Genomic DNA, 72,089 nt, shown 5'->3' with positions numbered 1-72,089 from the left:
TCGGGTTTTCAGTCCACCGGGATACCCATTTTTGCCTAAGTCGCCTTTTCAAGTTTTCGACTTGCCGGGTGTACAATCTTTTCATTTTATCCCTAATTTTTGCCCGAACCTTTTCATTTTGTTTTTGGTTCGCCGGGATGCCCATTTTTGCCTGGACTATTTTATTCCTTTCGTCCAGCGGGTCTCTTTATACGAAGTATTTTTTAACTGTGTCCGCATTCACAGGGGATGGAAAGTCCTCGCCATCCATGGTCGTTAGCAACAAGGCTCCGCCAGAGAAAACCTTCTTGACCACGAATGGACCTTCATAATTAGGTGTCCACTTGCCCCTACGATCGTTTTGAGGAGGAAGGATCCTTTTCAGCACCATATCACCTACGTGATATACCCGAGGTCGTACCTTTCTGTCAAAAGCACGCTTCATCCGCTGCTGATATAACTGCCCATGACAGATAGCCGCCAGCCTCTTTTCCTCAATCAGGCTCAACTCTTCGTATCGGGTTCTTACCCATTCTGCCTCTTGCAATTTCACGTCCATCAGGACTCTCAAAGAGGGAATTTGAACCCCAATCGGTAACACCGCTTCCATTCCATATACCATCGAGAAAGGAGTTGCCCCAGTAGATGTGCGCACCGACGCTCGATACCCAGGATACAAGCTTCATACTCAATCACATCATCGGTGCATTCAAACGTTATCCGGGCAACAAAAGGAATGTGGGATCCTTTCGGTGTAACCAAAGCAGTAATAACTCCTTCACATTAACCCCATCAGACATCAGAATCCGTTCGGATTCAGGGTCAGGCCCCTCCTCCGGGATCGGTTACTCTCAATCTTTCGATTAGAGCACCTCGAGATGTCCTCATCAGGGAATTCAAACTTCATCGGTTGACAATCCTCAATGGATTACTGGGCGAGGTAATCAGACAATACACCCCTTGGTTGCTTTCTGAGAGTATTCCAACTTAGTCAACATTCTTTTGCACTCTTGCAACCCGTCCGGTCAATGCTGGTTTCTCATGCTCATACTTGATCGGATTCATCTTGGAAATCCACAAAGTGGTATGAACCAGCATATACTGTCTCAGTCGGCGAGCAACCTATGCCAAAGTACAGCAAGTTTTCCCGAACAGTGAATGTATTGTTTCACAGTCGGTAAACTTTTTACTAAGGTAAATTGCATGCTCTTTTCGACAAGACTCGTCATGCTGCCCCAGTACACACCTCATAGACCCCTCGAGGCCCGTCAAGTACAGAATTGATGGTCGTCCCTCCACAGGGGGGCATCGGAATCGGAGGTTCCTGCAACTTATTCTTTTATTTCTCAATGCCCCTTGGCAGTCATTATTTCACCTGACCGTTTGATCTTTTTTCTTGAATGGGTTCCCACGTGGCTGTTAGAGGAGATGTGAACCATGACATGTAGTTCAATCTACCTAGTAGACCACGAACCTCTCTTTCCATTCTCGGTTCAGGCATTTCTTTTTTTTTCTTTTTTTTTTTTTTTTAACAGGATCAACCTCGATTTCTCTCTTACAATGAACCCCAACATCTTACCGGACTGCACTCTGATAGTGCACTTATCTGAACTCAACCTCAGTTTGAATTGTCTCAACTGGTCCACTCAGCTTGGCCAGATCCACCAGATGCCCCTCTTCTGTTTGGGACTTTGCTATCATGTCATCAACATAGCATTCAGTTTCATGATGAATCATATCATGAAACAAAGTCACCATGGCTCTCTGATAAGTAGCACCGGCGTTCTTCTTCTCTAGAGGACAGTCTTCTCTCCATGGTAGCTTGTGCATAACGACATCGGTATCCGACCCTGGTGTATTCTGATAAGACCAGGCGAAGGTATCCACATGCTCTTTCAACAGGACTACCATTCTGCTTTCGGCTCGCCTCTGAAACGACCCCCAATTTTCATTTCCTTTCTGACCTCGGCGGTATACAGGTTAACAAGCTCAATTGCTCCTCATGCGGCTGAATCACCTTCTCCTCTTGTTTCAACAACCTGGCTAATTCCAGTAGATCACAATCTTCTTCGCCTTCTTCTTAGGCATGATAGATCGGATTGTCGAAGTCATATGAGGTGTAACCAAATTGTTATCAATGAGATCCGGAGAATTACTTTTTGAAGTCGGAACGAGACAAAACACAAGGAAAGAAAATGAAAACAAACATTGCCATTTTTATTTGTTTTTAAACTGCAAAAATAAATGAAAAACAGGGAACACCGCTTTTAATGTGAAAAACATCCATTTATTTATGATGCAAAATGTTGCAAAATGAAACATGAGGTGGCCCTTACAATGAACCATTACGTGTCGGGCAACACGTATGGCTTTCATGCAGATAAAATCAAAACAGAAATCATTACTCTTCTGAATGAGCGACCCTGATGATCTTTTCAGGCTTTCCAGTTCTGGATTCCCATCCCTGGTACGCACGGTTTTATCCAACTATTAAACTCGCAGTCACTGTCAGTTTCTTCACCTACCGCACAGGCGTGATCTAAATCTTCAGCAATTGCACTCACCATCGCCTGACCATGCGCCGGCATGGGATTAGCATTAACATTCGGAGATGGTGCAAAATTGATGGCCTTGGAGTCTACCAGATCCTGGACAACATGCTTAAAAGCTCTACAGCCTTCAATATTATGCCCTGGTGTACCAGAATGGAATTCACACTGGGCGTTCTCATCATAATTAGGAGGCCTCTGATCTGATCTTAACGGAACCATCGTCCTTGGCTGAACCAACCCAAGATCCATCAGCTTCTTGAACAGAACAGCATATGTCACGGGCGGCTTATCAAAATGGCGATCAATCCCCTTTCCTCTCACTTGATACCCGGCTCTCTGTTGAGGTGGTTGACGTTGCTGTCGTACTGACTGATTACCAGCAAGGATGGTTACCGCAGCAGTGTGTTGGTAGTAACGATCCCTACCGTGTCCTCTCTGGGCATATACAGCGCTTGATTCTCCCTCATTCTTCCTTTGACCATTTCCGAAGGGCCTCTTCGATCCTGATGATGAAGCATTACCACCCTGGATCTTCCCCATTCTCAGCCAACTTTCAATCCTCTCCCCAGCCACCACAATGTCAGCAAAGTTGGTGACGGGACAACCCACCATCCTTTCAGCAAAAACCCCCTACAGGGTACCCATGAAGAGATCAGACATCTCTCTGTCCACCAGTGGAGGTTGCACTCTGGCAGCCAACTCCCTCCATCTTTGCGCATATTCTTTAAACCCCTCATTATTCTTCTAAGACATACCCTGCAGCTGGGTACGACTCGGAGCCATATCAGCGTTGAACTGATACTGTTTAAAGAATGCATCCCCAAGATCCTGCCAACTCTTGATATCCGAAGACTTCAACTTGGTATACCACTCCAAGGATCCTCCAGACAGACTGTCTTGGAAGAAGTACATCCAGAGCTTCTGATCTGTTGTGTAGGCAGAAGTCTTACGGACGAAGGCTTGAAGATGAGTTTCTGGGCAGGAACTTCCATTATATTTGTCAAATGAGGGCGCTTTAAACTTCTGTGGGATCACAACCCCCTCGACTAGCCCCATGTTTGACATGTTGACAACCCCATGAGTGGCATAGCTTTCCAAAGCTCTGATCTTTTCAGCCAGCAATTGGATCTCCTTATTCTGTGGTTGGGCACCATACTGGCCAAACGGTTCGTTGTGCATGGAAAACTGATCAGCTTCTCGGTCCTCCTCTCTGTCGTCATCAACCCCAAAGAATGGCGGGAAAAAGACTATCTTTCATATTGTTGCCCATTTGAACAGGTTGACCACTAGTGGCAGCACCAAAACCACCGGCATCGTTCACTATACCCACGGTCGTTCTTTTTCCACCATCTCTGGAACCACCCAGCCCCTGGTTGGAGACACCATCCAGGTTAACACCGCTGTTGGCAGCTGAAGCCCGCTCGAGCTTCTCAACTTTGTCAGCCAGCACTTTCTGACCAACTGCAAACCCTTGCATGATGTTGATCAGTTCGCTCATTTTATCCTTCAGCTCAAGAATATCAGTGTTTGGGAGATCCATCAGTCTAGGAGTATTGCGTCGGGTGAAGTATCTGTGAGGACGTGTTGAGTGCAAAGGTACGACTCTGCGAGCACGAGCAATGATTCCTGAAACAATCAAGCACGTTAGAACTGATACCTGCAAAACAGCAAACAGGTTAATGTGCATGAATGCAACGTCTATCCATATGAGGAAGATTTCGTCCTTTGATTCTGGTTTCATCGAGACGGATAAAAAATCGACAATAATATTCTGACATCCGGATGTCTCTCAACCAGATTCTTAATCAGTAATACTCCCCATATGGCTAGGCATAGGTTAGGTGCAGATGAATGCAAAATATGGATGATGCTGATGCGTGAATGCAATGCACTGTGCCATCCTCCCAAGTCAGCTGAACATTTACTGCACTGAAACCCTGATCTCCGAACCGATCACAACCATCTGAAGGAAAATGTAACCACAAATCCACCTCAAGGGTTCCGAAATAAACGGAACTGAAAGATACACCATCATCATCATCAGACAAACTCTGAGCAGATACCCATAACTATCTCTGAATCGGCCCGGGGAATCCTGAAATAAACGGATCCCCACTGATAAATAACACGGACAGCACTTCGGCGTCTCAGAAAGAAATGTCCATAAATCCGACTTATGAATAAGACTCTGATCAACGGAACCAATAGTCACCATCAAAGTCACCAACAGAATAATGCATCTGTAAGAATCACCCCTCCCCTCACAGGTAAATTCTAATCAGGTCATCCTAAGGCGGACAATAGTCTCGACAATCGGGCAAAGATACTCAATGGGTTTGCCCTTTCGGGTGTGCCATTGTAGCTCTCCTGAGATTGTCTAAACCAAAGATCCGGGAAATGATCGGTCACCGAAGTCAATAGCTCAAAAGAGGTAACCCAACCAAAGTGGAAAACCCCACTGAGGAAGAGCACTCTCAGATGAACCTCGTCCGGCTTGTGGTATGTCACGTCGCAACAGCATGCCTAACCGGCATGTGAGGAACGTGAGACCACACTAATCCTAGGTGTATACTCGGGCATGGGTTTTAGCCCCACTCAGAACACCCACCCCAAAACAGAGGAACCACCTGCACAGAGGACGGCAACACGATAGTATGATGCATGCAAATATTTATGCAAATATATACACAATCAGAATAATAAATGCAATAAATAAAGCGACACAAGCAACCTAAACTATCCTAGAACGCTAGGAGAGACTCGCTTAGGGAAGATGGACCAGCAATAGGTCAACTTCTTAAGTCCCCAGCAGAGTCGCCAGCTGTCGCATCCGCGAAAAACAACCGGCGGGCTAAAACAAAACAACACAGAGCCGCCACCGTGCGTTATTTATCCCAAAAGAGGGAAAGGAAACGCTCGAAGTAAACCTGGGAAAAGCATGGTCTCGCGACCAAAGAGAATGGGATCGGGAGTCGGTTACGCAAGGGGAAGGTATTAGCACCCCTCACGTCCGTCGTACTCGACGGGATCCACGCTCAAAAGATAGAAAAAGGTTGTTAAAACAAACATCACACACATAAGAAACACAGGTGGAGAAAAGGGGAGAGGGCTCGCTAGGACATCGCATCCTATGCCTACGTATCTCGTCTGGAACGAGAATCAGAGCTACCGTAGTTCGGCTCACGCACGCCGAAACAAACACACGCAAACACAGGCAAACCTGGAACCCGAACGCCAATCGCTGGACTTACGTCGGCTTCCGAACCAAACAAACACACTCAGGATACAGACAGCCAATCGTTGGGCTTACATCCATATCCTGACACACAAGAGGGTTAGCAAGCACACAAGCTACTAAGGAGTCGAGAACTCGAGCCTAGCAACTGTCAAGCAAACACACACAAAAAGAAAAAAAAGTGCCCGGAGAGACCTCGCACGGTCTCCTGCCTACGTACCTCATCTGGTATGAGGATCAGGGCGACGTAGTTCCCCTTAACAGGGAAAGAAATTCTAACCAGATACAAAGGGAGACACACTACTAGGGAGCTGTACTCGAGCCTAGATATTATCATGCATCATTGCCCTATGTTATGGTTTCTATCCTAACTTGCACAGGCAGCAAGCTAATCCTAAACAGGCAAAGCAATCAAAGCAAACATAATCAAAACAAAGCAAACATTTCAAATAGCACACACTATATCCAGTCAGAGTAGGCTCAAACAAAGGGTTAGACTGCCAAGGTAAGTCACCTGTATCCGGGTGGTGTTAGCTCTTAACCCTGACATTGAGAGTCAGGGTGAAGCTAGATGAAATGGAAGTGAGGGGTGTGCCTCACAGCTCTTATCCCTGGCCAGGGAGAGCTTCAGACAAAGGAGTGTGGGTTCAGAAAGTGGGAACCCTTCTACACTCATGACTCTGACTCAACTGATCTTGGGTTAATGTCCCAATGCATCAACACAGTGGTGTGAGCAGAGGGACGACTCAACAAGAATAGCAGGGGATGGATTGCACATCCCTTGGGTTCTGCCAATTGCCTTAATCAAGGTCTTTTCCTGCTTGGGGACAAAGTTAAACAATCACAAACATCGCCTCTTAAGGAGGACTTCAGACAGGTGCCTGGCCAAGTAACAGGTCAGGTCTTCCAGACTACATGGATACAAGAGAGTCTACCTCAATTGGTTTATACAACCAAGCAGCAGCACAGCAAGTTCTCAAAGAACTATTAGCAACTAATGTACCTGAAATCAATCAAATACAGTCAGTATACCAATCACAAAGTCAAAACAGACAAGATAAGAATCAACAGTCAACACAATCAATCACATGTGCAAAGCACAATCAACTCAAGTGAGCCAAGCATCCTACAAAATAAACCAAGTTAGTTCATAACAATCATATAAACCAAACTCAATCAACTTGCATTAATCTCCTTAAAGCATTTTGCTTCTTAACCTGAAAAGCACATCCAAACGTGAGAAACAAGACCACTAGGACAAGCCTAGGGTCAAAAGGAGGTGAAAAATTTAAAACAGCAAGTGAAACTCAACAAGAATCAAGATAAATCACTTCAGAATAAGGTCCAATTGGTCTCATATCAAAACTATGCACCAAATCTATTTTATGAACAAAACATGTCAAACTATGCCCTTTGGAATCACATTGGAGCAAACAGAATGATCACAATCAAATCAATACCAAAAAAGCTCAATAAATTCCACAAAAATTCAAGCTTAAACAGAACACATACAATGAGCAACATACCAAATTTCATGGCAATTGGATAAGTGGAAGTATGGAAATGAAATTTATAAAGTCCAGATAAGTTCAAGTAAGCTCATACGAAGCATCAAAACATACATCAACTTCCATCCATCACAAAACAGAAATAAAATATGATAAATGAATGGGACTAAAACCAAGATGTACCTCAAGATGTCTACAATCACTCCACAAAATTTCACATCCATCCAATTAATAACCAGAATTTCACAAATCAAATACAAACATGTCTCACAAATGGTCAACAAATGACTAAACAGCAAATAAAATCCCAATCAAATAGGAAATGCCTTCAAAAACTCCACAAAAAATTCACATGTATTCTCAACATCCATATGTAATCTCATGCAAAATTCCAGCTCAATTCAAGTTCAATAAGCATAGAAAATAAAATCAAGAAGTTGCAAAAAGCATGGCATGGCATAAAATGTAACACCTCCAAAGATCATGTCATAACTCTCAATCCAGGAACTCAAAAATTACAAACCACATATCAAAATGACCAGCAACATGTCCAGAATATGCACAAAAAATTTCATGAATTTCTAATGAAGCATCATCATTTTATGAATGAAAGAGTGAGCATGGTGCACAAAAGACACATTCAAACAATCCCTAGCCAAATAATTTTTCCACACGTGCACAAAATTATTAAAAATCACCATAAAATCAATAACATCACAAGGAGAATGATGCAAAAAATTGCATCAAATTTGGATTAAAAACGAGTGAGATATGGATTTTTGATGTTGAGAAAAAAATAAAAAAAAATGTTGAACAAGCATGTAAAGCACATGAAAGCATATGGAAATTAAATAGGCAAGGCAAAAGGGAACCGCTGTACAGCGGGATCGAACCGAGGCCACGATTTGAATAAGGCCAGCGCGCGCTACTGTTCATAACAGCATCCGCACGGCCAAACACAAATTTGAGGATCAAACAGCCTATTTTGGAAAATATTTCAAGTGTTCTTCATGTGTTCATACATTCATCACCACATTCATCACTCAAGAACTTTTTGTCACCAAATTGCACAAACCATACATCAATGGAAAGGTCTTTCAATGTACATTCACAATCTCAAATTAATTTTTCCTAATTCTTGATAAATAAATAAAAATCGAAGCAAAACATGTTTGTGCACAAAACTTCAAATCATCATAACTTCCTCGTTTCTCAACCAAATTTAGTGAAACAAATTGCAGAATTCTCTACTAAGAAAGATCTATCCAAAGCATCAATCAATTTCAAGAATCATTGAAGTCGAAAACTCACCTTAATTTGAGGACAGTTGCTAAATCGCGCGTTTTAGGCCTTGAAATGTGAAAACAGAACTTCTATGATGCTTGTAGAAGTGAATGGAATAAGTCTTGTTGCTCAATTACGCACGATCTTGATGAAATCTTGAATTGCCATTGTTGCACCTCACTTTAACAGTCCAAAATTTGGCTTGGAAATGAAGAAATCTCGCTTCAATTAGCTTCAATAATGAATGTAGATGATGAATCAATGAAGATCTAAGCAAGGTTTTTGGAGATTTTTGGAAAAAAAGTGAGAGAGAAAGTGAAGAGGTTTTTGTGATTTCTAGATCTAGATCTGAATTCTGTTATTGCTAATCAGAAAACAGTTACAATTTAGTTTATATATGTTATGTTAATGATGTTAGTAATCATGATTAGTGCTAATGTGATGGATTAGTGAAAATGCATTTTTATGCTAAATGGACAATTGGTAATTTCACCTCACTTATGCCAAACCAATGTAACAGTGAAAATTCTTTGTTGCAGCAAGTTACAAATGGTGTATGTGAGCTAGTGCAAAAGGAATCATGTGAAAACAATGAATATTTTGCAAAATCACTTTTTCCCTCCACTTTTTAAAATTAAGTCCACTTGAAAAATGACCTTTTTATATGATGAATTTTCATGAAATGTGATGATGGATCATGATAGTACATGTCAAATGGAGTTTGCTCAAAGAAACCTCACTCAATTTGGCCTTGTGAATCAAAAGTTATGCCACTTTGAAATTCATCTTTTTTGGACAATGATCAATCCATAACTTGCCAACCACACATGAGAAATGAGTGTTCTTGGACTTTTTGGAAATGTGAGAGCAATATCTACAACTTTCATGTTGAACAAAATTTCATTTGAAGCATTTTTGGACATGTAATTTTGAGGAGAAAAACTTTCCATTTTTGGCAAATTTCAATTACAAGTCACTTTCTATTTTTGGAAAGTTTCCACCTGACTTTATTTTCTTCATTCTTGATGTTTGAAATGTCAAATGAAACTTATTTAGACATGAATGAAGTATCTCTAACTCTCTCCCACCTCCAAATCCATCAATTCAGGCACAGTTGACCACAGTTGACTTTTTTGACTGATAGATGAATTGGCTGTGCATTGATCAAATTGAGCCTCAAACTCCTGATGAAATGGATCGATGATGAAACCCTAGCTTCCATAAGCTCAATATAATCATGAAATGATCCCCATATCCATTGAAAACCCCATCTCCTTGCCAAGCCCTGACTGGCCCAATGTAGATGATTCAACTGATTAGGGTTGACCAGTGGTCAAAACCCTAATCCCAAGGTATCTGATCAATCTCTTGGATGATATCAAGACCATGATGATGATGATGTACCATTTCACCCAAGATCAAGCTCAATCTCCTTGAGAAACCATGAAACCCTAATTTGTACCACACATCCTCAGATGATTAATGATCAATTCAATGAAAACCCTCAGCTTGAATCTCAACCTCTTATCTTCTGACCAAGACCTAGAAGGATGACTTTCTTGTTGTGGCCATATGATGTGCAAATATGCAATGACTAATGACCTAAAAATGCAATGCAATACGTTAAGCTAGTCCCAAGAGAGGAGGGCAAATTTTGAGGTGTTACACATAACATCTTGAATGAATAATGTTGTCTTCATCAAAACCATTTAGAGGCTTACCTTCACAGAGATAAAATACATGTTTTCACCAATGGTATGATCCTCGAATGGGCCACATACATCTGAATGTACTACTTTTAGTATGCAAGAGGACTTCATTGGCATAGTCGAAACAAAATACTTTCTGGATTTCTTCCCTACTATGCAACATTCACAGGGTTTGTCGGGCATCTCAAGACTTGGTATACCAGTTACCATATATTGAGTAATTAGTTGATTGAGTGACCTAAAATTCAGATGGCCAAATCTTAAATGCCACAACCAACTGTTCTTGTGGTCAACAACTGTTTTTAGGCATTGTACCTCCATCGAATTGATCATGGTCTTAAATGTCCTATTCTTTAACATAGGAGATTTTAAGACCGAACTATTCTGGGTGTCTAACAGTTTCAATGCTTCGTCTTTCATAACCACTAAGAATCCTTTTTCGATCAATTGTCCAACACTTAGCAGGTTGCACTTCATTCCAGGTACATAGAGTATATCTTTGATAATAGCTTTTGTTTTGTTTCTCCTTTGAATAACTATGTCGTCAGTACCTTCTGCTTGCAAGGAGCTATTATAAGCAAGTTTGACCTTGTTCTTTTTTGACTCATCAAAATCTACCAACCAACTTTCATACCAGTCATGTAATTCTAGCAGCCTATGTCGAGGAGCCAAAATTTGGAGTCGACGTGGTCATATGCAACTGCATCCATAACCATCATCATATCTTCAGAATTATCTAATTCTTAGCATACAATCTTTTCTCCTTCTTTCTTGCCTTTATTGTACCAATAATTCTTGGCCAAGTGTCGCAACCTGAAAAATACAGTGTGCGAAAAAACAACCGGCGAAAGAAAATGACAGAAGAGTCGCCACCGTGCGTTATTCATCCCAAAGGAGGGAAAGGAAACGCTCGAAGTAAACCTGAAAAAGGAAAGGACAAGACGGGGTCTCGCAACCAAATCTTGGGTTCGGGAGTCGATTATGCGAAGGGAAGGTATTAGCACCCCTACGCATCCGTAGTACTCTACGGGATCCACTTTTGTAGTTCTTGTCTAAAGGGTGTGAGTTTATCTTGTGCTGTTTACCAAAAAAAAGGGTTAAATGAAAATGACTCGCGCGGATGTCGCATCCACTGCATACGTATCTCATCTGAATATGAGAATCAGAGTCTTCGTAGCTCGAATGACCTATGGGTTGGGGGGATGTGTGCTCGCTAAGACATCGCGTCTTATGCCTACGTATCTCATCTGGAATGAGAATCAGAGTAAGCCGTAGTTCGGCTAACTACGGGGTTATGGAGTGGGTTTTGGACGAACGACGTTACTATGCAATCTACCGGATGCTCGGCCTTTAGAGACTTACTCATCTGTAGTATAAGGAGTAAACATGTGTTTAGGAGAAGAAAAATCAATGAAGGGTTAGGGTTTGGTGAACTCATGCAAAAAGGCAGTCCTTGACGAAGGAACCTGTAAAAAAAACACACAAAAACATTGCCTCCTATCGAGGTCTTCCATCTAGGAAAGCAGTAAAATGCGGAAAAAATGTAAAAGTACCACGCGGATAAAGATTCGAAGTAACAGCAGTTAGAGGAATGGGAAACCCAGGGATCCTTCCAAGCTAAACACCATCAAAGAAAGTGAGTCAGTACAGGTAATCGGAATGAAACCTCCAGGGGGTATCCCACAAATAAAGTGGAAAACCACGCAAGTTATCCCTGCAAAAGTCATGTGAGCCCTCACAAAAACTCAACAAACAGGTTAGAGACAAAAAAAATAGGGTAATCAAGGGTTGCCCCCAAATCAAAATGTAACCACATGAATCATGCCATTAAAATTCACAAAAAAGACATGCATCAAAAGGGTATCAAATTCACCCATAATACCTCATACATTTAGAGCATTCAAATTAAAGGCCTAAAAATGATGGATATAGGGCATACCTAATTGGAGAGCTTGATTGAAATTGAGTTGCACCCGTGAGGTTTACAAAACAATCTTTAGGGTTTATGTGAGGCAGAGGTGATTCTGTGCAGTTGAGTTCCCTTCAGGGTTTGGAGGCTGCTCTGAACTCTGTTAGCTCTTCTCTCACTATCTTTTTCCTCAGGGTAATAGGAATAGAATCCACCTTTGTTTCACTGAAACTCTAGTATTTATAGCCTAATATTGGTAGCTTAGTGGGCTTTTGAGAGAGGTCCAAGTCTGAGATTTTTTCTTTTATTTATTTATTTATTTATTTATTATTATTTTTATTTATTTTTTTATTTTATTTTTTTATTTTTTTATTTTTTTATTTTTTTATTTAAAGTTTCTTGGATCTAATTCTGATTGACATGATGAAATGCAATTTATCTAATGTTAAATGACCTAAAAATGAATGCATGCATGAGGTGTAAAGCGTATGCTTCCAGGAAAAATGAAGGGTAAATTTTGGGGTATTACACCTAGTGACCCCCTTTTTCACAGTTATAACATTGTACACATTTTTTCTCTTCTTTGTTTTTCTGATATGAGTTTCCTTCTTCTCTTTTGGAGGATTCAGAAGCTATATCATCAACCTTATACTTTTGAGGGTTCGACCAAGACTTCTTACTCTGAGTCTTGTCTCTTTTTCCCTTGAACTTGTTGAAACCACCATGTTTCTTCCATGTCTAAGCTTGTAGTGCTTGTATGAAATCTTGAACACATGTCCTTTCGATAATTCTCATCTCATGTGCCTCCAACGAACCAACCAAATCTTCCAGTTTCATGGTTTCAAGATTGTTGGATTCTTGAATGGCTACGATAACGTGATAAAGTGAATGTTCAACATATGCATTACCTTCTCAATTATCATCTTATCATTTAGGATTTCACCACAACCTTTCATGAGATGGAGAAGATTTTGCACCTTCGAGACACGGTCTGGAATCTTTTACTCTTCTCCCATATGCAGTAATTTATAATGCCTTTACAATGTCTACAACTTGATGACTATAACCTTCTCACCTCCTTCATAATACTTGACACAAATATCTCATGTCTCCTTCCTCGATTCAGCATGAGAAATCTGATCAAGTTCATCGTGTCTACCGCCGATTGAATATAAAACACAGTCTTGCAGTCTTTCTTCTTGGCCTCCTTGTTATAAACTCTTTGAGTATCAATTGCATTCTTAGCAAGCCCATGGACGTCATTAGTAACCACTTCTAGGGTTTCATGAAAGTCAAATAGAGATTGCATTTGTTTTCTCCATCGGATCCAATTCTTCCCGTCAAGAATTGGAAGAGAATTCAAAATGACATTGTTATCATTCAACTTTGCAGCAGACGCGATTAACAAACCACGATCCCGAAAACACGATCACTGATGTGTGATTTTTTAAAACACGATCAAAAAACTAATCGGAGCTCTAGATACCAAATTTGTTAGTGCATGAGGCACTTTTAGTGAGGAGAGAAAGAGAGTGAGAATGGAGCATAAGGATTGTTATTATTAGAAAGCTATTACATTAAACTGAATTACAAAGTATCTATATATATACAACTAAGTGACTTGACTACTAAGTAATTAACTCTAACCCTAACTAATTTGGGTTTGGACTACAACTTGGATTATATCACAATGTTTACCACAATTGCAATTTCCAACCGTTGTGAAATGTCAGTCAATCCACTTTTTTCATAGTTGGAAGTTTCAATCGTGGTGAAAAGTCAGTTAGTCCAACTTTTTCTCATGGTTAGGAGTTCCAAACGTGGTGAAAAGTTTGTCGGTCTAACTTTTCATCTTTGTCACATGTTTTGACTGACAACATTGAGAACTTTTATCACAACATGGAATATTAAATATTTCTAACACAATACAACAAAACAAAATCAATATAATAGTTCAATATTAAATCTCAACAACAACAAAACAAAATCAATATAATCGTTTAACATTAAATTTCAACACCAAAAACAAAAAAGTAAACAAAATTAGTAGATCGTTTAACATTAAATCTCAACAATAACAAAATTAAGTCAATAGAATCGTATTAAATCTCAACAACAACAATAAAAAAAATTAATAAAATTGTTAAACATTAAATATCAATAACAACAACAACAACATTAAATATTTTATATCAGTAACAACAAAAATAATAACAACAACAACTATGATTACTAATTGGAATCCATGATTTCATTGCCTCATTCGAATTAGAGAAGAGGTGATGGAGTACATATGTGTCATTCAAAAAAATCTATGTTTATGTTTATTCTTAAATATTAAAAATATATTAGTTTAAACATTAATTTTTTATTATTCATATATATATATATATATATATATATATATATATATATATATATATATATATATATATATATATATATATATATATATAAATTTATTTATTTTTACCTCCATCATCTTTTTCAAAAGACAAAGCTATCTTAAATTTTCAAATGACATAGATCACTTAATCATGGTTTAACTGTGTCAAAAAATAATAGAAGTTCTTTTTTCAACAATTTTTAAGATGATCCTATTTAACTATATTAGATTTTAAATCATAAATATACTTTACACATTCTTAAAGACAACCCAATTCCCGCTTTTTTTAACTCTCAAACAAAACATTACTATTTTAAAATATAGATTTTATATATCGCATAATAATACGTCCATAAATAAAATAAGGTTGGGCTAAAATTTATAATACGTTTGATTTTTAAGATCGTGTTAATTCTTTTAATAGTTTGATTCAATTAATAATATATACACTGTTCTCAATTTAATATTTAATATTTATATATTTATTAATGATAAATATAACATATTATTCAATCTATATATATATATATATATGATTGAGATTAGTCTTTGTCATTATAAAAAAATATGTCTAATTTATGCAATAATAAAAGGTATTTCTAAAGAACGCGATTGTATTTATCCTGAAATATTTTAAAATAATATTTTATATTTTATATATATATATATATATATATATATATATATATATATATATATATATATATATATATATATATATATATATATATATATATATATATATATATATATATATATATTAGTTAAATAAAACACACTTTTAACAAAAAAAAATTAAAAACATAAATATACCTTTACAGATAATTCAAATAGTAAAAGTAAAATTTATTTGATGTGATGCGTGTTTTTGTTTTTGGTAAGGGTGCAAATGATAAAAACATGTTTAAATAATAAAAGTATGTTTCTAAAATAATCAGTGTTAGAACGAAATAAATAAATAAGCTCATCCAAAACAAATACACTTAAAAGGCTAAAGATTAAAAAAGGAAGGAGTAATAAAAAAATATTTTAAGGCTAAAGATTAAAAAAGGAAGGAGTAATAAAAAAATATTTTATTAAATTACATAAGATAACAATTTTGTGATAAAGAAAATTTTGTGAATTTTATCGGAAAAAATATAAATTGTGAATTTTATCAATATATTAGAGAGTTATTGGAAGACTAGTCGTATCTTTAGAGAAAATTAAGATATTGACATTTTATTAGGCTATCATCCTTAGTAGTGGAGAAGCACTTATTAAAATTTGAAAATGTTTTTCAAATTTTGAAAGTATATCTTTGAACGCATCCATATATTTCAAATCAGTTCGTAACTGAGTAACACTCTTATTTTATCAAAATTTAGTCTGAAGATGCATCTTCGTAATAATTGCGTATGAACTCTATCTATTAGTAATTAAGTCACGTCCATATTTTGTCATAAATTAGTTCGGAGATGCATCTTTGTGATAATCTCGTATGCACTCCATTCAATCGTATTTGAGTCACACTCTCATATTGTCATAATTTAGTCTGAAGATGCATCTCCATAACAAATACGGATATACACTTCCGTAATCACCCTTTAGATAGTAAATTTTGACATTTTTTAATCATAACTATACTATCATAATAATTTTTTATCAATTAAACCATGAACTGGTCTAATAAGATGAAAATGTGATATATTAGAATCAATTCAGAATCCATAATACTGTCAAAATAACAAATTACAGACGATACTACTATCCTCAGTCCCTAATACAAATACTATTATGCTGAGTATATCGAATTCCCTTGTTCCTTCGTTGCTTATGTACTGCAATGTCGTTTGTGTCTCATATATAATGACATTTATAGTGACCCTCCCATAAGTTCCTTCTAGAAAATCCCCTATCTCTCTACCCGCTTGTGCAAGATCCACAATACAATGACATGTAGGTAACACATCAACAACATGATTTGCCCTGGTTTGCTCCTCCTATAATATCTCCTTGTGAGTTGGCCTAGATGGATTTCTCTGAGCATCTAGTGCCGTGTAAGGATGTGACATTATATAGCCTAATGCACTACTTCATTCACTATGAGGTATGATTACTCATGCTTCAATCGGTACCAGATGATTAAGAAAATCATCATACATGGCATCTACATCTATGCAGACCATAGTACGAGAAGGGACACGAAGAGTTCTCTTAGAATAACCTGCATAAACCCGAACTGGCACATGACTCGCTCAGGCAGATGTGGATATATCATATGTGGCCTATAAGCCAACCATCCAAAATAGAAGGTTATGTCATCCAAGGGACGCGTCCGAAGATGATTGTCGTGTGGTCGAAAGTGTATATCATATGTTGTTATGCGGTCAAGAAACACTTTAAAGGGTTGGGTCTAATGATTCTCTTTGAGCTAGACGAATGCACAAGCATGTGGCTGGTCCTCAGGGTAGTCATCAACATATGACCGTTGGAGATGCATGGAAAGTGCTAGAGGATCCCTGCCTGAAAATTCTAAATATGAAATATTAGCAATCACATAGCACAAGTGTTATGAAAATTTTACAGTAACAGTAAACGATTCAAATATATTACTGTAAATAATGTACATCTAGTTGTCATCTGTCTGGTCTTCCAAAGACAATCTTCAGATAACTTGGAGTATAGGTAAACCAAACAAGTGATCCCTCAACTATACTCATGAATCCGCTCCAAGTCAATGAAGTATCTAAGGTAAACTACATCAACGTAATAGGCATTATTGTCCATAAATATGGATGTGCCAACCAAGTATATGAGGTAAGACCTCAATGCACATGCTCTATGATACATAGCATGTTCAGCATCGACCTACACTGCCATAGCCAGGTGGTGTGTATACAGGTTCTCCAGGAATCCAAATCTAGCATGAGCATCTCTGGTGTCGTCCAGCTCCTTTAGGCATCCATCATGTCAGGTCCCAAATACGTCACCATCATCTTTAATGCTTCATATCTGGTCATCTTGGAATGGTCTAATAATCTTCCCTTGATCAAAAGATGTAGCAAGCATGATACATCATCTAGTGTGATGTACATCTCACCATGTTCACGTCTCAGAGTGTCAACTCAATGAACATTGACAACATACCATGGTTAATAGTAGTATAACCAGTCATGCATAAATCTCGTAGCCCAAATAGTTGTGTGACATCATGAAACCACTACTCTTCAGGTTGTTATTGCCTCACAATCTTCCGACCATAGTTGATGCATTTTAAAGCATCATGATACTGTAAAAAAAACATCATTTTCATAAATTTTAAATATTATAACAAATGTGTTTCAAATAATAAATACATATAACTTTTCTCTATATGTCTCACATGTGCCTAGCAGCATGGTCCGCATATAGAGGCAACAATGATGTGTTATACGGGGCTTCTCCAAATTCATCAGAAATGGTTGCATCGACAACAGATGCATCAACCTAGACTTGTAGGAATTCCTAGTCAACATCAGGTGACACCTGTCTCCGAGAAGACAAGGTCGGAGACACATGAACCCCATAAGTTAACGTTTTTCCATCAAATAAACTGGCACTAGACGGTGGTCGTGAGGGTCGGGCTCTTTATGTATGAACGAATACATGTTGGGACACTATATCAATCCTCATTCGGTCTTGGTTGTCAACCATATTACATATAATTAAACCAGACAAAGCAGAAAAAATCAAACTCATATGAGTGACATTCAAAATCTAACCAGAGAATACAGATAGACAAAATATGGAAGTGCACTTTCGTATTCCTGGAAAATCAAAACCTGAAATAATATGGAAGTGCATTTCCATAGTTATCTGCAATTCAAAAAAAGTAAAAATGGCAAAAACGCAGGGAAACCAAAAAGGGCCAAATGGTCGCTCAGTTATACTATTTAACAAAGACTATAACTACTTATAGGTTGATGTATATTACACAATCTAATGTTCCTATTTCTTAATGCATGTATAGAAAATCAAATGTGAAAAAAACTTGGATTGAAAAACTTATCAAATGTGTAGTTGACGATGAGAATTGATTAAATGTTAAGAATAGAAATTGACAAACTACTTGGATTGGAAGGAGTAGAAACAAAATTTGGATTGACAAAAAAATGGAAGTGAGAAGATTTTTTTTAGTGTTTTTGCCGGAAATGAGAAGGGGTTGTCTAGCGCTAGACATGGCAACGGGTTTGGTCAGTGTTATCCAGCAAATTTCGACTATGCCGAAGAAGAAAAATCGAAGCAGGAGGAATGTAGTCGAAGCGGTTCGATAATTATGAAGGACCTAAGCTAGGTCGAAAGAAGGTCGATTTGGGGGGGGGGGGGATTTTGTCGATGTCGAAGTGAAACGTGCAAGGATTGATACAATCAGTTAAGCAGAACGTGGAGGAAGTTGCAAAGGACGTGGGTTTACAGGTTCATATGCGTGGCGCATCGTGAATGGACAACAACCATAGAGCATTTATTTTTTATTACTATTTAAGTAGATTTGATTTCCAGTTTTAGGGGTGGCATTTGTAACATGGCAAAAGAAAAACACTCAGAGTATCAAGCATCTAAGAGAAAAGAGTTTATTCCTGCAAAAATGTATATTTGCTTCCATATTTATCTTCCAGCAATTTAACTTATCAATGTCAATATTTTTTGAATTTTCTGCAATACTAGCTTTTAACCATTCTAAATCTTTTTTTGAATGTCAATATTTTTTGAATTTTCTGAATACCCGACTTTACTACATCCATCAATGTCAATATTTTTTGAATTTTCTGCAATACTAGCTTTTAACCATTCTAAATCTTTTTCAGCTTTGTATACTTTACCTTCCAAAAATGAAAAAGTTTATTTATCGGAAGATAATCTTTTAAAAGCATCTACAGCTTCGTTATGCAGTTTTTCAAAAGCTATTTTCAGTTCAGAAAAAGACATAGAAGAGAAATTATTATAATAGGCTTGTTTTACCTTTTTATCATTGATTTTCTTCTTGTGGTAGGACAGATTTTTGGTGTGAGCCATAAGGCGCAGATTTGCGGTTTCATCACTATCACTTGAACTTTGTGTGCTTGATGAATCACTATCACTTTCCCATGCAATGTAAGCTCTTCTTTGTTTGTTGTACCCTTTTGGTGGAGCTTTTCCTTGATCCTTATACTTCATAGGACAATCTGTTTTATAATGACCAGATTTACCACAATTAAAACAAGATCCTTTTCCTCTACTCTTCTTATTCTCTTCCTGTTTTGAATCTGTAGATTGTCTTCGAAACTTCATGAGGTTTTTGTCGGAATGCTTGACTCCATTCTTTCGAACAAATCTATTATATCTCCTTACAAAAAGTCCCATTTCCTCATCATCTGAATCTTTGTCACTACTAGAATCATTGTCACTTTGCTCTTTTCGTGAGGACTTAGAGCTAGAGGCCACAAGAGCTATTGGCTTCTTCTCTCCCTCTTTGTCTCTCTTCTTCTCCTTTTCCTTCTTACTTTTGTTCTCAAACTTTTCAAGACTTTCTAATGCTTGCTGATGTTCTTCCAGCTTTCCAAACAGAGTTGTAATCGTAAGTGTCGTTAGATCGTTGGCTTCCTTAATAGTTGTTACTTTAGGTTGCCATTCCCTGCTAAGACATCTCAGAATTTTATTAGTAGCTATTTCATTGGAAACAGGTTTTCCAAGTGCATTCAACCGATTAGTGAGATGAGTAAATCTCTTTTGCATGTCGGAGATATATTCTCCTTGTTTCATGCGAAAGAGCTCAAACTCTTGATTGAGTGTGTTAATGCGGGACTGTTTTACTTCAGTAGTACCCTCATGGGCAACTTCTAAAGCATCCCACATTTCTTTAGCTGTCGTGCAATGGGATACCCGATAATACTCATCAACACCAAGTGCTGAAATTAGCATATTTCGAGCTCTCCAATCACTCGACCACTTTTTCTCATCTTTCTCATTCCAATCAGCTTCTGGTTTAGGAACTATGGCACCAGCCGCATTTGTCATAGTAATTTGGAAAGGACCATTTTCAATGGCAGCCCATACTAGCCTATCAACAGAATTTATATGAATTCGCATGCAGTCTTTCCGGTAGCTGTAATTTTCACCGTTGAAAATCGGCGCTCTATTATACGCCCCCTTTGGTTCAGAATCCATATCTTTACAGGCAGCCACAGAACACCAGCGAACCGGCGCTCTGATACCACTTGTTAGACGGTGTGGCTAGTGATCGAGAGGGGGGTGAATAGATCACCTCTTTTTAAATAAACGGATTTAAAAACTCTTATCAGAGTTATTGAAACTTAGCGGAAAATTACAGTCCCGAATCGACTTTCGTCTATTCTGAACCGCTACTAGAAAACCGGACACGCGAATTTATTGCTGGATTTGAACTAGAACGATAGAGAATATTAACACTAGAATATTATCAAATCAAATGCACTTATCACTAAATTCTGATTCCAATGAATAAAACTCAGCTGACAGTTTTGTCAAACATTTGGTGTGTATGTGATCAATGATGAACAATGGTGGAGTTTATATAAAGAAGTTTTCTTTCCACTATTGTATCATGAAATGTACAGCCACAATCCACCAAATGAAATCACAAAACTGTTGAAAACGTAAAGATAGATAAGGAAAGAATACGATACGCAGAGATTTGGTAAGGAAGTTCCCCACTGTCGTCCTCGCGTGTGGGTACGTCTCCCTCTCAATTTCAAATGAAATTGAGAACTGTAATTATCAATAATGCCGAATTCGTTGATACAAGGTTTCAATACACAGACAGAAATCTAAATCCCAAGATCTTCTTCTTGTATAAAACCTCCACTTGATCTGAGCTCGATCAAGAATTTCCTGCAAGAAATTGCAAACAATTCACCGGTTCCACGACCTGTTTGCGAAATTACCCAATTTCCAAACCCTACGCTACGGCTGAATCTGTTCTGCAAACGTGACTAACAAACCCGCAAGAACACTTCAGTTCTTGAAGGACAAACCATTTGGTTTTTCCTCGAAACCCTCTTCAACCTTCAACTCAGCTAGATCCTCGATCGTTCCACTGAACACCTCAGCTAGATCCTTGATCGTTCCACTGAACGTTATCTCGTTGATCCTTTAATCCAAAGAACAAGAATGATTATGTGTTGATGTTCTTGAAGAAAAGAGATTGAGAAGATGAAGAAGATGAAGTCTCTTTCAGGTTTCTAACTGCTCAAACAATTGCTGCTACACACTCCTTTGATTTGTGTTACAACTGTTTTTCTCTTCTGAATTTGTACTCTTAACTGAGCTGTCAAAATACTTCTTATATGTGAAAGACAGAAGCTGTTAGTAGACAAAACAGAATTATGTATTGATACAAAAGATTATGCATCGATACATACTGTAGCTTTGATTAATTTTAGAGAATTAATACAAGCATGTATCGATACAAAACTCGTATGTATTGATACAGAACATTTTAACTAAGCATGTATCGATACAAAGCTCGTATGTATCGATACATAGAACATTTTAACTAAGCATGTATCGATACAAAGCTCGTATGTATCGATACATACTGAAGCAAAAACGTTTTGTGATTTAAAACAAATTTATGTATCGATGCAGATGAACATGTATTGATACATACTGATACAAAACAGTTTTTATGAGTTCTTTTAAGAAATGTATCAATGTGGATCTTTATGTATAGACACGAAACAATAGTATAGGCTAAAAACACAAATGAAACATGTAAAATAATGCACAACCAACAATTAGACAATGATCACACAATTTGCTATCATTCAAAACTTATTCAAAGTAAAGAATTTGCTCACAAACTCCCCCTTTTTGATGATGGCAAATTTTTAGCAAGATGTGTGATACTCCCCCTGAGTTTGTGCATATCTGTCAATATCTGCATTTCTCCCCCTTTGTCAACATCAAAAAGAAGAAAAAAAAACAGTTTTATCAAGGCAACATGTTGTAGCAGGACACAGCAAAAATGATAAAGAAGCTAACAATCACAAAGAAGGAAGCTTAAAAAGTAAAGAATCACTCACAAAGAATGACAAATAAGGGCAATAAGACCATAAGTAAGCAGAAGGAAATAAGCATTTAACTAGTAGAAAGTATTTAAAAATTACATAAGCCAAGACATATAAGGTGCAACTAATCTGAAAAGAAAAACTCAAGCAACATGCAATGAAATGCAGTGAAATAAAATGCATTTAATCCAAATAACAATCAGTATGTGTCGATGCATATGGGAATGGATCGATCCAGGTCACGCATTTTTGTTTTTAAAGGGTCTATGTATCGATACAAACGACGAATGAATCGATACATACTGAACCAATTTTGACAGATGTGAAATGAAGAAGACATGAATCGATACATACATCTTTGAATCGATACATACTGATGCCAAACCAAATTTTAATTAATTTTTATGCAGTATGGTTATGCATTATGAAGTATGTCATGATAATGATGCCCAAGCATAATTCACAAATCAAATATTAATGTTCAAACAATATATGCAAAGAAATTCACATAAACGAAAATAAGGAATTTTGTTCTAACATACACAATCACATAGTTCTAAAAGAGATATAGAAAGGAGTGATATTACCTCTGTTGATGTAACCTTGTGAGGTATAAATGAAATCTAAAACAAATCTCATCAACCAAAGTGAGGCATAATATAAATAAGAACAAACATGCTTAAGACAACAATGGAGAGAGATCTAAGATCCCTAATTCACGACGAATGTTGAAGAACAGTTTCGTTGCCAAAGGTTTAGTGAAAATGTCAGCAAGCTGGTTTTTAGTATCAACATGCTCAAATACAACGTCTTCTTTTTCAACATGATCGCGAAGAAAGTGATGTCTAATCTCTATGTGTTTAGTGCGTGAGTGTAAAACAGGATTTTTAGTAAGGTTTATGGACTAGTGTTGTCACATTTTATTGGAATACGTTTGAGTTGAATGTTAAAGTCTTGTAGTTGTTGCTTTAGCCACAAAATCTGAGCGCAACAACTACCGGCTGCAACGTACTCAGCCTCTGCAGTTGACAAAGCCACAGATACCTGCTTTTTGCTATGCCAACTTACCAAGGAGTTTGAAAACAAGTGACATGTACCACTCGTGCTTTTCCTATCTGATTTGCAGCCAGCAAAATCAGAATCGGAGTAACCTACTAAGCTACAATCACTTCCTTTGGAATACCAAAGCCCATATTTAGATGTTCCATGAAGATATCTAAATATACGCTTAACAGCTTTCAGGTGTGATTCCTTAGGATTTGATTGATATCGTGCACACATACAAACACTAAACATAATGTCAGGTCTAGAAGCAGAAAGATACAGAAGAGACCCAATCATACCTCTAAACTTTTTGACATCTACACTCTTACCATGCTCATCTTTATCTAGATTTTCGTTGGTAGGCATAGGGGTGTCAATTGATTTTGAGTCGTTCATTCCAAAGCGCTTGAGTAGTTCTCTGCAGTTGTTTGACATACTGTTGTACCCTCATCAAGTTGCTTTATCTGAAGACCTAGGAAGTAATTCAGCTCCCCCATAAGACTCATCTCAAATTCACCCTGCATAACCTTAGAAAATTCTTCGACCAAGTGTGTGTTAGTTGAACCAAAAATTATATCGTCTACATAAACTTGAACTAAAAGAATGTGCTTTCCCTTGTGTTTAATAAAGAGAGTATTATCCACTTTACCTCTTGAATATCCATGATCAATTAGAAATTTGCTAAGCCTTTCATACCAAACCCGAGGGGCTTGTTTAAGACCATACAAAGCTCGTTTTAATTTGTAAACATAATCTGGATTTTCAGCATTCTCAAAACTAGGAGGTTATGAGACATATACCTCTTCATTTATGACACCATTTAGAAACGCACTCTTTATGTCCATTTGGTAAAGCTTAAAATTATTAGAACACGCATAGGCAAGCAAGAGACGTATAACTTCAAGGTGAGCAACTGGAGCATAAGTTTCCTCATAGTCTATGCCCTTCTCTTGGTTATACCCTTGTGCTACTAAACGTGCCTTGTTCCTAGTTATCACTCCGTTTTCATCAAGCTTATTTCTAAAAACCCATTTAGTACCTATGATATGATGATCTCGCGGACGAGGGACAAGTTCCCAAACGTCATTTCTTTTAAATTGATTAAGCTCTTCTTGCATGGCCATTAGCCAACATTCATCAATCAAGGCCTCTTTGGCATTTTTAGGTTCTACTTGTGAAACAAAAGCGAAGTGAGAACAAAAATTACTTATCTTAGAACGAGTCATTACTCCCTTTGAAATATCTCCCAAGATGTTGTCAATAGGATGGTCTTTTGAAGATTTCCAAGCTGGTGGAAGGTTATTCACTTCAGCTGTCCTTTCTTCCTCATCTTCTTCATGACTAGTATATTCCTCCCTCTCATGGGCAACTGTTCTGGACTGATCAATTTCTGTAACAGCTTCCTTGAGTATGTCTTCTGTAGATACACCTGCGTCATCAAAAGAAATACCTTTTCCGACACTTTTCGGATAAGACTCATCAAAAGAAACATGGACAGATTCTTCAACAGTAAGTAAACGCTTATTATATACTCTATATGCTTTACTTGATTGTGAGTATCCAAGAAAGATACCTTCATCCGCTTTTGCATCAAACTTCCCAATATTTTCCTTACCATTATTCAAAACAAAACACTTACAACCGAATACGTGAAGATGTGACAAGTTTGGCTTTCTTCCTTTTAAAAGCTCATAAGGAGTTTTATTTAAAATAGGACGAATTAAGATCCTGTTTGAAACATAACAAGTTGTGCTAACTGCATCAGCCCAAAAATATTTTGGTAATCCACCCTCATTTAGCATTGTTCTTGCCAACTCCTCTAAAACACGATTTTTACGCTCCACAACGCCATTTTGTTGTGGAGTTCGAGGAGCTGAAAAGTTATGCTCAATACCATACTTGTCACAGTACTTATCAAAGTGATAGTTTTGAAATTCACCACCATGATCGCTACGAATTGTAACTATTTTGGAATTCATTTTGTTTTGGGACAGATTTGCAAAATTCTTAAAAGCAGAAAAAGTTTCATCTTTGCTATGAAGGAATATAGTCCAAGTAAATCTAGAATAGTCATCAACGATTACAAAACCATAATAATTTCCACCTAAGCTCTTTGTCCTAGAAGGTCCAAAGAGATCCATATGGAGAAGCTCAAGGGGTCGTGAAGTTGAAATTACATTTTTAGATTTAAAAGAGACCCTCGTTTGTTTTCCCATTTGGCACGCGTCACATAGGTGGTCTTTTGAAAATTTTATTTTTGGAAGACCGACTACTAGATCCTTAGATACAACCTTATTAAGCAAATCGAAATTAGCATGCGCTAAACGTCTATGCCAAAGCCAAGAATCATCATTCAAGGTAACTAGACATTTAGTACTTGTTAAAGATACATCAAAAAGGTCAAGCATATAGATATTGTTTACTCTTACACCCTTAAACACAACGTTCTGTTCAGCATATTCACTTCTGCAGCAAGTTTTTGTGAAAGAAACTTTATAACCCTTGTCACACAATTGACTTATGCTTAAGAGATTGTGTTTAAGCCCCTCTACTAAATGGACATCAGAAATAGTAGTGGTAGAGGGATTACCTACACTACATTTGTCAAGTATAGCTCCTTTGTTATTGTCTCCATAAGTAACATATCCCTTCTTCTTTGCTTTGAAGTCTATAAAAAGCGATATGTCACCGGTCATGTGCCTTGAGCAACCGCTGTCAAGAAACCATCTCCTATCTACGGAAGCAAGGCACTCATCCTACAATATCAAAAGATAGAAGTTGGTACCCAATTTTCATTGGGTCCAAGTGGGTAAGTGCTAACATGGTTGCCTTTTGGTTTCCATTGATAAATACCTTTAGGAACAAGAAATCTCCTAAACTTGCATTTCTCAATGGTATGGCCAGAAACAACAATAATGACATAAACCATGATGATGTGTTTGTTTATTCTTGTTCATTAAATCCTTTGGAATGAAAGAGTATTTTGCATATGGTGGATTTAATGACTTCTTAAACAACCTAGAGTCAACGGCATAAGTAACCTTAGGTTGTAAAGCTTTTTCCAATTTGACCTTGAGAGTGTTTACCTCTTGTTGCCAAATATGACAAGCTTCACAATACCCAACTTTACTACATCCATCAATGTCAATATTTTTTGAATTTTCTGCAATACTAGCTTTTAACCATTCTAAATCTTTTTCAGCTTTGTATACTTTACCTTCCAAAAATGAAAAAATTTGTTTATCGGAAGATAATCTTTTAAAAGCATCTACAGCTTCATTATGCAGTTTTTCAAAAGCTATTTTCAGTTCAGAAAAAGACATAGAAGAGAAATTATTATAATAGGCTTGTTTTACCTTTTTATCATTGATTTTCTTCTTGTGGTAGGACAGATTTTTGGTGTGAGCCATAAGGCACAGATTTGCGGTTTCATCACTATCACTTGAACTTTGTGTGCTTGATGAATCACTATCACTTTCCCATGCAATGTAAGCTCTTCTTTGTTTGCTGTACCCTTTTGGTGGAGCTTTTCCTTGATCCTTATACTTCATAGGACAATCTGTTTTATAATGTCCAGATTTACCACAATTAAAACAAGATCCTTTTCCTCTACTCTTCTTATTCTCTTCCTGTTTTGAATCTGTAGATTGTCTTCGAAACTTCATGAGGTTTTTGTCGAAATGCTTGACTCCATTCTTTCGAATGAATCTATTATATCTCCTTACAAAAAGTCCCATTTCCTCATCATCTGAATCTTTGTCACTACTAGAATCATTGTCACTTTGCTCTTTTCGTGAGGACTTAGAGCTAGAGGCCACAAGAGCTATTGGCTTCTTCTCTCCCTCTTTGTCTCTCTTCTTCTCCTTTTCCTTCTTACTTTTGTTCTCAAACTTTTCAAGACTTTCTAATGCTTGTTGATGTTCTTCCAGCTTTCCAAACAGAGTTGTAATCGTAAGTGTCGTTAGATCGTTGGCTTCCTTAATAGTTGTTACTTTAGGTTGTCATTCCCTGCTAAGACATCTCAGAATTTTATTAGTAGTTATTTCATTGGAAACGGGTTTTCCAAGTGCATTCAACCTATTAGTGAGATGAGTAAATTTCTTTTGCATGTCGGAGATATATTCTCCTTGTTTCATGCGAAAGAGCTCAAACTCTTGATTGAGTGTGTTAATGCGGGACTATTTTACTTCAGTAGTACCCTCATGGGCAACTTCTAAAGCATCCCACATTTCTTTAGTTGTCGTGCAATGGGATACCCGATAATACTCATCAACACCAAGTGCTGAAATTAGCATATTTCGAGCTCTCCAATCACTCGACCACTTTATCTCATCTTTCTCATTCCAATCAGCTTCTGGTTTAGGAACTATGGCGCCAGCCGCATTTGTCATAGTAATTTGGAAAGGACCATTTTCAATGGCAGCCCATACTAGCCTATCAACAGAATTTATATGAATTCGCATGCAGTCTTTCCGGTAGCCGTAATTTTCACCGTTGAAAATCGGCGCTCTATTATACGCCCCCTTTGGTTCAGAATCCATATCGTTACAGGCAGCCACAGAACACCAGCGAACCGGCGCTCTAATACCACTTGTTAGACGGTGTGGCTAGTGATCGAGAGGGGGTGAATAGATCACCTCTTTTTAAATAAACGGATTTAAAAAATCTTATCAGAGTTATTGAAACTTAGCGGAAAATTACAGTCCCGAATCGACTTCCGTCTATTCTGAACCGCTACTAGAAAACCGGACACGCGAATTTATTGCTGGATTTGAATTAGAACGATAGAGAATATTAACACCAGAATATTATCAAATCAAATGCACTTATCACTAAATTCTGATTCCAATGAATAAAACTCAGCTGACAGTTTTGTCAAACAATTGGTGTGTATGTGATCAATGATGAACAATGGTGGAGTTTATATAAAGAAGTTTTCTTTCCACTATTGTATCACGAAATGTACAGCCACAATCCACCAACTGAAATCACAAAACTGTTGAAAACGTAAAGATATATAAGGAAAGAATACGATACGCAGAGATTTGGTAAGGAAGTTCCCCATTGTCGTCCTCGCGTGTGGGTACGTCTCCCTCTCAATTTCAAATGAAATTGAGAACTGTAATTATCAATAATGCCGAATTCGTTGATACAAGGTTTCAATACACAGACAGAAATCTAAATCCCAAGATCTTCTTCTTGTATAAAACCTCCACTTGATCTGAGCTCGATCAAGAATTTCCTGCAAGAAATTGCAAACAATTCACCGGTTCCACGACCTGTTTGCGAAATTACCCAATTTCCAAACCCTACGCTACGGCTGAATCTGTTCTGCAAACATGACTAACAAACCCGCAAGAACACTCCAGTTCTTGAAGGACAAACCATTTGGTTTTTCCTCGAAACCCCCTTCAACCTTCAACTTAGCTAGATCCTCGATCGTTCCACTGAACACCTCAGCTAGATCCTTGATCGTTCCACTGAACGTTATCTCGTTGATCCTTTAATCCAAAGAACAAGAATGATTATGTGTTGATGTTCTTGAAGAAAAGAGATTGAGAAGATGAAGAAGATGAAGTCTCTTTCAGGTTTCTAAATGCTCAAACAATTGTTGCTACACACTCCTTTGATTTGTGTTACAACTGTTTTTCTCTTCTGAATTCGTACTCTTAACTGAGTTGTCAAAATACTTCTTATATGTGAAAGACAGAAGTTGTTAGTAGACAAAACAGAATTATGTATTGATACAAAAGATTATGTATCGATACATACTGTAGCTTTGATTAATTTTAGAGAATTAATACAAGCATGTATCGATACAAAGCTCGTATGTATCGATACAGAGAACATTTTAACTAAGCATGTATCGATACAAAGCTCGTATGTATCGATACATAGAACATTTTAACTAAGCATGTATCGATACAAAGCTCGTATGTATCGATACATACTGAAGCAAAAACGTTTTGTGATTTAAAACAAATTTATGTATCGATGCAGATGAACATGTATCGATACATACTGACACAAAACAGTTTTTATGAGTTCTTTTAAGAAATGTATCAATGTGGATCTTTATGTATAGACACGAAACAATAGTATAGGCTAAAAACACAAATGAAACATGTAAAATAATGCACAACCAACAATTAGACAATGATCACACAATTTGCTATCATTCAAAACTTATTCAAAGTAAAGAATTTGCTCACAATACTTATATTGTCTTACTCCAAAATAACACATTGATTTTCTCATCTCACTAAATTTCATCTTTATTATATTCAATCGTTCACTTTTAAATCTTATACATTAATATAATCAACAATTTTTCCTCGTATTCTATTAGTTTCTCTTACGTTTAATATCGAGTATTATTTTATATAATTTAAATATGTGTTGTATTTAAAAACACATTATAGTATTTATATAAGATATATTATATTTAAAATATATAATTTTAATTTCATATATATTAACTATTATAGGATTTTAATTTTAATATTTTATTAAAAAAACTCGTTTAGGACAGAGTAGTATGAAGTCCATCTATGGCCAGATTCTGATAATAATTTTTTATTCTTTTAGTTCAATCCTAAAAAATTCGAGACCCGTCAAGATCAGCCCATTTAGGATCGGATAGCCCATTTTGATAGCTCTACTAACCTCTATTAAGAACATAGAATTAAAACTCAAATCCGAGTTGGGTTCGAATATCTATGTCTCACCATCATCTATTTAATAAAATTAATTTTTTAATGAAAATATTTATTTTTAAAAAAAATTATATTATAAATAATAAAATCTCAAAAATTTCATCATACATTTTATATAATAAATACGAATCAAAATATCAAAACATAATAGTATATTCAATATTCTAAATTATCAAAACTAAAATAATATAATATATAATAAAATAAACAGGTAAGTACTATTGTTCCCAATACATATTCAAAAAAAATTTAAATAATTTCTAAGAGATATATTCTAAAAATATTTTTTTTATTTAAATTTTAATAATATATATTTAGATTACATAATGTCAAAATTAATCTACTAGTTTATAAAATTTAATTAAATAGATTAATTTATAAAATTTAATTAAAATACATTAAGAGTGTTACATGGTTAGTTAACCTAAAAAATTGAATGTCGCAAAGAATTTGATTTTTATTTCAACCATCTATAAAGTGATACAATCGAATGGTGATGATGAATTTACAGTATTGTGATGATGCATTAACAGTATAAAAAATTTTACATTGACTATGTATACTAATTAATCTCTAATTTATAATACAAATTTTTTTAAAAATATATTTTAAAAAACATTTTTATAAAAATTATTCTAATAAATACAAAGCATAATTCTTCCTCTATTTCAATCTTTCAAAGGAAATTATTGATAAATTGTCAGTTTTGTACTTAGTAGATGTCAAAATTATAAAAGATCAAAGCAATTACAAAAGGGAACACAAGTCATTCGTAAATACGGAATATAACTGAAGAAAAGCATTGAAAAGAGGAATATATTTTTCGTCCACCACAGAGTTGCAAATATGTCACTGTAATTAAGAATAAGGAGCAAAATATTTCATCAAATTCAGTCTACCCTATTTGTTTCACAAAGCAACTGCCCTCAGAAGTATGTGTTTCTCCTTTTTAATCCTCAATTTACAACATCATTAAGATCCTTCAAACAACGGAATGTAATGGAATTTTACCCTACTTTCGTGATTCAAGTTACAAGATCTCGGTGAACCTCCGAAATGAACTAATAAATAAAAAAGAAACTAAGATCTACTCTTTAACAGTTCAAAATTTAAGAAATTATACTGCGGATAGGGATGGCAGATCATCTCCATTTCTCTTGTAGATCTTTCCTCTCTGATAACACCCAGGTAATAAATAATGCTGCTACAAGGGCAACAATTGTTAGAAGAAGTAGAGCATAGCTGAAATCTTCAGTTAGTGAATCGTAAGTCCTAGAAGGAGCAATCTGAGTAAAAAATAGATCTACTCCGTAGGCAAAGACGAGGGATGTAGACTCCAATTTGGCGGGCACTGTTATTATACCTCGCAGACCTTCTACTTTTAGGGAATGTGTAATATAGGACTGCATAGATTCAAACAAAATGTGTGAATTTCAAGTTAACAAGTACATAAGCTTAAAGAGAAGCATGAGTACCGAGTTGGTTTCAAATGCTTTATCTAACTAGTATGCAAATGCAAGCCATAGCAAGTAAAAGCAGTGCTCAAAATGATTTCTCCGTCCTCATTATCATTTACCAGTTCACATAATGGTATACTAGGATCAAGTTATTAAAGATGGAATTCATTACTCTGTCTCACTCTCTGGCTACAACCTCGGGTACACTGAGAAATTCCCCCGAGAAAAAGAAGAGACAGTGTGTATTATATATAATCAAGCCAGAAATTTATAGCAGACAACATGGGAGTATATATAGAGAGAGATAATCCGTTAACACCAAATGTAAATCAAGAGTTACACCAAATCGCAACCATCTGATCTAATCATCAATCCAACGATTCAAAATATGGAGAAAAAATGTGTCACGTAATACTGATTTAGTTACTAAAAGTATTCCTTTAATCTTCCTGTCGTAAAAAAAACTTGCCACTGAGCATACAACGCCACCACACCACCATTCGGAAAAATTAATCAAATAAGTTCCACACATTAAAACCATGATCTTAGAGTAGTAAAGTTTTATTGTGAAAATTTTGTCTATTTAGTCATACATCTGAAAAGCAAACATTATCGCATTTCAATTTAAAAATTGTCTGGGTGTTTGGTTACAACGTTGGAAGCAGTGTATAGGTGTTGGATACAACTGGAATATAAAACTGGAATTTAGAAAATCAAAATCAAGGATTTCAACTTTGATTGACTTATGGAGTTTAATGCTTTAACCAGCACCATGATTCTGCTATAATTGCTAAACCTTTTTGTTGCCGCTCAGTTCACTGTTGTGGGAATTTTCGGAAGAGCAAAGCAAGAGGCAAAATGAAAGGAAAACAAATGAGGAAAAGGGAAGAAAGGAGAAGAATGGTCAGATCGACGGGAAGGAACACCGAAGAAGAAGATAAGAACAACAGAAAGATTTAAGGAATAATTTAAGTAACTAATAAATCAGTATCACGTGACACATTTTAAACTTTTTGTTTCTAGATTTTTAAACCATTGGACTGATTAGATCAAATAGTTCGCATGTTATGTACTCATCCGTTCCACATTTTTTTTATAAAAGAAAGAAATGTCAACTTTCCATTGCTTATAATCCTTTTTTCACTCAATAAATTTCTATTAAGAAAATAAACAAGGATGTTATTTTGGCATGTATCATACATAACAAGGAAACATCTGATGAAAATATACCTGAGAAATGATCGGCAATGAATCAGTAAGAGGAATAATTCCTTCTTCTTTCTCAGCTTGTGAGGGATTGAGAGTCCGCCGGGGATCCAAAAATCGTTTATCAAGTGCCAAAACCTGAAGTAACAATACAAAATACAGTAAGAATGTCATTAGATTGAACTGAAGAATTGAATTAAAATGAGAAAACAGCAGATTGTTTTTTTATATCAAGTTTTCATAGGGGAAAAAACCGTCGTGCAAATATTCCTACCTGATCACCAATTGTTCCAATAAGAAGCTGCTTAGAGGTTATACCCTTAGCAGTTGAAGTCACTTCAATGGCTTTCACAGAGTGAGTAAAGAAGTATGATTGTGATTTTGCTGAGATTTCTGGCCGATAATAAGAAGAGATGGGCGACGTAAGATTATGCTTCCCAAGAACAAACTTCCAAATATCTTTGTTATCCTGTGAATCATATTTCAGCATGTCACATCAGAATGAACAGACACAAACACAAGAAATAACCAATGGGTGAACATGAAAACCATGTAAAAAAATATTAATATAAACAAAATAAGTTAGCAAGAAGAACTATCAAATAACAATACACAAGTTAGCTGACATACCGCCCGAGACTGGTCATAGACCTCGATAACTGACATCTCATGTCTATGAGCCCTGAGATTAAAATAGTGGTAGACAACCCAGTTTTCACTAAATACCTACAGAAAGAAAATTCATGTGATGTGAGAGTCAAATTAATATAATACCCCTTTTGAATGAGAAGGTAGCTCAAAAGCTTACAGCATGAACAGGACCCTGGCAACCATGATGTGTCATGCGATGCAATATGCGACCAGTCACGGTATCAATGATATAGATGACCAACGAAGCCTCCTCTGGGGTTGCTGTTCCGATTTCCCCACTGGCTTTTGGTGCTGCATTTGCGACAAAGAGTATATTCTTTGATATATACTTGTACAGGACATCGTGGTCAGTCATAACTTTTGCTTGAGTATGAACAACCTAGATGAAACGAGAAAGAGTAACACATTTAGGAAGAAATGACCAAAGACTCAATGAAAGAGAAAATCATTAAAAAATTTAAGCGTGTTAAAACCTTTAATTGTCATATTATTTGTGATTGTTTGTTATACTGAAAGATAGATACATATACACTCAAATGATTATATGGAAAAACTAAGCATATTGCTTTGGGAACATAACCAAACTTGGACATTAAGATTGGCGAACATTACAATACTTGATTATAGATAGATCAACATCAAATCAAAAACTTAATTCATTATTTATAATTACATTGATTTATTTATAATAAAAAAAACCTCAAGAAACGAGGACCTGCCAAGTTATGCACATATTCATTAAAAGAAATAGGCATTTTGAATAATGCATGTTTATATAACTAAGATGGGATATTAATTTTTCTAAGACATAAGATGATCTGTATTAGATGAAGTAGAATATAAAAAAAAAATGTTCTTTTAATTGAAACCTCAAAACCAAGGCACCGTACCTCATTTGATTTTCTTGTCACTGTTGCAATAATTTTTTCTGATTCAGATGGGAATACAATTGACCACAAGTCCCTGGATACAAAGCAGTATTCATCCACTACTTCATGAACGCAGTTGCTCTTCAATGCATGACCTCTAATAACACCATTATCAACCTCAACAGAGTACCAGTATACATTTGAAAACTCACGTTTCAGAATCTCAATAGCTTCAGGAGTTCTTGGGTATAAATATGCATGCTTGTTTACGTCTATAATAAGATGCAGACGCTGTTCAGTTGAATCAGTATAAGGCAGTGGAATAACTCGAGCAACAGTATGAGCAAGACTCAGAGAATTGAGTTCCTTCCCTGTGTACGCATCAAGGAAAGAAAGAACAGTTGGTGCAGTCAAACTTGGTCCACATCGCCCAATGACAAGAATAGATGGATTCTCGTCCAGTGCATGATGATGCGGAACCTGCCATTGATAAATGTTAAGCCCAACTGGATGTTCACACTCCTCTGATTTACGCAGAGTATGAAGCGCCGTAGACCAAACTACATGTCCATCCCCGGTATGCAAAGCAAAAACCTTTCCTGCCCTTGTAAGTACTATAAGCAACTTACGAAAACCATTATGATCACGAGTCATTTTGCTTTTCTCAGAACTCCTCAACCTAAGCTTTTGAATAGCTACTTTATCCTCAGGGCTTGCAATCATTAGAGTTCCTTTGAGTTTCAGCGCATGTCCCTTTCAATAATAAATTGCCACATGAAAGTTCCACTATTAGAGCAGTAGTTAATGATATCAACATAAAATCATAATTTTAACATTGAAACAAAAATATATACATATGAAGACATATCAAGTGGAAATGTGAGAGGATCTAATCTTGATGACCATACAACCATGCACTAACAGTCAAGGTTGTTTGCTTCAATACAATCTTGGTCATGCATTTGTGTTGTTGTATGGTCAAGATTAATTCTTCTAATGAGATATACTCTCTCACTTGACACGCAGACAAGCACACATGTGATGTATACATAAAAAAAATTATAAAAAAAATGCAGTATCATGTCCTCATCACACAAATCAAGGGCATTACCTTAAGCCATTCGAATAGGTTCTGTTCTACTTTTGCCACAGATACACCATCCTTTTCCACGGGTAGTTCGGATGTTGTTACATCAACAACTGAGGCAAGACCATCCTCTCTACTCCAGACAATTTCTCCTTGTTGAACTAATAGAAGTGAATGATCCTCCATTACCATCAATGCTCTGAACCCATGAGATCTATCTGTCCTGACATAATTGTTTATGAATATCTTCTCAATATTTCCTCTTTGATGGTCTACTACCAAGTCTTCCTTTAGCAAATCACCATTCCAATCATTAACATCCTTTACAGATAGGTGAATTTTATTGTCTTCATATTGAACAAATGCAAAAACATGCTGATTCTCTGAAATTGACAGGGCATTGCTAAAAGCTGCTGCATTATCAATTTTGTCCACCAGCACCAACTCACCTTCATTTGTAATTTTAATGAAAAGAACATTGGAATTGATTTTTAATGTGAACAGTCCTGGAAGCCTTGATGGTAGTATTACTGCCTGTCCAGACAAATCTTTGACGAGGTCTGAAATTTGCTTCTGGTTGTAGTTAATATCTCCATTATTGAAGTTTATTGTTACTATCTTTGACCTTAGATCATCCAATACCACAAACTTATCACCTGAGACTGATAATGATTCCCCAAAAGTTCCAAAGGGAAGTGTTATATGATTATTCTTTAACAACTCTCCATTCTTAGTATTCAATTCATACACGTAAAACTTTGAAGAACCAACAAAACCAGCTACATAGATCACTTCAGGAGACTGAATAATATGGTTAACTTCAATGCTGCAAATATTAGATAAAAAAACATCAATGGAATTCTTCTGCTTCAAAAAGAACATTTGGCTTATCAAACTCCAAATCTGTCATACCTGTCACTGGCAAAATCTTTCCTCCAGAGAATTTCACCGTCTATGCCAGAAATGGCATGGAGATGCCCTTTACCATAAACAAGAATCAAATCATCTTTGTCAGCTTTCAAATTTTTCTGCAAAAGGTAAGAACTGCAGTTAATTGCATATCTGAGGAAAGTATCCATTCACTCCCAATTTCAGGTACAACTAAATAAACCAAGGCCAATGAAGGTTATGACAGTAACAGAGGGCCAGTGCAGATTCATAAAGATGCCAATGCATACAAAATTACCCTGCCCCACTATCAACCCACCAAATAACGGTGGGTGGGTTAGCCCATTTTGAAAAATGGCGAACCCACAGTTTTATGGCAGTCAACCTGTTTTAACCAATGAAAATTTTAATCAAATGAAGTCATTAAGAAGCAAAGTTGAAATGAATAGGGCTTCTGGAAGGAAAAAAAAACTAACTTAGTGAGATAAGATGTAAAAATGTGAATGAAATAGAAATTAAGTTTGGATTAATAAAAAGTTTCAAGTAATAAAGAAATGATAAAAAAAAAAAATTTAAAAGACCTGTTAGATCAACCCCTCGTTCCACCTCCAACTCGTGGGTTAGAAAGACCAAGGGTATGTAACCTAATCCACCAAAACTGACAGGTAAATAAGCTTAACCGGAAAGACCAAATCTACTTTCCACCTCTAGATTCATTTGACAGTGCCAGGAAAGAAATACCGACAGATGAGAATTGGGGCTGTGAGGAAATTTTTGGGGATTTGGGCTGCAGCACCAAAAAAAATGTCAACTTAAAGACCACTTGGCTCAATGAAAGTAGCTTAGTAACCTTGGCGCTGGGGTTTAGGAATACAAGATACATACAGTAAAGTCAACATCATAAAAATTTATCACAATTTTTTAAGAATAAAATATCAGATAAATTTACCAAACTGTTGAGAAAAAAGAGTAAATTCTGAATGGCTCTCTTAGTTTCAGTTTTCATTCAGAGGTTTATTTAGATCCAGAAATCCTAATGAAAAGAAAAACTATATTTTGTCCGGATCCATCACATCTAATTCCAAACTTTGGTCCTTAGAATAAATTCCCTTATTGAATTATATTTCAAAGGTGTTATCCGTTTTCAAACCGCCGCTCAGTTTTTCGTTGTTAAGTTTAAGGAAAACGCTTTTATTTGGTCTATGACACAATGATGTCAATGATGATGATGATGCCAAATATATGCTGCACGTGATTAAGGCTAAACAACTATTTGTCCATGACTTCATGTAATTTGCAAAAATGGAAACCACAATCGTGTAATCCTTAAAATGCTTAGTGACTAGGAACATGGGGAATAGAACGTTTGAAATTTTGCATTATTGTAATTTCACACTTTAAACATCATGTGGGCCTTTTTATTAGCTTTAAGAGCTTCTACATGAGCAACAAAAAAAAAACTTCTCCACTATATGACATCATTGTATATGGAATCTTGGATATGATGCCATAATTATGTTAAGTAGTCAAGTGATCATATGTTTGAAGGATCAAGAAAATAAAAATACTGCAGTGATATATCTACATTACCATGATGCATTTAGCTAGAAAGGAGGGATTGAATCTTTAAGCATCAACTTATGCCACCTTATTTACTAAGCCATTCATCTCAATGCATAATAAGGAGGACTTCTTTAGTTATTTGAGAGAATTAGAAGGTCTACTGTATTAATTACGTTTCAATTTATGTATCAATCCTTTTTCACAGCTCTGGAGAATGCTCACTTTAAGTATGCAACCTTTACACAACTTTGGAGGATGCTGTACCCTTTATATCAGATACTGTTTTCTTATCGTTTTTGGGGCATTCTTACTTTACTCAATAAGAAACCACAAATCCCATTTCATATGTATATAACAAGAAAGTTATGGTATTCATTAGAAAAACCCTTACTGGAATGTTTAATATTGACTTTGATTCCTTTGATCCCTGAAGGGAAGACTCCCAAACCATCTGCCCATCAGGTAAGTTCCATGCTCTCAATATACTTCCACCAGAGGAAAGAGTAATGACATCTGAAACATTTAAAAGAACACTTATGAACTCATTAAGTAGTATTCAATAAGACTAAAACAAATCTCCATGCAGAAAACAATTCACTCCAACAAAGTAACAACAAACACATAGGAAAAGACAAATTAACGACACTTCAAGCTAAGAAATCACTGCAATCTTTGTACTACTGCATAACATTCTTTAATTATTGTAGTTTGAAACAATGAGGCAACAAACCCACCAAACTCCATTGCTTCCCAAGATGCAGGTAGTCAAACAGAGATATTTGGTCAAAACTCAAAAGACATTTGAAAGTGAAATAATTTGAGGCTAACTTTACTCTTTTACAAGAAAGATGTTCACTATTTGATATCTTTATGCAATTAGAGTGAGATGAGCATCAGATAGATGCACCTAGGTTTTAGATCTGCAATCCCAACATCTTTGTATGCAACCACATATGAGGATTACAACAGAGAATGCAACAACCGGATTGCAAGTGACTATGCATTTATGAGGACATTTTGGTCAAGAACTTCTTGTTGTTCTTCAATTGTGTTGGCAGAAGAAATCCAAACAAAATATATTTTCCAAGTTTCAAGTAACTAAAATGTGTAGAAAAAAGAATAGAAAAGGATCATGTTGTGCATCACAATTAACGCTAGACGGCATGTAATATCATTTTTCATTAAAAGATTCCAAACAAACACGGATTAGGCCTAATACATTTTCCAAGGGCAATGTCAATTCCATCAACAACATCATTGGTGCCAAGAACATGCCTCCAAACTGCAAGCAACAAAAACACAATTCGTCATTTTCTAATTCAAAACAAAAGAAAACAGATAATCAAGCAACCAAACAACATTTATAGCTTGGAAAGGCTTGATTTACTTTGAAAGCAATATTGATCCTAATTCATAAGCCATAACTTATGGTAGCTTCAAACACAATATTACATTCCTAACAACTAAACTAAAATACACAACAAAAACAGTTGAGCAAATTAGCCATACAAATCTCTCCATGGCGAAGGTCGAGTGAAGCCACAACATTCTCTTCAGTGGAAACTAAAACACGCTTTCGCCCAGTCTTTTGAGTATGAAACACAGCATGTTTTACCTTCCCAATATACTGTTGGTGCCTACAATTAGTAGCCAAAACATATTATTATATTAACAACTCACTAATATTTAAACATCAGAATAGAGTCATCAGTTTTTAAGCATAAATTCAATTCAGTTCAAAGATAAAAACCTATCAACACACCAACTAGGGTTTAGATTAAGCAGCTACTACTCGTAACAACGTCAACAGGTTTCAAATTAGAAAGAACATCAAGTGAAAATAGATCGAGTTTTTAAGAGCGATCGTTACGAGTGAAGAACAAAAACGATTCGAATTAAAGGTAAAGCAATTAAATCAAATCGAATTCTCGCATGAGTTTGAGTGTGAATTGAATAAGAGTGATTGAACTCACCAATCCATGAGACCAACTTGATCTTCGTAAATCGAAGAAACGAGATTGGTTAGCGAGAGAAAAAGAAGAAGGGTGAGAAAAACCCTAATCGCCATGGTGATGGCGATTCAGCCACACGGAAGGATCTGAAGAGTGAGCGAGTGAGTGATGAATATTGTTAACCTCGCTTTCCACGGCGTTCTTTAGGAAGATATAAGCCGACTTTTCCCAGAACGCAATGTTTATTTTGGGTTAAATTTTGGTTGGTCTAATTAAGGTCACTTTTAGTATTAAAAGAACAAAATTAGGGGTAGTTTAAATCATCAATATTTATTGGGAAAATTGGGTGTACCCCGCTTTAAAAAATAGTCTATTTAAAAAATAAATAAACTACCCCACTTTAAAATTTAAATTTTTAAATATTCTAATTTGAAGTCTTAAATTTAAGATCGTATTAGTTTATAATAATAAATTTAATATGATGCTAACTTTATCTATTTAATTATGAGTTTAATGGTATACACTTTTATAATTTCAAACTTTATCTATTTAATTATGTTTAATGGATATACACGGTAAGTATAAAAATAATTTTGTATGTCATCTAATAGAAATTTATGTACACAATTAACTAAAAATTATATAGTGGTTGGATACATCAAGATGATTGGTTGACCGTATATGTTTTATTTTCTCTTTAACTATATAGATTCATAAAAAATTTATGAGTTATACATCATATATCAAATTTCGATGTAGGTTTTACGCGATTTTTGAAGCTATAATTTGAAGCTTCAACATTACCATGATATTTTTGTTGTGATATAATCCAAGTTGTGTAGTTCATGTTCAAAATTAATTAAGGTTTAAGGTTTGTTACTTAGTATACAAGATAATTATATATAAATAGACATATTTTATAATTCAGTTTGTACAATCATAATTCAATAATATCAATCCTTATTTTCATTATCTCTCATTCTTTCTCTCCTCACTAAAAGTGTCACACGCATTAACATAGAAGGTACTAGCAACATAGTTATTCAAATGAGTAATTGAGGAAAGGTTATAATCAAAGATGTATTATATGTACTTGGAATGAAATGCAATTTTTCAAGTGTTGGACAACTGGTCGAAAAAGGTTTCTCAATGATTATGAAAGATAGAGCCTTGGAATTGTTTGACACTCATAATAATTTGGTCTTGAAATCTCCTTTATTGAAGAATAGGACATTTAAGACCATGATTAGTTCGACTGAAGTACAATGTCTAAAAAATATTGTCGATCACAAGCATAGTTGGTTGTGGAATTTGAGGTTTGGACGTTTGAACTTTTGGTCACTCAATCAACTGATTACTCCGGATATGGTAATTGGTATACCAAGTTTTGAGATGCCCGACAAACTTTGTGATGGTTGCTTAGTAGGGAAGCAATCCAGAAAGTCTTTTGTTTCGACTATGCCAATGAGGTCCTATTGCATACTATAAGTAGTACATTAAGATGTACGTAACTTATTTGAGGATCATATCATTGGTAGAAACATGTATTTTATCTCATTTGTCGATGAGTATAGTAGAAAGCTTTGGATCTATGTGACCAGGCACAAAGACGAAGCATTTTCAATCTTTAAGAGAGATATGATGCTTGTCAAAAACTAGAGTGAAAAGAAGATTAAGATTCTACGAACAGATGGAGATGGCGAATACACATCCAAGATGTTTGAAGAGTTCTGTGCAGAACATGGTACCGATCATGAGGTAATTGCTCCTTACAAGCCTCAGTATAATGGAACAATAGAAAGAAGAAACATGAACATATTGGACATGGCGAGATGCATGTTGAAGCATAAGAATTTCCCAAAATCCTTTATGGGGTGAGGTTGTTTCCACTGTTGTTTATATTCTGAACATGTGCCCTACCAAGAAGCTGAAGACCAAGGTTCCTTAAGAAGCGTGGAGTGGCAAACGACCATCGGTGAGTCATCTGAAGGTATTTGGCTCTATTTGTTACAAGCATATTCCTTATGAGAAAAGAAGGAAGCTTGATGACAAAAGTGAACCTATGATTCTGGTAGGATATCACAAAACTTGAGCATACAGGCTATTTAATCTAATTAATGAGAAGATCGTGGTGAGTCAAGATATTGTTATTGATGAAAATTATGGGTGGGATTGAAATTTTAGTGATCCAATTAACAAGCCATTAATGAGCTATGGCATCAACGAAGAAACTGATGAAGTCGAAGTCAAAGCAATTGTCGGTATTCCAGTCGAAGGAATTGTATACATTCTCGACATAGTCAAAGTTAAGTAGGGTATGGCTAGTACAAGTCAAACCTCAAAGAACTAGAGTTCGTCCAGCAAGACTTCAAGACTATTAAATGACTGGTGATGATGAAGTCATATCAGATGGAGAATTAGTTCATTTTGCTTTACTTGCAAGTGTTGAACCAATCAGCTATAACGAGGCTATAAATAATATGAAGTGGAAGTCTACTATGGTCGAAGAGTTACAAGCAATCAAAAGAAACAACACATGGGAGTTATTCGAATTTTTGGCACATACAAAAGCTATCAAAGTGAAGTGAGAGTTCAAGCTGAAGCACAATACCGATGCGTCAATAGCAAGACATAAGGCGAGATTAGTAGCTCGATGATTTCTTCAGAAAGTGTCATACCCCAAAAATTTCCCTACTTTTTTTCATTTCATATGGCTCATGGCTCATTTCATATGCATATTCACATGTATTAATCATCACTCATAAGATATTCGTTTACAATTGCATTTTTCAAAATAACATCATTGATTCAAAGTTTTCTTGTTATTTAAGATACAAGGCACTAAATTATGATTTGCAAGCTTATGATAATTGTGTTTCATCTTGACATTGTGGATTGTGGGCACAACAAATTGGTGCTTGATCTTTATTCTTGAGTTGAATCGTTTTGAAACCTTACTCCTTGATATAAACATCTTGTGTTCTGATTATATCATGGGTAATTGATTTGGAAGGCATGCTTCAAATTTGACTTTGGGCAATAAAAGTCAACCATGGAAGGTTGACCTTTTGTTGACCATCCTCTGTTGAAATCTTGCATATTAGTTGTTTCGCTATTTGATTTGGATTCAAGATATAACAATGTATGATCAAGATTCATTCAAGAGTTCAAAATGAAATTTTGGAGGAAAGGGTCACTTTTCTTAAAATACAAGTTACCTATAACATTCAAAAGGCCAATTGTCATTACAAAAGCGTAAATTTCATTACAAAAGCCAATTTACAAAATTATACACAAAACTACACGTTTTACCTAGAGTTAACTTTTGGTCAACTGTTGACTTTTTGGTCAAGCATATGACCAAAGTCAACTAACTATCCTAAACCCCATCCTACTTCTTCTTTATTTATAAGACATCCCATTTTTGTTATCCCCCAAACTTCCAAGGTTTTCTTCATATGTCATGACTTGACAAAAGTTTCTTCATAATCCATATGATTCCATTCATACTTTGATCCATGCCATGCGTTGTTTGATGCCTAGCCATCTCATGCCTTGCCTCATGCCAAGCCTAACACTAGCCCTGCAAATCACACCAACATACATACATAATCAATACATAAGCACCATACATGTACACTTTATCATAAACCAAGACTATGATGCTCAATGCATTCACATTATCATGACCCACATCTATACACATCCAAGATCTAGCATACATACCATTTACACATGATACAGGTCGTGCCTACAATCAGCTTAACATTAATGTTTATTCCATAACAATGCTAACTCAACTCATTTCTATTCCAACATTTCAAACCTAACTAATTTTTATTAACATCTCTGTTCAAACTAATTTCAGAGCATATTAACTTGTTTTAAAACTGATTGGTTAACATTCACTAACAACTTTCTAAACCAACTTGGCAAATAAGTAATTAAACCCTAACAACCTGAAGCTTGTTAAAACCAACATATCCTGACCATTACTAACATTTTTTAGTTACCAACAGTCCAACAACCATCAACTCACCTCTAATAGCTTAATTAAGAAAAATAAACACCAAATTAACACAATTTCAATTAGCATCATTGCAATTAACATCAACTTTTTTCTAATTGTTTTACAAATAGCTAATCATCACATTAAAACAAATTTCATGGAAATCTTGCTAATAAAACCAACTAACATTCACTTAACATCCTAACTATTTTTTTCCACATTAATTAATACATTAACTAATTCAATTTCAATTGAATAACAATTCTAACAATTAACTAACCTATTTCACACTAACTATCACATTAATTAACACAATCCAAATCCATAGTAATATAACAGTCCCTAACAATTCATTATAACTAACCTAACAATTCATTTTTTTACTAACATACCAACAACCATAATCTAACTCCATAACAATCCACTAACAAATTTATCATTTCAATTAACTACCATTTATATCCCTAACACTCTAACCACTAACAACTAACATACATACCAGCCTAACCTCTAATTCACTATCTCAATTCAACATAACCTGCACTACTAACAAATTACCACTCTAGTTGTAACTATCCTCGATTCAGTCTCGATTTACTACAGTTCCATAACACAACTAATTCTAATTCACATAGCAGTCAATTCAAAGCATGAACTAATAATAGCATGCGCAATTACTAGTCTAACCTCTTCGCTTAACAAATTCTAATTATTCTAACATCAATTTCACTAATAGTTCCAAATAAAAAAACTGATAAGTGCAATTTTTTACTATTTTTGTACATAAAAACTTGTCATTTTTCAACTCTAATTTGCGATTTCAATGATTAATTTCCTCGATTATTTATAGAATGTTATATATTTTGAATTTAGCTTTGGTATCCTTGACGTGTGTGCTAAGTGTGCAGGAAACCAAATAATAAAGACACAAAACCAAGAAGTTAGAAGCAAAGCAATTTGTTGAAATTTAAGCATGCTCGCCGAACGAGTAGTAGCGAGCAAGAAACGAGCTCGCCCATCGAGCTCTCGTGAACAAGAAGCAAGGCTTCTAAACTTCGGGCAGAGACAAAACTATATTATGGTAGTTGGGTGAGGTTAGGAGAACTTGGGTTCACCGGGCGAGACCTTGGTTTCCGAGCGAATGTAGATATTTTCCAATGACGGTTTGATGCATTTTTTAGTGACAGATGGGCAATGAAGAAAATTTCGCCGAACGAGGATGAGCTCGCCGAGCAAGACAGTAAAAATCCAATTTTGTATAAATAGGTTTAAATCAGATTTTTAGGTTATGGTTTTGGGAAATTTTAACCCCAATTCCATAACCTTCATTTTTTAGTTAGGAGAGATAGATACTTAGAAAACAACAAGCGAGGGTGCTTCTTGAAGATCCGAAGTCGGATTTGCCTCTATCGTTGGGAAATCACTATGGATATATATTCATCTTCATTCTTCTCCTTGTAATCTCTTTTTTTGTTGGGATTATATGTAAGTTCACTTTTATAGTATGTATTTTTATTAATCATTGCGTTATATATAATTTATTCACGAATCTATATCGATTTTATCCTTGTTTACTTGTTTATCTATTGATTTGAATTATTATTGGGAAATACTCTTTAAATCTAGATCTAGGATAATCATTTGTTAGATGTTAAACTCTAAACATAGATTTAGATTTAACATTCACGTGAGTATCGAATCTTAATGCTCTATATTATTTGATAGGTTGAGATTGTCTATTAAACAATACGATAGAACTCTCGATGGAAGTTTAGACATGAACCCTATTGTGAGCGATATGTGATGATGTTGATGAATGTTTAGATTGTGCATAACTGGTTGATAAATTACATGTTCGTATGGTGGATGAAATTCAATCTTATAAAGCTCTCAAATCTCTCTGAAGCTTTATTTATTTATTCATTCGTTTTATATAGCGTAGCTTTAAAAACAATTTTGCAACCATAAGCTTAAAATCGTAGAGATCGTTGAACGACATTAATATCGCACTAATCCCTATGGAGACGATAAAAATCAAAATACTTACTTTTGCTTGTTGCTTTACCGCAATCAACAAAATGGTGCAGTTGTCGAGGATTGGTGTTTAGATATTGAAAGCATTGCAATTGTTTCTATCTTTTTTAAGCTTTGTACATTTGTGTATAGTGTATAGATACTTGTATATAAACTTGTCTATATTGTATAGATACTTGCTTTATACTTGTTTATCATACTTGTTTATATTGTATATATTCTTATTTTTCATAACGTTTGTTCAAGTAGATAGTATAGAAATTTTTGTGTTTGTTCTCAAATTTTGTTTTTGAAATGGCTTGAAAAAGCATTGAGTGATTATTTTAAGTATGAATGTTTTAACTTGCATTTGTATGGTAATGATATGAGCTAAAAAATTAATACATTGTCAAGGTACATGTTTAATACTTTCTATAACATAACATGAATATGAAACTTAGGCTTTGTACAAATGCAATGTCATTCATTCTTTTGCAATACATGTTCATCTTTGAATCACTTTAGATCATAACCAAAGTAGAGGAAACTTCCATTCTTTACTATAAACACCAGATACCAACAATCCTTGTTTTAACTCGGTTTTATTATATTTAATCTTTCATTTGTGTTGAATTGTATGAAAGCATGAAAATGATCAAGGCATTTTGTTTGATTTTGAGAACAACCACTTGACCAAAAAGTAGCCTACCTTGTGAGTGAGTGAGTGAGAATTTGCTTACCCCCTTTGAGCCTTATGTTAGGATCCATTTTAATGTTAACTTTTGAAACTTGTACATAACTAATTAGTTCATTATTGATTTTAGATTAGATTTTGAAATTTTTTCTTGAACCCTCAACCATAAATTGTGGTTTGAATTTTTACTATTGCCTTAGAAAGTTTGTGAGCATTCATATTACAATTATTGATTGCATTCATGTTAGGGAGAAAAGGTTGATTGATAAAAGGTTGAGAAAGAAAAATAAAATTTTGGAAAAAGAAAGAGAAAAATGAAAAACAAAATAAATAAATAAAGAAATAGAAAAAGCCTTCAAAAAGAAAAAAAAAAGCAAATAAGTTGTGCTAATAAGTTGTGTACAATGGTGTAACAATTGGAAAAAGAGAAAAAAGTGAATGAAGTTGTGAATGCTTGAGACTTTGAGAAGTGATCACTCTCATTTGTTTAGGAAATGTTTTTGTTTCAATTACCTTAAGAAATTACCCTTCTTCATTAACCAAGCCACATTAAAACCCATTAAGTCCTTGTGATTTGTGTTTTATACTTTCAATATGAATTTTTTGGATGAATGCATAATTTGATCTAGATGTTAGTAAGATTGTTGGTGCGAGTCAAGTCCCTCATGTTTGTTCTTCATCCATCGATGAAGTTGTGCGTTAGGTGTGATTCATTTTTGAAATTGTATTGCATTAGAAATTTGACATGTGTTTTGTGCTTAGAATTTGTTTCATGATCATGGTGTCGTTGTAGTATAGTGGTAAGCATTGTTTTGCTTGTACTTTTGAAAGTTGAACTATGCATTTATTTTTGTTTGTAAAAATTGGTTGATCATGATTTCTTGGTAGTTTCTCTTGTTTCTTTAGGTTTGATTGACCATTTTTTGAGGAAAAACAAAGTTTTAAGTTAGGGAGACTTTGATAAGTGCAAATTTTGACTATTTTTTTACATAAAAACTTGGCATTTTTCAGCGATACTTTGCAATTTCAATGATTAATTTTCCTGATTTTTTATAGAATGTTATATATTTTGAATTTGAATTTGGTATCCTTGATGTCTGTGTTAAGTGTGCGGGAAACCAAATAATAAAGGCACAAAACCAAGAAGTTAGATGCAAAGCAATTTCTTGAAAATAGCGCATGCTCGTCGGGTGAGCAGTAGCGAGCAAGAAGCGAACTCGCCCAACAATCTCTAGAAAACAAGAAGCGAAACCTTCTAGACTTTGGGCAGAGGCAAAATTGTGTCATGGTTGTCAAGTGAGGTTTGGCGAACTTGGGTTCGCCAAGCGAATATAGATATTTTCCAATGACGGTTTGATGCATTTATGAGTGATAAATGGTTAATAAAGCAACTTTCGCCGAGCGAGGATGAGTTTTCCGGGCGAGACAGTAAAAATCCAATTTTGTATAAATAGGTCCAAATCAGATTTTTAGATTATAGTTTTGGGAACTTTTAACCCCAATTCCATCACCTCTTTTTTTAGTTAGGAGGGATAAATACTTAGAAAACAACAAGTGAGAATGCTTATTGAAGATCCGAAGTTGGATTTGTCTCTATCGTTGGGAAATCACGGTAGCCGTTTGTTCATCTTTATTCTTCTCCTTGTAATCTCTTTCTTGTTTGGATTATATGTAAGTTCACTTTTATAGTATGTATTTTTATTAATCATGGCGTTATGTATAATCTATTCATGAATTTATATGGATGTTATCCTTGTTTACTTGTTTATCTATTAATTTGAACTGTTATTGATAAATACTCTTCGAATCTAGATCTATGATAATAATTTGTTAGATACTAAACTCTAAACATAGATTTAGATTTAACATTCACGAGAGTATCACATCTTAATGCTCCGTATTATTTGATAGGCTGAGAGATCGTCTATTAAACAATATGATAGAACTCTCGACGAAAGTTTAGACATGAACCTTGTTGTGAGCGATACATGATGATATTGATGAATGTTTGAATTGTGCATAACTGGTTAGTAAATTACATGTTTGTATGGTGGATGAAATTCAATCCTGTAAATCTCTCAAATCTCTCTGAAGCTTTATTTATTTATTCATTCGATTTATATAGTGTAGCTTTAAAAATAATGTTACAAACATAAGCTTAAAAACATATAGATTGTTGAACGACATTGATATTGCACTAATCCATGTGGAGACGATAAAAATCAAAATACTTACTTTTGCTTACTGCTTTACCGTAATCAACAAAATGACGCCGTTGCCGAGGATAAGTGTTTAGATATTGGAAGCATTGCAATAGTTTCTATCTTTTTAAAGCTTTGTACATTTGTGTATAGTGTATAGATACTTGTATATAAACTTGTCTATATTGTATAGATACTTGCTTTGTACTTGTTTGTCATACTTTTTTATATTGTATATACTCTTGTTTTTCATAATGTTTGTTTAAGTAGATAGTACAAAAATGTGTGTTTTTTTGAAATGGCTTGAAAAAGTATTGAGTGATTATTTTAAGTTTGAATGTTTCAACTTGCATTTGTATGGTAATGATATGAGCTGGAAATTTGATACATTGTCAAGATACATATTTAATACTTTTTATAACATAACATGAATATGAAACTTATGCTTTGTACAAATGTCATGTCATTCATTCTTTTGCAATACATGTTCATCTTTGAATCACTTTAAATCATATCCAAAGGTAAGGAAACTTCCATTGTTTACTATAAGCACCTGATACCAACAATCCTTGTTTTAACTCGATTTTATTATGTTTAATCGTTCATTGGTGTTGAATTGTATGAAAGCATGAAAATGAGACATTTTGTTTGATTTTTAGCACAACCACTTGACCAAAAAGTAGCCTACCTTGTGAGTGAGTGGGAATTTGCTTACCCCCTTTGAGCCTTGTGTTAGGATCCATTTTGATGTTAACTTTTGGAACTTGTACATAGCTAATTAGTTCATTATTGATTTTATATTGGATTTTGAACTTTTTTCTTGAATCCTCAACCATAAATTGTGGTTTGAATTTTTACCATTGCCTTAGAAAGTTTGGGAGCATTCACATTACAGTGATTGATTGCATTCAAGTTGGAGAGAAAATGTTGGTTGCTAAGAGGTTGAGAAAGAAAAAGAAAATTTTGGAAAAACAAAGAGAAAAGTGAAAAAGAAAAGAAAGAGAAAAAACCTTGAAAAAGAAAAAAAACAAGTAAATTATGCTAATAAGTTATGTGCAGTGGTGTAACAATTGGGAAAAGAGAAAAAGGTGAATGAAGTTGTGAATACTTGAGATTGTGAGAAGTGATCACTCTCATTTGTTTAGGAAATATTTTTGTTTCAATTACTTTAAGAAATAACATTTCTTTGTTAACCAAGCCACATTACAACCCTTAAAGCCCTTGTGATTTGTATTTTATACTTTCAATATGAATGTTTTGGATGAATGCATAATTTGATCTAGATGTTAGCAATATTGTTGGGTGTGAGTCAAGTCCTCATATTTGATCTTCATTAATCAATGAAGTTATAAGTTGGGTGTGATTCATTTTTGAAATTTTATTGCATTAGTTTTTGACATGTGTTTTATGCTTAGAATTTGTTTCATGATCATGATGTCGTTGTACTTTAGTGGTAAGCATTGCTTTGCTTGTACTTTTGAAAGTTGAACCATGCATTTTTTTCCGTTTGTAAAAACTTGTTGATCATGATTGCTTGGTAGTTGTTCTTGTTTCTTTAGGTTTGATTGACCATTATTGAAGACAAACAAAGTTTTAAGTTGGGGAGAGTTTGATAATTGCAAATTTTGACTATTTTTGTACATAAAAACTTGGCATTTTTCAGCTCTAATTTGCGATTTCAATGATTAATTTCCTCAATTTTTTTATAGAATGTTATATATTTTGAATTTGGCTTTGGTATCCTTGATGTGTGTGTTAAGTATGCAGGAAACCAAATAATAAAGGCACAAAACTAAGAAGTTAAGAGCAAAACAATTTGTTTAAAATAAAGCATGCTCGTCGGGTGAGCAGTAGTGAGCAAGAAGTGAGCTTGCCCAATGAGCTTTGGCGAACAAGAAGCGTGACCTTCCAGACCTTAGGCGGAGGCAAAATTGTGTCATGGTTGTCGGGCGAGGTTTGGCGAACTTGGGTTCACCGAGAGAGACCTTTGTCGCTGAGCGAATGTAGATATTTTCCAATGACGGTTTGATGCATTTATGAGTGACAGATGGCCAATAAAGCAACTTTCGCCGAGCGAGAATGAGAGTGGAGGGAGAGACAGTAAAAATCCAATTTTAAATAAATAGGTCCAAATCATATTTTTAGGTTATCATTTTGGGAACTTTTAACCCCAATTCCATCACCTCCATTTTTTAGTTAGGAGAGATAAATAGTTAGAAAATAACAAGTGAGGGTGCTTCTTGAAGATCCGGAGTTGGATTTGCCTCTATCATTGAGAAATCATGGGGGATGTTTGTTTATCTTCATTATTCTCCTTGTAATCTCTTTCTTGTTGGGATTGTATGTAAGTTCAGTTTTTATATTATGTATTTTTATTAATCATGACGTTATATATAATCTATTCACTAATTTATATCAATGTTATCCTTGTTTACTGATTTATCTATTGATTTGAACCGTTATTGAGAAATACTCTTATAATCTAGATATAGGATAATCATCTGTTAGATGCTAAACTTCAGAGATAGATTAAGATTTAACATTCACGTGAGTATCGAATCTTAATGCTCCGTATTGTTTGATAGGCTGAGAGATCGTCGATTAAACAATGTGGTAGAACTCTCGACGGAAGTTTAGACATGAACCCTGTTGTGAGCGATACATGATGATATTGATGAATGTTTAGATTATGCATAACTAGTTGGTAAATTACATGTTCGTATGGTGGATGAAATTCAATCCTGTAAAGCTCTTAAATCTCTCTAGAGCTTTATTTATTTATTCATTCATTTTATATAACGTGGATTTAAAAACAATCTTGAAAACATAAGCTTAAAACTATAGAGACCGTTGAACGACATTGATATCGCATTAATCCCTATGGAGACGATAAAAATCAAAATACTTACTTTTGCTTGCTGCTTTACCACAATAACCAAAAACTAATTTACTTCTTCATTCATAAACACTCCCTGATTAAACTCATTAACCTCACCACCAATTATAACTATCAACTTTAAATTCACCACTAACAACTAACTAAGCCAATTTTCCTAACCACATAACTCACCTCAATTCAGTTTCAACATAACAACTAATCCTAACTTCACTAACTAATTCAATTTAACTGTCACTAAAAGAGAATCTAACAAAGTTAACATCACTAAATATTTCTCTCTTGAATTCACTTAACGTTAACTCTGCCCTAAACAACCACTACCCTAAATCTATGCCTATTTTTGTTATGATCTTCATCTATATAACAATCATTCCCTTTTCATTCTCACTCAACCATTCTCGTTCTACAAAATTCATCAATCTCTCTGCAACTTAATCTCTCTGTAACTTCTGAGTTCATCACTCTCCAATCTCTGTCCCTCACACAAAAGCTCATTTCTTTGCTGAGCAAGCTTTGCCTTAAAGCTTGCCACAACAAGAGATAAACCTCCATTACACTCTATTACACTCTTGCACTCTCTACTACAATAACAACAACGAATATTCACCTACAGACTAAGTAGCCTTAGAAGAATAAGAATAATAAGAGAAGATTATTGCAAAAATAAGTAAAGTATTTGAAGCTTACTTGATCAATCCTTTGTTTTTCTTTGTTCTCCAGCTTCACCACCTTCATATTCAACAAACTTCGGGGCCAATATTTGCCATGTAGGTAAGCTCTTCTTTCGTTCCTCCTTAATTCGCATTGAAACAGTTACCATGATATGGCATCGAACTATCTGAATCAAACCCTTAACGTTTGAGTTCGGATTGAGCTTCCATCTCCATTTAATTTTGATTTCAATTGTTAGGGTTCTTAGTTGTTTTAGTTTGATTTGGATAATTGTTTGAGTTTAGGATTAAATTTATGCAAGATTGAGTGAGAGAGAGGGAGAGAGAGGGAGGGAGAGAGAGAGAGAGAGAGAGAGAGAGAGATGATGTTGAGAGGGTTTGAATGATGAGGTTAGTGGCCATTTTGGATCATCTTTTCCGCCTTCGGAACGGCGGAGCAAGCTCCGGTGAGGAACGTTTGAGAGGGAGAGAAATTTGAGCCAATAGATGAAGTGGGAATAAGGATGATACGAGTCCCCTCTCACCTTTTCTCATTGGCACGTTGGGCCTTACCCAGTAAACATGCCCACAGATTTTCTAAACACACTCCTAGAATTGCATAGCACACCTCCTTTTCTAGATACCATGAGGAACAACAATCATGGGCTTTCATATTGGGCCCAACGCCCGTTTGCTTAACATACCTCCTTGGTCCATAAAACCTTCATGCAGAGTGAAGATTTTTAATTACTTACTTGTTGTTTTAATTTTCTTTTAGTTCTTTTTACCACACTTTTCTATACACATAATTCATGAAAATACATAAAAATACCTAAAAAATATACATGTTAATAAAATGGTAGTGTGTTAGGATAGACTTTAATCAGGATTATTCTCGATTTTGAGTTTGATTACTAATTGTCACTTTAATTCCACATGCTTATGATTCTCAATATGATCATGCCCCATATTAATTAGTTTATCAAAGTTATATTTGATCAATTGATTACTTTGTTTGGCTTGTCCTGAACCATTGACTGCTTCCCATATCCAGTCAAGTGATAATAAGTCACTTGATCACTTGATTAGGTTAGACCTTGGTAATTGTATTACATTGGATCTCTTAAGTCATACTCAAGTTCAAGACTTCATATGTAAGACTCTGAAGATAGAAGGACATCAAGACTTTGATCATTGTTGAGCTTCATCCTTCAAGCACACCCTGCCTTTCCAAACAAAAAAAACTCTTCTATTTCTCCAGACACTTATTAGTTATGATGCGAATTACGCGCCATGAGCCTTAAGCAATATATAAGAATGAGAGATATTTTTCTTATCCTTGTTCTGAGTATCTTTAAATATGGTGCGTAGGCCCCAATTATTCAGAGCATTCGCCTTCGTTCAAAGACTTTAGTGCAATTCAAATCAAGTAACTTTCAAGCTTTAATTCTCACATACACTTATATAATCAACATCAACAATACTTTATCTTTAGACCAAACACAAATATCTTTGTACATCCATACACTTCATGGGTTAATCACCTTCTCATGGTTAAACACCCATGTCTGAACTAAACCTCTCTCTTTGGGTTAATCACCTCTCACAGTTAAAACTATTTTCATGCATTGCCTTATGGAGTTTTGTGCTTTGGAAACCTTCACACATTTCTATGTGGAGCTCCATGCTCTGTCAATCTTCATGCATTTCCCTATTGAGCTTTGTGCTCTGGCAACACTCATGTATTTCCCTGTTGAGCTTTGTGCTCTGGCAACCCTCGTGCATTGTGTCGTGGTGAAAAATCGAAGATCAAGCTATTGATTAGACTTGACTCATGAATCAAAATATCACCACTGAACTTTAATTTATCCAAGGGAAGGGGAAAAGATTTAAAAATAACCCAATATATGTATGCAAAGCTAGAATATTAAACTTAAGCTAAGCAAAAAGGTGGGGAGATTCTAAGGTACGGGGGTGTGTTATGAAAATGGAAGGTATTAACACCCTAATCATCTATAGTACTCTACGGTAACCTTTTAAATATATGTGTTTGGTTTAAAATTATTTTCTATTTGATTGAGGAGATGAGAAAAAGAACATCTTTTTATTGTTTGATGATTTGGAAAGACATTGAGTTTTATGCCTACGTACCTGTGAAGGATCAAAACCTCGTAGTTCGGGTTCAAAAGTAAGAAGAGATTTGTTGGGGTTGATTTTATGAGAAAGAGACATATTGTCTTCTTAAGGAGAAAACTCACTTTTAAACCACCACAAACATGTGGAAGATATATCTTTGCATCAAATTGAAAGAAGGGCTCTCACTTGGATATAGAATCAACAAATATGCCACATACCTCTTCCAAATGGAAAAGAATCAATATCAATCTCAACAATGTTATGGGGTAGGAGATTTAAATCTCAAATAGGGATGACTCGTGTCTAATCCTTTTATGAAAAGGTTTTAAACATGGAAGAGCCAAAGTGGCAAAAGGGTTTGAATTAAGTTTGTGTTTTTTTAGGTCTTATGAAAAGATATTTGAATAGACTTAAGTGTTTTGAAGCATTTGATTAAGAAATAAAAGGAAAAACAATGACCTAAGTCAAATTTTATTATAAAAGTGGTTATAAGAAGGAGAGAGAGAGAGAGAGAGAGAGAGAATCCTAAGGTTTACATTGAGGGGAACCTAAGATTGTATCTAGAAGTTTTAGATTAAGGGGAAAAAAGTTGTATAGGATGTAGATGAACACACACATGAAAAATGACATGAATGTCATGATTCCTTTCCCTTGGATATAAACAATAACAAGGTTGAACATGCATCAACGTTAAGGCAAAAAATATGGCTAAATACAATGGCAATTACAAGGTGAGTGAGGTATGGATGACAATATTGATCATGGTTTTTAGGCATTGAGATAAACATAAACAAGACATGACAAAGTTTCACATAACATCACAAGACACAACACATTAATGGTGAAGACAAAATCATATTTGACATGGTAAATGCATTCATTAGTACATGGTAAACACAACATGAATCAATTTAGGAAAAACATGCATCACATTATAAGTCTTCAGAAAATAAACATTAAATTTGAATCAAAGTTCATGATAAGACCAAGCTTATGTGGAAACCCTAATCATGCACCAGGATGCTTCAAAATATTCATCTAAATAAAACCCTAAGTTTCATCTAAACAATCAATCACTAATACTTTAAAACAAGGTAATTTAATCATGGTATAATGCCTAAAATATGATCATGTTTAAGCAAACAAAATGCTACCAACATCAAACAAGACCTAAACAAATATACATTGGTCACACAAACATCTATGATCACTTATAATAAGGAAACAATACAAGAAAATCCATTAAAAGACCTAAAAATAACATAAAACGCACTAGTTTTCTACCTAATAAAAATGGTCAAAATAAATATTATTTTTTGGGATTTTTTTTGTGGATTCATAAAATAGAGGGGATAAATAACATGTGTGCAAAAAATCATTCAAAAGTAATTAATTTTGCATATAAAAATAAATGCACGAAGATGTGAAGAAAACCAACAAAAAATAATGGTAAAAAAATAAGTAAAGTGTGGCCAAGAGGGGTTTGAACCATTATGGATCATGATAAAAAAGTGGACTGAAAGAAGGAGTTTAGAGGTGTTTTTCTTGAGGTTTAAGATGTTTCTTTTTGGTTTAGAGGTTAAGTGTGATCAGAAGATACAAGTTGGAAGCTCAATGTAGCGGTAAATTCGTGATCGTCAAGCTATAGATAAGTTAGAGATCAAATAACAAGAGTCGCCACCGCGCTTTTATTGTTTCCAAGAGAAAAGGGAAAAAGTACGAACAAAACCCAACAGTAAGAAGTTTTCAAATCAAAACTAATAAAAAGTCAGAGATTACAGGTAAGGGGGTTGGTTACACAAAGGGAAGGTGTTAGCACCCAAAGTGTCCTAGGTACTCCTAGGGAGCCCTTTTTGTGTGCATATGTACTTGGTATAAAGTGATTTTTACAAACAAATAGAATGGGGAGATGAGAAAAGAATTCATTAATTATATTTTTGTGTTTGACAAGACCTTCAGTCTTGTGCCTACGTACCAACATAAAAATGAGGGATCAAAACCTCGTAGTTTGTGATACAAATTTCAAAGTGGATGCATTGTTTTTAACAAAAATTAAATTTGAAAGGCACAAAGGCCTAAAAATGGTTTGAATGAGTTAGTTCTTTTTGGCTTCTTGAAAGTTTAAGTCAAGTATAGTTAAGTCTATTTACAAGTTTGATTTAAGAAAAGAAGTTTGAAAATGCAATGGCATAAGGCCAAAGTTTCTATCTTTTTGCAAAAGTAGTCTAAGTTTAGAACAAAAGTAGTTCACACAAAGAAGACTTTGAAAAATGGAGGGAGAGATTTTGAAATTAAAGAAATGGGGAGAAGATGAAGAGATTATCCTATGTACAAAATTAAAAGTTTAGAGTTGAAAAGATTTGACCAAATGGGTAGGAATCCAATAGACAAGAATGTCAATAGAAACCCAGAATTCCCTTGGACTTTTAGAATCAATCAACACACAAATGCACAATTATATTATCTTGAAGAGCAAGGCATAAAATAAAGATGGCCACATCCAAGCTTATCCATTCCATGATCTTCTCCAAAATAGCTCATGTAATAGATGAATTTCACAAGTCACGGGTTAAAAATAACAGCTTCACAATGATCATGTTGCAGATGAACTTAAAGATGTCTTCAAAGATGTATCAGATGAATTTCAAATTGCAAGCACTTGATTTCTCAATAAATTGGCATTGGCCAAGTCCTTTAGCATGGGTGTAGCATAGATTCTAAGTCCATTTGTCCAAGATCAAGCCAACAATCCACACAAAAGTCTTTTAGGGTTTTTGTTATTATTATGTACATTAATGGTCAAAGACCACACAAAGAAGCTAAGTATACACAAACAAAATATATCACACAATATGGTCCAAATGGACAAAGTAAAAATTGCATTATCATAAATAATTAGAATTGTTGGTTCTAAGTGTTGGCAACAATTTTGGTAAAACAAAGAGTGTTCACAAGATGTTGCATGTGATGTCTTAACATAAGATATTTATGTACTTGCTGGAGTTTGAAAATATAATTATGCAGGATTATTTCAGGATGTCATACACGATGTCATGACATCTGATATTATGTACCTGCTGGATATTTAAAATGGAATTATGCAAGATTGTTCCAGGATGTCAGACCCGATGTCATGATATCTATACACAGAACATTCAGGGTGAATGTTATGTGTTATGTGATTGCACATTTAATGGCAATATATGTATGATTGAAGATCTGATTTGCAAACACATTCAATCATTAATTACAACCTGATTTACTTATTTTCCAAAGAGATCTAATCAGCTGTCATGAGAAGATTTAATTGGAAAATAGTTTTAGGGTTTTCAAGATGTCCAAGCCCAGCTGAATGCTTCTATAAATAGGACATGGAAAACCTGATTTGATACACAACCAATACTGAGCGAAATATTGAGAGAGAATAAGGGTTTGTGTCTTATTTAGTCGTATGACTTGTAAGCCATTCAATTCATCCATAGATGATTGAATTGGTCTGATTTGTGAGTTGTAATTTGTCACTCAAAGCTTTTAAGCATGAGTGTGTGTCTACTTGATTGAAGCTATTAAGTAAGATCAAGTGTGTGTCTACTTGATTGAAGCTGTTAAGTAAGATCAAGTGTGTGTCTACTTGATTGAAGCTGTTAAGTAAGATCAAGTGTCTGTCTACTTGATTGAAGATCAAGTGCGTGTCTTTGAAGAGTGTCTTCTTTTCATAAGTAATTGTTGTTTAAAATCACAGGTGTGATTGAGGGGGAGTGAGTGGGTTCTCATATCTAAGAGTGCTTAGGTAGAAATCACACGGGTAGAGATTAGGTGAAAAAGTCTGTAACTTGTGGAGTGTACTAAGAGTCTTTGAACTGATTCTATTTATTGGATTTCCTTCCTGGCTTGGTAGCCCCCAGACGTAGGTGAGTTGCACCGAACTGGGTTAATAATTGCTTGTGTCTCTTGCATTACTATTCTTTATCTTTATCCTGTTTGTTTTACTCAAATATTAGTGTCGTGACATTACCTTTGACATCTCATATCTGATACCAGAATTTCAATTGGTATCAGAGCAGGCATCCTGCTCTGGTTCTGGGTGAGATCTAGGGACAATACTTTTTGGTACTATGGAGAAAGATGGAGGATCTGTTCACAGGCCACCAATTTTGGATGGATCTAACTATGACTATCGGAAACCTCGAATGATAGCTTTCCTAAAATCTCTGGATAATAAGGCTTGGAATGTTGTGTTAACAGGCTGGGTACATCCAGTAATTACTAAGGAAGGAGAAGCCACAACTGACAAGAAGCCTGAAGAACAATGGTCCAAGGAGGAGGATGATCTAGCCCTTGGAAATTCTAAAGTATTGAATGCCATATGTAGACAAGAATATATTCAGGTTGGTAAACAACTGTGAGGTGGCTAAAGATGCTTGAGACATTCTCAAAACCACTCATGAAGGCACCTCTAGAGTTAAAATGTCTAGACTACAACTGCTCACCTCCACGTTTGAAAATTTAAGGATGAAAGAAGATAAAAATGTTCATGAATTTCATATGAGTATCCTTGAAATTGCTAATGCCTCAGGAGCCCTGGGAGAGAAGATGTTAGATGAAAAATTAGTAAGAAAAATACTCAGGTCACTCCCTAAGAGATTTGCTATGAAGGTGACAGCCATAGAAGAGTCTCAAGACATATCCAACATGAGAGTTGATGAGCTAATTGGTTCCCTTCAAACATTTGAGATGGGAATGAATGATGGTTCTGAAAAGAAAACCAAAAGCACAACCTTCATGTCAAACACAGAGGAGGAAAATAGTCAGGATGTTGATGAAGATCTGGCAAATGATGTAGCAATGTTGGGAAGACAGTTCAACAAACTGTTGAAAAAGATGGATGTAAGATCTAAGGCTAATGTCAAGAACATCTCATCTGACATCAGTAAATCCAACAATGCTGGAAGAAGAACAAGGTTAGATGATAAGCCCAAAGAAGGAAAAGAAGTACAGTGTTATGAATGTGATGGGTATGGACACATTAGAACTGAATGTGGAACCTACCTCAAGAAGCAGAAGATGAGTCTTGCTGCCACTTGGTCTGATGAAAGTGAAACAGAAGAGTCTACAAATCTGGTGACTGCCTTGACTGGAAGATGGGGTTCTGAGGAAGACTCAAGTGATGATGAAGTAACCTTTGAAGAATTGGCCACTACCTACAGAAAGTTGTGTCACAAAAGTGCAGAGGTGTGTAAATAGGTTGAAAGCCAGAAGAAGGTAATAACTCAACTTGAGAGTGAGAAGGTAGAACACTTGGAAACCATCTCCAAATTAAAAACAGAAGCAGTGGTTATGGAAGCCAAGCTAGATGAAAGTCAACAAGTTGAAAGCCAGAAGAAAGTGATAGTACAGCTGGAGAATGAGAAGGCATAACATGTGGAAACCATCTCCAAGTTAAAAACTGAAGCTATGTTCTTGAATTCTAAACTAGAAGAGATGACCAAGTATGTAAGAATGTTAAACAATGGATCTGACTCCCTAGACAAGATTCTCCAAACTGGACAAATAACATGAGACAAATCTGGCATTGGGTATAATGAATCTAAGCCTGAATGCAGTTACACTGGTCGCAATCCTAAATCCAAACCTAAGTCCAGCCATATTAAAAACAAACCTGAGATGTCACATCATACGTCACAACATCAGAAGGGAAGACAGCAGAAAGGGAAACACCAAAGATGGAGATGCCATTACTGTGGAAAATTTTGCCACCTGAAGCCCTTCTGCTATAAGCTGTATGGTTATCCTAGCCATGTTCATCATCAGACTCACTATAAACCAAGACCCAAACATCACAGGCTTGTTAACAAGAAGCAATGGGTTCCTAAGACAAATGTTACAAGTCTAATAGCTCACACTTCTCTCAGAGTTTTAGCCAAAGAAGATTGGTATTTTGACAGTGGGTGCTCCAGACACATGACTGGAAACAAAGACCTGCTAATTGGCCTTCATCCTCATACCATGAGTTATGTAACCTTTGGTGATGGAGCAAAAGGTGAAATCAAAGGGATTGGTAAGCTTGATTGCCCTGGAGTTCCTGACCTTGACAATGTCCTACTTGTTAAGGGCTTGACTGCAAATCTAATAAGCATCAGTCAACTATGTGACCAAGGTCTAAATGTTAACTTCACTAAAACTGAATGTCTGATTACTAACAAAGAAAGTGAAGTGATCATGAAAGGAATCAGGACCAAAGACAACTGTTACATATGGAGATATCAAATTGGTTATTCCTCAAAGTGTACCTTAGTCAAAGAAGAAAAAGTGAATACATGGCAAAAATGTTTGAGCCATCTACATCTTAAAGAGATGAAGATAATTATGTCTGCTGGAAGAACTCCCAAATTGAAGATTGATGAAAGAAAAGTCTGTGGAAAATGTCAGACAAGGATGTCACACCAGAAACTCAGACATGACATCACTTCTAAAGGGTTGAAACTCATCCATATGATTAATATTGGGTTTGGTAGGAGGTTGGATCAGATGGTTGAACATGTTGCTAGTCAAATGCAGTCTGAAGTTGGAAAGAACCTTGTTGGACTTGAGCTACAAGTCAAGAAGATAGAAGGGTCTATGTGTCTATCTCAAAGCAAATGTGCCAAGAACAATGCTAAGAAGATTGGGATGAAGAGTGAAAGGACACTTGCTCCTACACATTTGAAAGATGAAAATGGGGTTTGTGTTATATATCAAGCTGAATATATAGCATCTGGAAGTAGCTGTTATCAACAGGGTTGGTTGAAACTAATGTTGACTAAATACAATGTCACACACGATGTCATGAAATTGTACTATGACAACCTGAGTGCTACAACTTTGTCCAAAAATCCTAATCAGCACAGCTGGACAAAGCACAATGATTTTTATCATCACTTCAGTAGAGAATTTGTGGAAGACAAAGTCATAGCACTAAAGCATGAGATGCAATTAGCTGACAAATTTGCAAGGGTTTTGGATGCTAATCAGTTTGAATGTTTAAAAGGGAAATTGGGGATTTATAGTCATGAGAAGTTATAGCAATTAAAGTGGAGTGGAAAAGGTAATAAAAATATTGTCTGCCCACTTAAAAGAAAGTATCACATTTATGATAAATCATTACCTAGTATTAGAACTAGTATCTATGCCATTTCCACACGCTACCTCAACACAACCATTTCCATCTTCATCCAACCTCTCAGAAAACCTCTGCTAGGGCAAAGAGGTTTTTTTTCAAAAGTCCAACAAAATGTCACAACATCCCTCATCCTCAGGATCAAAACCCACTCACAAAGGAAGGACTCCCTCCATGGAGTTTTTGGATAAAGATATTCTGGAGGTTATTCCCCTTTTTGTTATTCCAGGCGACGTCCCTGGCCCTTCTTCCACAACTGGAAGTAATCAAGGTAACGTTCCTGATAAATCTCCTCATAAGGATGACATGCACTTTACAGATCGTGCCATTAGGAACCTAGTAACTATGTTTCTAAATGAAAGGCATGCAGTCAAGGGTGTTTCTACCCCTCTGTCTAGAAGGGACCCCTCACCTGAGGTGGAACCCCAAGCTGAGAAAGATGATGATTCATCTAGATCAGAGAAAGAAGTGGCTGCTGAGGGATTATGCTCTCTAGGTAAAACCTTGCCTAGTAAGAAACCAGTAGATGGTTCTCATGAGACTGCTGAGAATGTTATTAATCTGGAGGAAGAGAGTTCAGAGGAAGAGGAGGACACCTTGGTTCATCATGTAAAACCAAGTGTTGCTAGGAAATTGAAGACCAGAAAAGGGAAGACTGTGGCTGAAATGATGACATTAAGAAAAGGTAAAAAGGTTGCTAGTGTAGGACCCTCCAAATCATGGAGTAAAGTAGAGGTTAGGAAGAGGAAGGTCAAAGAGAGTTCTGACTCTGATGATGATGTCGAAGACGATGTCCCATACATCTCTCCTGCTAAAAGGCAGACTGTGAAAAAGTCCCTAGCCAAAGTTGCAGTTGTGCACTTAGACAACATCTCTTTCCATCTGGAAGATGGTGCTGCCAAGTGGAAGTTTGTCATTCAAAGGAGGGTTGCTGTGGAAAGGGAGTTAGGGAAAGAGGCTGTAGAGGTGAAAGAAGTCATGGAATTGATTAAGGCTGCTGGACTGATGAAAACTGTTGTTGCTTTGCCCCAATGTTTTGAAGGGTTAGTGAAAGAGTTTGTTGTGAATATCCCAGAGGATATTTCTGAAAAGAGTAGCAAGGAATTCTGCAAGATCTTTGTAAGAGGTAGATGTGTGAGGTTCTCCCCAACCATAATCAACAAGTTCCTAGGGAGAGGAACTGAAGGAGGTGTGGATTTAGAGGCTACAGACAATGAAGTCTGTATGACTATTACTGTTGGCCAAGTTAAGGAGTGGCCTAGTAAGAAGCATATATCAGCTGGCAAGTTAACTGTCAAATATGCCATCTTGCATAAGATTGGTTCAGCCAACTAGGTGCCAACTAATCATATCTCAACCATCTTTAATGGTCTTGGAAGAATCATTTATGCTATTGGAACCAGGCTAAACTTTGACTTTGGAAGGTTTATGTTTGAACAAATTGTTAGACATGCCTCCACTAATGCAGTAAAGCTGCCTATTGCCTTTCCATCCATCATTTGTGGAATTATCTTAAGCCAACAACCAGGCATTCTCAACACAAGTGATATTCCCAGCAGAAGAAAGCCTCCACTGTCCATTCACTACAAGTTGTTTGAAGGAAGCCATGTCAATGATGTTGTCATAACATCTGCAAGGAAGGAGCCTGCCTCTCAAGGTAGCTTGATTGATCAATTGAAGGAAACTTGTAAGGAGCTGGATATTGGTATTAGGGTTGCCAAGGCAAGAAAAAAGGCTTTAGAGGTTCTTATTAGTAGCTTAAAGAAGGAAGAGATGGATAAGGCTGGTGAGACAAAGGATTCAGATGCCAATACCTCAAGTGAGAGGTCCAATGCTCAATCTAGTGGCAGTTCAGAGTCTGAAGGTGAAGATGATGATACTTCCTCAGACTGACTTGTGAAGGTCCCCCTATTATGAAGACTGGTCCCCCTGTTGTTTTGGTTGCTTTAGATGCTAAAGAATTTGTTGTTTTTTCTATTGAAATGTTTGTAATTTGTGGCAGTCCTTACTGATGCCTTGATGTAATATTTGGACTCTTAATGAGTTCCATGGATTTCTAATTATCTCAGTTATCACAGCTGTGTATAATTATGGCTTGTATCTCCTAACATTTATGTTTTAACATTTTATATGTTATAACATCTGTTGTGACATTCTCTACTAGGCTGATTGACATTTATTTTGTCTAATTGGTCACCTCTGGTCTATTTTGACTAAAAAGGGGGAGAAGTGATTATGTGGAGCAATTAAATATGTGGAGCAGTTAAATATGTGGAGCTATGTGGAGATATATGTGCTGGTGTAGCTGAACAGATGAATAACTATTATTGAAGGAGATGTGTTTGTTGTAAGACAGAATGATGTTCTGTTTACAGAAGTTGGAGATGTCAGAGGGTGACTCTGAGTGTTACAGGTGTTGTTATTGTTAAAGGAGATGTTTGTGTTGTACAGACTTAGGGGGAGAAGAAGTACCCATGTGTTTGTGTGTTTTACTAGTTGCTATTATAGCTAGTAATTCTTTTTGCTTTTGCTGTTGTTATGTTGTTTAACTGCTGATGTGTTTTTTCTTGTGAACAAAATGGATAAATATATGTTTTAGCCAAAATTTACCAAAGAGGGAGTTTGTTGGTTCTAAGTGTTGGCAGCAATTTTGGTAAAATAAAGAGTGTTCACAAGATGTTGCATGTGATGTCTTAACATAAGATATATATTTACCTGCTGGAGTTTGAAAATATAATTATGCAAGATTGTTTCAGGATGTCATACACGATGTCATGACATCTGATATTATGTACCTGCTGGATATTTAAAATGGAATTATGCAGGATTGTTCCAGGATGTCAGACCCGATGTCATGACATCTGTATACAGAACATTCAGGGTGAATGTTATGTGTTATGTGATTGCGCATTTAATGGCAATATATGTATGATTGAAGATCTGATTTGCAAACGCATTCAATCATTAATTACAACCTGATTTACTTATTTTCCAAAGAGATCTAATCAGCTGTCATGAGAAGATTTAATTGGAAAATAGTTTTAGGGTTTTCAAGATGTCCAAGCCCAGCTGAATGCTTCTATAAATAGGACATGGAAAAACTGATTTGATACACAACCAATACTGAGCGAAATATTGAGAGAGAATAAGGGTTTGTGTCTTGTTTGGTCGTATGACTTGTAAGCCATTCAATTCATCCATAGATGATTGAATTGGTCTGATTTGTGAGTTATAATTTGTCACTCAAAGCTTTTAAGCATGAGTGTGTGTCTACTTGATTGAAGCTGTTAAGTAAGATCAAGTGTGTGTCTACTTGATTGAAGTTGTTAAGTAAGATAAAGTGTGTGTCTACTTGATTGAAGATCAAGTGTGTGTCTTTAAAGAATGTCTTCTTTTCATAAGTAATTGTTGTTTAAAATCACAGGTGTGATTGAGGGGGAGTGAGTGGGTTCTCATATCTAAGAGTGCTTAGGTAGAAATCACACGGGTAGAGATTAGGTGAAAAAGACTGTAACTTGTGGAGTGTATTGAGAGTCTTTGAACTGATTCTATTTAGTGGATTTCCTTTCTGGCTTGGTAGCCCCCAGATGTAGGTGAGTTGCACGGAACTGGGTTAACAATTGCTTGTGTCTCTTGCATTACTATTCTTTATCTTTATCCTGTTTGTTTTACTCAGATGTTAGTGTCGTGACATTACCTTCGACATCTTATATCTGATACCAGAATTTCAAGAATGATATGAACAATGGCAAATGAATAGAAACAAAAATTAAATGGCATTAAAGTAAAGGACTTGAAATTAAAAGTTAGTAGTTAATTGGTTAGAAGTTAGTATTGTTTTGCTTTTGCTTTTTAATTGAAGTCATTCTTTGGAGAACACCCAACCCACTTATCATAAGCATGAATCCTTGAACCAAGACATCTTCCAAAGGAAGGAAAAAAGGCCAAGTTTCCACACAATACCATGAAAGAGGGGAGACTTACAATCTCACTAACTAAAATGCTTATGCCTTTTATGTCATAAATTTTGCGCTATATTAAGCAATCGTAATTGGACTTATATAGAAGTCACAACTATTTGAGGTCGGGCAATAAAATTTTGGTGTTAATGCATGTTAGAGACATAGTATAATGGACTATGCTCATGAAACATACCACACACAAAAAGAATATGCAAAAGGTGTGGCCTAATCTCATCCATACTCATGTTAACTTTTCAATCAACTAGCCCTAGGATTATGAGATATCATAGGCCAAATGAAATGAATGAATGAAGAAAGGGAATAAGATGAAGTGGGAGGGGAATGAATCAAATCACAAATTGGTCAAAGGAGGACTTTTACCAAATTAATATCATCCATTCATTTTGGGAGATGGAATGTACATTCCATCAATCCCCTAAATCCAATGATTTTAATTTGACAGAGTCAAATCAACCTTGACCAAGGCCCAACAACAAGAGTCAAACATAAACAAGTCATCACAATTGATCAACAAATTTATTTGGCATTTATTCAAATTAAAATACTAAAATAGTGCATTTAAATTAAATATGGTTTGTCCAATTCCTAAAATCTCATCAAAACACCACAGAAATGGCCATGAGATTTATCATAGGTCAAACAAGGTCAAAGGACCTTGGAGAAAAAATTTCATAATTTTTGGACATTTAAAAGTATTTTTAAACAATTAAAAATAAATGGAAAATCAATTAAATCATGAAAAATATTAATAATGATCCAAAAAATGATTTTAATTTAGAATATGAAAGAGAAAAATATTTGATTTTTTTTTGGTGAAAGTCCCATATTTTTTGGATCAATATTGAATTTAATATGAATTATTGAAAATAATGCAATTAAAATGAAAATTAAAATATCAGCAAAAACGTGGACCACTTGATCTCCCTCATTAATTGAGGTGGCTGATCAAGTGGCCACAAACGTGCTATCCACGATGGACTTTAGTCAGCGTGCCACACAGTTGGTAATCACAATGGACGCGTGAGATTAGAACAAAATAACAAGATCATGTGGCTGTGAGACATGCCAGCGCATGGCCGAAGCTGTAGCTCCGGTCTTTTTCTCCGGTGGACCTCACCGGACTGGTCCACCTTCAACCATCACCAAAATTAAAAACAAGGACATGATTTAAAAGTAAAAATGGCATTGAGTTCGAATCTGGCTTCAATTCACTCTAACTCAAAGTATATTGAGAGATACATGGAGTTGAAATTTGAGGTACATGAACTCAGTTGCTTCGATTTGGCCTCTAAGCAACTCAATCTTCTTGCCTACATTGGTAGGACTTCAGACAACCAAAGAATCAATAGAATTGAGCAAGAATTAGAGAGAATCGAAGAGATCAAAATTTCTACAAAATACCTTCAATGGAGGTCTGGATTCAACTGATCTTGCTCTTGCTCGTGCTTGATCTCACTCCAAATGCTTGCAGAGGAAGGATTGAATGCTCAGAATGTTGTGGATTCCTTGAGATTTGAATTTCAAAACAGTGGAAATTCAAACTCAAATTCAAGTGAATTTCTCAGGTTTATCCTTTACAATGTGAGGGTTAGAGTTATGGGATCAAACTTGGCGCGAATGTGTGTTCATTGCTGAGCATATGAGGCTCTATTTATAGTTGAATCCATTGTTTTCTGCACACTTGAATTCACTTTCCAAATTTGGTCATTGATGATGCATGGGTGCATGGGTGCGTATAAGCCCATAAAATCATTGCCATAAGTCCACAAATGAGTGTGAGATAGTCTGAATTCAACTTGGATTGCAAAGCAAGTGTACATTTTGATTTGAAGTTTGATCCTTGCCAAGTGATGACACCATGTTCATGCCATGCGCAGCCTATGCATTCCTTGTCCAAAATGAATGAATTTGAGCTCTTTGGAAAGGTGAGATCAAGAGGAATAACGTTCATGTTCAACACTTTTCCATTTGGAGTTTGTAACTTGAAGAAATTTGAGGTGGAAGTTTGGAAATTTTTAACATATCAAATTTTTTCTAGGTGTCAAGCCATATGTCTCAATATTCCACCTTGCTTAACTTTTTATATGAGCTTCAAATGAGAAAAGTGTCTTCATCAAAGTTGTATCTATCTCAAATATCTTCAAAATGGTCACAAATTTCATGTCATTTGGATTTGAAATGATAGATTTATGCATTTTTGAAGTTTGGAAAAATCACTTGATCAATGGTATAGGTCAAAAGTGACTTATAATGTAACCTCATATCACATGCTCAAAAAAGTTGAATCAGCTCCCACTACAAACATAAAAGTTGAAGTAGACACATTGAATTTGATTTTTCAACTTGGAAATCTTTCATCTCATAAAAATTGAGCAAGTTATGGCCTTGGGAAGTTGACTTTCAAATTAGGGTTTAGACAAAATGACCTATAATGTTTCAACATAGAAAATGATTTTACAAGAAAAACTATCTCTAGGTATCAACATGAAAATTGTTTGAAATGTCATTTAGAGTAAGTTTTCTCTTGGAATCATTTTCATATAGTGAAAATTGTAGGAGATAAGGGCTAGTGGAATCATTTTGATAAGATGAATCCATCTGGCCAACCACCATCAACCAACTTGCTAACTTCCAATTCTCTTGACTTTCTTGGCTCATGGTAGATCATATATGCATAATATGATTAAATTTTAAGTGTCCCTTGAGAAATTTGATCAATTGGTAAGATAGCTTATTAGAGAAGTTACTCAAGATACCCAGTCAAACTAGGGTTTCCAAGGCAAATCACCCTCAAACTCTTGAAGAAAACTTGATCAATATAACATGCAGATAACATTGGGACTCATATATGATGCTCATAACCATTCTTGGATTAATTCTTGGTTGTGCTCTTTGTTCATGAGGGTCTCAAACCCTAGATGTGAACTTGATAGATTAATGGAGATCATGCCCTTCCTACAAAAGAGTTAGGCAAATGCAAAGATATATTTTTGATATTTTGATTAGTGAAATGATAAAATGCAAGTATGATACAATCACAAAGTGCTTGGTGATCTCTCCCAGAACAAACTCAATGAAATAGGGGTAAGGAGGATGCCAAGGTATGATCCCAATGCTAATGCTTATGATGAAGTTACATGAGGGTTCGTAGGGTCAAAATTGGGGTCTTACACTCAATACAAGAATGGTTAGAAAAGTTGACCTTTATCAAAATGGATATGAAGCTTTTTGCAAAACCTTCCAAATATGGCATAAAGACTTGGTTAATGGCTCAATCCCTTGTGTAATGCACCAAGGGTTTATGTAATCTTTTGATTAAGGTGAGATTTAGAAGCAAGATAGCCTGCAAAGTAAGATTATGTTGCTTTGGCTCAAGGTTGCATGATGAACTTGCCATGAAAATGACCCAAAATTCAGATTTAGAGATCCAACTTCATCTCTTCGAAACTCCTAGCTCAAATATGATAATTTCATGCTCTTGGACTTTACGAGAATCTAAGAACATCCTCTACAACTTTTATGTTGGGAGTTTTCCTTGAATCAATATGGATAATGGTGAAAAATGATGATCAAGTAAGTCACTTTTTGAAGGCATATTTGGTTGAAAATGTTTCTAAGTGTTTCAACTTTATGGTACCAAAACTTCATGGTTTCATAACTTGAAATCCTTGCATTTTTTGGGAATTAATCATCAAGGACAAAGTTGTAGTATGGAAATAGAGATTTCATTTGATATTTGGAGAAAAGAAAATGGTTGCTTGGATTGTAAGTTATGAACTTGGAAAGTTGACTCCTTAAACATGGATTTTTTCATAACTTAGAAAAATTTATAAAACCAAATCTTGCCCTTTTTGCAAGTAACCTCAAATTTCTTATTTTATCTTGATAAAATGCATCCATCAACCATATTTTCATGATCCTTGAGTGGAGAAGTCCATGGTTGACTAAAAATGTCAAAAGTCAATTTTTGACTTTGCCTTAGTTGACTTTGTATCAGATGAATCCAATTCTTGCAATCTTTAATGGATGGGATCTCTTGGGCACATTGGATGATGTGAATGGATTACTTATGATGTATTTGAAGTCTTTGAACCATACTTCAACCTTTGGGATCATGCCTTGGCTAAAAAGTCAACCAGTTGACTTTGGATCAAAACCATAGTTGAGGGTATCAGATGAACTTTGGCCTTGATGGATTTGAGATGGAATGATATTGAACTTGATTCTTGTTGATGGAAGTCACTTGATGAATTAGGAAGGGTGAGAAGTTTGAAATGTTGAAACTCATGCCAAGTCTTGATTGATCAATCTTTGAAAGTTCTTGGTGCAAAACCCTAACTTAAGACAAACAAAGTAAAAAACCTTTTTGTATTTTCAATAGGTTAGTAATGCAAAGATGCTAGATATCATGCAAATGATACAAATGATGATGGCATCTTAGGATTGAAAATTAGGGTATGACAGATGCCCCTATTTATGTTTCTTCAATCCGGAGATATGAATATTGGAATTTTCATCTCGACGTGATTGGAGATACTTAAATACAAACATGCACAATTTTAGGCCCTAAGAGGCCACCAAATGCTTATGATATGATATGCATGCAGGACTCAGGAATTCTGTGAGGCACAATGTCACAGGGAAGTAATATTAGTTGAGAAAACACACAGGGATAAAGGAACACCACTGTAGGGACAGACAAAAGGAAATTCCACTGAGGAAAAGATCACAACTTCAGTTGAGGAAGAAGATTTGAAAATTTCAGTGGATCAGGGCCTCTTGGGGAATAAATCATTCCAAAGGATCGTGACTTCAACCGAGGAAGGGGTGATGGTTCCAAGGGGATGATATTATCAACCCTACTGGGGAATGAGACTACCGAATACCAATCACGGGGTAGCTTAAACAATAGGGTAACTCAATAAGGGGGGTATATTACCTACTACCAAACATGTGGTAGCCTAAGTAAAGGTAATCATCTTGTTATAAATATATTGGATTGCAATAGGTTTCTCAAAGGTAGAGATGATCGCCTGTTCAAATAATGAATCCATAATAAACTTCAATGGGGAAATGGTTTCGTAACAGGTTTCTCAAAGGTAAAGATGTCTGTCTGTTCAAATAACGGATCTAAATAAAAGTACACTTCACTTAGGAAATATCTTCGCAATAGGTTTCTCAAAGGTAGAGATGACCACCTGTTCAAATAACGAGATAGGCTTCACAATAGGTTTCTCAAAGGTAGAGATGACCGCCTATTCAAATAACGAGTCCAAATAATCTTACATGATCAAAACATGATTCAGCTTCTTCTTTACTTAAGTATTCCACTTAGAAAAGGCAAAATAAACCTATCCATGATTCAGGTCATAAGCCAGCAAACGAGCATTGGTTTCTTCTTTAACCAAGTCTTTCTCTCAGAAAGGATCAATGAATAATCTCCTAAAAAGGTGGCCACTTGTTGGGAGAAATAGAAGTAAATTCATCGGGGATCTTCGAAGGATGCATGTCAATTAATCTTATAAAAAACTGGAATTCTGAAATAAAGAGAAAATCACAGTAAGGAACTTCAATAAACTTCCACCATGATTTACTGGGGAAAGTACCATTGGTTGTGATTAACACCTCACTGGTGATATAAGTTCTTATAATGGAACACCTCACCAGGGATATAAAGTCCTATGATAAAAGAAAGGTGCTTGTAGTAGTCTTCAACAAACTTCTTTGACAAAATTTTCTTGGGAGATGACCATTTGTTGCAAAGAATGTTTGATATATTGATAACTTCATTAGGGATAAACAAACTTATCAAAAAGAGACTGCCATCTGTTATCCAAAATAGGAGTCTAGAAATAGAATAAGCTTCTCGGGAAAAGATAGCTACTTACTGGGGATCAGAGATCATGAAACAGGCTTCTCAAATAAAGAGACAACTACCTGTTGGAAGTCTTCATCAAACTTCTTTGGAGAGAAAACCACCTGATGAAAGAAAACTTCTATGTTGATAATTCCTTCGAGATAGACAAGCTTCTCAAAAGAGATAACCACTTGTGTCCATATTGGGGAAAAGGATATGTCTTCACTGGCGATAACGAAGATGCTTCTCCTGGGGAGACAATGCAAAATAAATGCATTCTCGATCTAGGTTTAACAACCTAGAGAGATTCGCCATTAATTTCCAAATATTTGGCTCACTCTAGGAACAACTAGAGAGAAAACAATCAAGCAAGACTCTACCAATGGGGAACGAATCTCAATTGGGATTTTATCCTATCCAAAGATGGAAAAGGACAAATAAAGCAACCATC

At 35.5% G+C, this 72,089-nt stretch overlaps 1 protein-coding gene across 1 annotated transcript; it reads right to left on the bottom strand.

Annotated features, from left to right (window-relative positions):
• Positions 1-31,169: 31,169 nt before the first annotated feature.
• LOC127084645 (uncharacterized) lies at positions 31,170-40,305 on the bottom strand. The gene is made up of 12 exons (XM_051025133.1): positions 40,062-40,305; positions 39,598-39,725; positions 39,308-39,370; positions 38,480-38,601; positions 36,550-36,665; positions 35,662-36,463; positions 34,572-35,303; positions 33,839-34,060; positions 33,661-33,756; positions 33,305-33,499; positions 33,055-33,168; positions 31,170-31,770 (listed from the first exon to the last, which is right to left on the bottom strand). Exons 1-12 carry the CDS (start codon positions 40,154-40,156, stop codon positions 31,510-31,512), a joined length of 2,946 nt encoding a protein of 981 aa, XP_050881090.1. The 5' UTR covers positions 40,157-40,305; the 3' UTR covers positions 31,170-31,509.
• Between the last annotated feature and the right edge of the window lie 31,784 nt (positions 40,306-72,089).

The sequence above is a fragment of the Lathyrus oleraceus genome, chromosome 5, assembly GCF_024323335.1.
Source record: "Lathyrus oleraceus cultivar Zhongwan6 chromosome 5, CAAS_Psat_ZW6_1.0, whole genome shotgun sequence".
Classification (NCBI taxonomy): Eukaryota; Viridiplantae; Streptophyta; class Magnoliopsida; order Fabales; family Fabaceae; genus Lathyrus; species Lathyrus oleraceus.
The sequence above is the reverse complement of the archived record's forward strand: the minus strand, read 5'-3'. Positions and strand labels throughout refer to the sequence as shown.

Bases quoted from the DNA above. Each gene is read 5' to 3' on its own strand.
- LOC127084645 (XM_051025133.1), bottom strand. From the start codon at position 40,156: ATGGCGATTAGGGTTTTTCTCACCCTTCTTCTTTTTCTCTCGCTAACC. The intron at 39,371-39,597 runs GTATGGCTAATT...TGTTGCTTGCAG, and splicing joins CCTTCGCCATGGAGAGATTT to TTTGGAGGCATGTTCTTGGC. The intron at 33,500-33,660 runs GTATGTCAGCTA...TATGATTCACAG, and splicing joins TCTATGACCAGTCTCGGGCG to GATAACAAAGATATTTGGAA.